We start from the raw sequence: 68,602 nt of genomic DNA, 5'->3' as shown, positions 1-68,602 counted from the left end.
TGGAAATCTCACGTATTTCCAACGTGAATCATGGAAGTACTATGCCTACGCATATGGAAGAAGTTCAAAGTCTGCGGCAACAAGTTGTACAATTGAAAGAAGCAAGTAGATCAATGTCACAACCAAATCCATGGAGTTTTGCTTCTACAAGTATGACAGGGACAAGGATTAGTATGCCTGAGAAGTTTGATGGAACAAGATCAAAATTTTGAAGATTTTTGCAATAGGTCAAGCTCTATCTAAGGTTGCACCTTTTCCAATATCTTGATGGATTTACCCAAGTCGGATTTATAAGCACACTATTATCAAAAAGAGCTCTCTTTTGGTTTGCATCTTTAATGGAAAAAGATTCACGACTCCTTTATGATTTGAATTCATTCCTAGAAGTGTTTACGACCACATTTGGAGAAAGTGATTAAGAACGAGTAGCAAAGACTAAGCTTTTATCTTTATGGCAAGGATCACAATCAGTCACTACATATGTTGTGAAATTCCAAAATCTTGCTTGCACGTGGATTGGAATGACAAAACACTTATCAACCAATTTTGATATGGATTGAAGGATAGCAACAAAGATTTGTTGTTAATAATGTCGAAAGTAGAATCTTTGGAACAATTTATTACTCAAGCCATTGCATGCGACAATCATTTATTTGAAAGGCATCAAGAACAAAGATTTGATTGGAGAGGAACAAGTCAAGTAATAGCGACAGCTCTCAAGTTTTTTGAAATCTATTCGTCAAAGCCAAAACCAATGCAAATTGATATGATACGTTTTAAACCTTTCACAAAGCAGAAAAAGACTCGACATCGCCAAGAAGGATTATGTTTATATTATAGAGAAGCTAAACACACTACTCAATATTATCCAAAGAAGCAACATAATTACAAAATGAGAAGCACAATTACTAAAGAAGGTAATGTGTCAAAAAACGAGTTTTTTCGGTTATAATAAGGACCATGGAGTTGGAATCATGTGCAACACCTAGTAAAGGTCCCATCCTCTCCTCAAACCCTTCACCTTGTTTTATAATAGAAGTATATTTAGGACCTAATAATCACAAAATCTTTGCCTTGTTAGATTCAGGAGCCTCAACATGTTTTATAGACAAAGATTTTGCCAAAAATCAAAAAATACCTTTAGTGAAGAAAGTTAAATCCATACATGTAGAAGTCATAGATGGTCGTTTGTTGTCTTTTGGAAATGTTACATATAAAACTATTCCTTTAGATGTAGCAATTAAAGATTATAACAACGTAGTAGTATTTAATGTGATAAAATTTCCATCTAATATGATTATTTTAGGATTATCATGGCTAGAAAAATATAACCTTCAAATAGATTGGATCTCTCGTAACCTTAATTTTCTTGATAGTTTAATCTAAGATTGCGTTAGTGAAATAGAAGTACGTAAGTCCAGTATGTCCAAATCTTTACTAGTAGGTGCAAAAGCCTTTATGCATGCTACAAAAGAAGGATCATCTTTTGTTATATATGCTACACCCATTTCTAATGGTGAAACAACGTCGAGTGGTATTCCTAAGTAATATCAAGAATTCCAAGACGTTTTTGAAAAGAAGAATGCAAATATTCTCTCTAAGCATCGACCTTATGATTATTCAATTGATCTGCAAGAAGGAGCTCAACTACCATTCGGACCAATCTATAGCTTATCGCAGAATGAATTGGATGTATTAAAAGAATACATTGATGAAAATTTGGCAAAGAACTTCATATGCCATTTTAAATCTCTAGTTGAGGCTCCTATTTTATTTGTGAAGATGAAAGATGGATCTCTGCAAATATGTGTGGATTATCGAAGACTCAACAAGATCACCATCAAAAATAGGTATCCTTTGCCTCTGATTTCAGGACTTCTTGACCAACTCAATCAAGTAAAGATCTATACCAAAATAGATCTACGATGAGTATACAACTTAGTTCGTATCAAAGAAGGAGATGAATAGAAGACTGCTTTTCGAACTAGGTATGGATATTTTGAATATAATGTCATGTCTTTTGGACTCATGAATGCACTAGTCGATTTTCAACATCTTATAAATGATATTTTTCAAGAGTTTTTAGATGATTTCATTGTTTGTTGTTTAGATGACATTCTAATCTACTCTAAGAATACAAAACAACATGAGCTTCATGTTCGTCGTATGTTACAGAAACTTAGAGATATAGGATTATATACCAAGTTACAAAATTGTATATTCCACACTACTGAAGTTGACTTTTTACAATACATCATTTCCAACAAAGGCCTTATGATGGATCCCAAGAAGGTTCAAACTATCATAGATTGGAAGATTCCAAGAAGAGTACGAGATGTATAATGCTTTTTGTGCTTTGCTAATTATTATCAAATCTTCATCAAGAATTTTTTTTCAAGTTGCAGCTCCACTTACAGGTTTGACTTATAAAGACAAACTTGAGTGGAATAAAGAAACGGAAGCATTATTTGATGCTTTAAAGAAGGAATTTGCTTCTGCACCAATCTTATATTACGTTGACTCCTCCAATGCATTTTTTATGAAAACATACACGTCAGATTTTGCTATAGGTGCCGTGTTGTCATAAATGGGAACAGATGACAAACTCCACCCAATAGCTTTCCATTCGAGGAAATTTTTAACAGCCAAAATTAATTATGAGATCCATCATAAAGAGCTCTTTATAATCGTGGATTCATTTCAAAAATGGCATCATTATGTAGAAAGCACCTCAAGACCAATTACCATGTGTAGAAACCATAAGAACCTCAAGTACTTCATATCAACACAGGTCTTGAATCATCAGCAAGCCCATTGGAGCATGTCATAATCTAGGTTCAATTTCAAGATCACTTATGGACCCAAAAAATAATAAGGTCTATCAGATGCTCTATCTAAATGTTCTTATCTTGTACCAAAAGAAGGAGATGCATCTTTTGATTAAGAAAGATCAATTCTCTTGAAGCCCGAGTATTTTCATCTTCGAGCTATAAAATCAACATTGACTATTGATTCATCATTTGTGAAGCAAATTCAATCAAGCATGTCCTCTGATCTTCTTGTTCAGGATATCAAAGATACTTCCTCTAAGTCCGATGATACTTCTTAATCTGAATTCAAGAATAATCTATTATATTTTGAAGGACAGCTATATGTTCCAAAAGATGAAGCTCGATTGCGTATTCTTCAAGCTCGTCATGACTTTCCAGTAGCAAGACATTTTGAATACAATAAAACTTTGAAATGAATATCTAAAGATTTTTGGTGGCTGCAAATATGAAAGGCAGTAAAAGATTTTGTACAATCTTGTGATATTTTTTGAAGATTAAAAACTCATAGTCATTGACCTTACAAAATTCTTCAGCCGTTATCCATTCCAAAACAACCATGGTCTTCTGTTTCTATGGATTTTATCACATATCTTCCAATCTCAGGTTCTTATGGTTCTATATTCATGATAGTAGATCGTTTTACCAAGATGATACATTTTGTACCCTGTACAAAATATATCACATGTGGAAAAACAACTAAACTTTTCATTGACAATATCTATCGCTATCATGGATTGCAAAAAGATATTATATCAGATAGAGGGACACAATTTGTATTAAGATTTTAGAAAATCCTATTTAAGATTCTAAAGGTGGATATAAAGCTTTCTTTAGCTTTTCATCTTCAAATTCATGGACAAACAGAATGAGTAATTCAAGTTCTTGAGTAGTATTTGAGATATACCATCAACTATCATCAAGATGATTGGACAACTCTTTTGCCATTGGCAGAGTTTTCATATAATAATTTGGTACATTCTCCTACTTAAAAAATACCTTTCTTTGCCAATTATGGTTATCATCCATGTCTTAATACTTTTGACTTTTCAAAAGTTGATAATCCTATGGTAGAAGATTTAGCAAATCGCTTCTTAGAGCTACATATAATGATGAAGATATAATTGAAGGAAGCTCAAGAATGACAAAAGACCAATATGGATGCCTATCGTAAGGAACAACCATAATATAATATGGGTAACAAGATATGGTTACTTCGTCGTAATATCAAGACTACTCGTCTTTGTGATAAATTAGATTATCGTAGGCTGGGACCTTTTCTTATTTGTGAACAAATCAATCTTATTGCCTATCGATTACATCTACCAACGTTTATGAAGATCCACCTTGTATTTCACGTATCTCTTCTAGAGCCGTATAAGATAATGAATATCTTGGGAAGAAGATAAATGCCACTTCCTCCTATAGAAATGGATAATAACTAAGAGTTTGAGGTAAAAGAAGTCTTAGACTCAAAGTAGCGCCGAAATAGGTTAGGATATCTTATTCATTGGCACGGATATGATATTAGTGAATGCACATAGAAGCCATCAAAGAAACTTGCAAATACAGCAAAGAAAGTTGAAGTCTTTCATCAATGACATCCATCAAAACCAAGATGAAGAATAACAAACCTTTGTTATAAAAGAAACAAGATCTAAGAAAAATAACATTCTACCTTCTATCTTTTATTATAGCTTTTATATATTTGTGATGAGATGGAGCACCAACAACTAGTAGATTCAATTCAAGAGCTTTTCTTTGCAAAGTTACTAGACGAGATATTACAATTGTCACAACCTTCAAGATGACAAAATCGAGATGAAGATCCTCAAGAACAACATGTCTTTCTTCAAATAGATGGCGAGATACAATGTGTTTGGTATCATGACCTTAGAAGAGACTTTCGATGTTTAGTGATTTTATTAGAGGTAGGAACAACTCCTGACAGTGTTTCAAATATTTTATTTGAAGGAAGTTATGAGGGCCTCAACAATGACCAAATAAAATAGTGGTCTTTTCGCCTTAGAATGGGATAGTATAGATGGTTGAGAGGACCTATCAACCATCTTCGAAGAAAGCAAAGATTGGAGTATATAGCAAATACAATTTACCTCGTCTTGGACTTCCTCAACATATGAAGACCACTCCTCGTGGAACTCGTCTGTAGAAGGGAGGGTAATATCATGGACATATATATTTATCTCAATAGTTACTTATATGATTAAGTAGAAGTAGGTAAATATAGAATAATTTTATAAAGTCTTCTAGAAAAGCTTCCTAAAAGCTTTATAGATGCCATTTTGACTTTAGATGTGTTTGTAGATTAGAAACTTGGCCAAAAAGCTAACCATGTATTGGTAGCTTGTGGAACAAGTTATATCCATGTAGTAGCTTGTAGAACAAGCCAATTACATGGGACATACATAGATAACTTACCTTGCAAGATAAGATATGTGGCTAACAAAGTCAATACATGTTGGAGGTCATATAGGACTTCACCACATAGCTCTTAGTTAGATAGTATATATGGAGGCAAGAGTGAAGCCTTCTTCACTCTTGTCAATGCATTCCTAGTCTTTAGTCTTATTCTAAGACTTTCTAGTCTTCTTGTCTTTGGCAATAGCCATTCTTGTTCAATAATATATCATTTTTGAGTGACTTTTTAGTTTTCTTTAGTGATAGAAGAGTGTATTGAAGATTATCATTTTTTGAGATTCATGTCCTTGATAGAGCTACACACCAAGATTTGTTGATGATTAGATTTGATACATTATAAGCCATGGCTAGAGTCTTTGCATTGTGCCAAACTTATACTTCGTACAAACCCACCCAGGATTGAATCAAGCCTTCAAATATGACTTTTTGTTCATTGAAGAGGGTGCTCACTTCTTGCAAGTGTTTCACAACAGTGGAGAATACTTCTGCAATGTCATTGATTGCATGTAGTATCATCTACTAAGAAAAGGAAGGAATACATTCAAGCAACTTCTGTATGAGGTTCTCACAAATCATTGCATGCCTTTGTTGTAAAAATCCAGTCAATTTTTTATAAATAATTATTATGTGGCCATGAATTTTAAGCATGTATAATCTATCATCCTAATGAGATTACATTGCTCACAAAAATAAGAGACAATACTTATTAAGATGTTGACAAATTGGTCATCATATACCTTAGCTTAGTAGGCTAGGACCATGAGGTCAACTTGATGTAGAGTCTACCACACTTTCACAATTCCATCACCAATCACCTTGACCATCTTTATTGAAACATCAAAAATTTGCTTAATCATCATCCACTCACCATCCATATTAATTCTAATTAATTGTGTCTTCCATTTTGATGCAATGATATCCAAAAGTTTTGCACCCTAGTTAAGATTACTTTAATTGTGTCACAATTGAAAAGCAAAATGGGAAAAAAATGGAGGTTGTGTAATTTTGATTGATACTTGAATCAAACTTGAAAGTCAAGGTAAGAGGTGTCTTGCTTTGAGCCAACATCAAGAGTGAGCAAAATCGCCCACTGCATGTGGAGGAGCTCAGTGATTTTTTGTAAGCTCATAATATAAACCACCTTCACAAATGAAGTTGTTTGTTCATCAGTACATCTATTAAAACAATCCATATGCAATATAGTCTTTGTGACATCCATGAGATGTGTTGCCATTTAAAATGAAGCTCCGCATGAGACAAAGTTGATCTCGAGATGGAACAACCACAAAGAATTAATGTCTACCTTATGCACTTTGCAATTGAGATCTTACTCTCCATTAAATTCAACTTGGTCGTTGTTTGCATCTTCGAATAATTTGAAAATTGACAATGTCCTTCATGAGTTGACTCAAATTCCTTATTAACTGCATAGAACAACATATCATCAATAATCATGTCGATAATTTCTATATTGATTATGAATGTGAATGCCTTCTTGGTTTCAAAATGAGCTATAAGGATATTTTTGAAATTTACCTAGTCAAAAAATTGTTTCTTTGAGGCATTTGAAAAGGTGTTGTGTTTCCTACTCATGCGTTGGCATGTTACAACTTCATATGTGCTATAATCTTCTTTGTGCAAAAAAGAATTGAAAATTTTTTCACATTCACCATCCGCTTTTTGTTCATGCCCTATGAGATTGACCTCTTTGTAGACAAGTTTCTTATAGATCAAGCACCATGCTGATAGAACTTGGTCAATATTCTCATCTTATGGATTTGGCACGAGGCTGAACTTTGTTTCCATAGAGGATTTCCAAGGGGTCCACAACTCCTTCACTATGGTAAATTTGATGTGCATACCCCAACATGACTGTTGTGATTGCAAATCAGTATTCCTCCGCATAGATTGCTTCATGCAGTGCCTCCTTCAATTGAGTAAAAAAATATTGTTAGGATCTTATTTTAGGGCATCTTGCTAAAATTATTCTAAGAAAATTAGGATTTTTTGGAAAAAAACCCTAATTTAAAGAGGCCTGATGATGCAACAAAAAAATCAATTAAGAATGTTCAAAATCTTGATTATAGGTTTGTAAACATATTATTACGAGACTTTAATCTGGTGTCCATCCATTTACCACTTAATTATTTAGGTTGACACTCACTCTCTCCTAAGTTGCAAAGCAAATAGTTATACAAAAACATTAAACCAACATCAATATTATTTTGTATTTCAATTTTAAACAATGCCACAGATCATGTTGCTACTGAACAACAAATTTTATTGTAATTATCTTGTTGAAGCATTTGTCTTCTTTCTATCGAAGCATGTAAAATTAAGATGCAAAAAAATACCACATACAATTACAAAGAAGAGAAGAAAAAGAAAAAGAAAAAAAAAAAAAAAAAAACACGAGTAACCCAGTTGTGTACACACTGATAATCGCTTCGTAAACTTTTTCCCCTTTTACCTCCAGCGCCTGGAAATAAAAGTACCCAAAATCAAAACTCTGGATTTGAGGTTGAATTTGTCGCTGAGTCGGGGTTCATGTGCACCTGCGGTGAGAAGGCAGAAGCAGAGTCCTAGAATTGTCGATCTTCACCACGGGTACATGGCATCGTAAACCCTAAATCCGAAGCGGACTCGAGGTGGGGTATGTAGGCCGAGCTCAAGCTCACCTTCTGCCTCTTCTTCGCACTCCGACTCGCTCCTTGCGAGCTCCAATACTCGCATTTCGTCATGGTACGTCTTGGTTTCCACGTGTTTTGTGCTTGCTGCCATATTTGATGTGTAGGCTTCTCTGGGCCTTGTTCTGGCAGCCTTGTTTAGATGAGGTATGCTGTGACACATATTATTTCAGTTTAGGGTAGCGGTTTTGTGGCTGCTGCCCCACTGTAGTAATCTAAGCCGGGAAGCGAGGTTAATGGTCGTTTTGAGGTTTTAGGATTTTCAGTCATGGCTGAGGGATGCTTTCATGTGCTGTCATTGGTTTCAGGTGAAGTACGCGAGGGACCCGGATAATTCGACCAAGGGTATGGCACCCTTCTTGGTTCACTGGATTTTGGGGATTCCTTTGCTTAATGTTCTTCCTTTGGTATCATGTCGAAATTCCTGCTTTGTTTATTTACTTATTTTTGTCTGCCTATTTTTCTTTTTCAACCTTTCTAACATTCACTTTCACGTTAAACTGATTTTGTTATCACAGCCTGTAAGGCCAGGGGATCGGATTTGCGTGTGCATTTTAAGGTGAGACCCGACCTCAAATTTGCAACCTTTGCACACGGATTTCTCATGGTTTAGAGCTACAATCGGTGTTGAATGCTGAATGGAAATTTGGTGCATGATGCCACTTCATGAAATGAGAGGGTTAATGGGATTCTGTCCCTGAATCAGAACACTAGAGAGGCAGCGCAAGCCATCAAGCATATGGAGTTGGCTAAGGCCAAGAGATATCTTGAGGACGTGTGCGCTCACAAGCAAGCTGTTCCTTTCCGTAGATTTTGTGGTGGTGTTGGACGTACTGCTCAGGCCAAGGCACGCCACTCCAATGGACAGGGGCGCTGGCCAGTGAAGTCAGCGACATTCTTGTTGGGTTTGTTGAAGAATGCAGAGAGCAATGCAGAGGTTGGTCCGAAAAACATGTGATCGGGTGCTTTAATGAATATGTTAGTTTAGATTGTTTGAATGACCACGATGTCACCTGCAAATTGACATTAATTAAACTCTTTTTGACTATAGGTGAAGGGTCTCGATGTGGACACTCTTGTTGTATCACACATTCAAGTCAACCAGGCGCAGAAGCAGCGAAGACGTACTTACCGTGCCCACGGGCGTATCAACCGTAAGTTGGCGTTGTCGGACTTTTGTTTTTTTTCCTCTGACTTTTCTGTTTCGGTTATATTTTCGATCAGTTCTGGGTGACGGCAGGAGTGCCGAGTCTCTATCTATTTCGTAATTAGATTTTCTTCTCTAAAAGAAACTTTGGACCGTGCTATTTCCCGATTATTTTATAAATGTTTTAGTTTTATGTTCAGTGGGAACCCCTGTGTCACTAACAATGATACATTGCCTCTGATGTCGATTTGCAGCTTACATGTCCTCTCCCTGCCACATTGAGCTCATTCTTTCTGAGAAGGAGGCGCCAGTTGCGAAAGCGGTAGAGGTTTCTGAACCCAAGACGCGCAGGAAGGATCAAGGACGCCTTCGAAGTGGCACCACTTCTGCCACTGCTTAGGTTGGTCAGTGTCATTGCACATACAATAGACATGTTTTTCGGGGTGATACAATCTAATGAATTGTGAACAGACTTGTGTCATAAGCGTGCTTATGATATCCTTGCATCAATTCATTCGAAGCTACTGTCAGCATCGATCAAGTTGTTTGGTTACAATTTTTCCGTTATAACATGCTTGGCTATTGAAAATTCTCTTATTCACCTTCGTCGTCCGAATAATATGATTCAATTAACGAAGAATCCTGATGTCGTTATTAGTTGTCCTAGAGTCTCACCTGTTTTCAATCGGGATTATCGCTCGGGTTTTTATTTTTATTTTTATTGGGAGACAATATTGACCTGAACTTGTCTCATGACTGGTGGTGCTTCACCTGAAATGAACATATTAAATTATCCGATCCTTCTGCTTTATCAACTTTTTCTTGTGTATTGTTAAATTATTATCCATTAATATGGTGTGAAGATTTTATTAAGAATATTGTTTAGCGCTTTTTAAGTAGTCAGGGACTGGATGTTGACATTAGTCCTATTTTTCACTGGATCTAAAGATGCGTGTAGTTTCTCAGTGAACTAATCACTTCGTGTAACCCTATAGAAACCTTTCAAGAAGACTATACAGTAGCAAAGATTGAAGTACATAGTTTAGTTCTATTGGAGTAAATTGGGGAAGATCATAGTTAGAGTAAACAATTTAAAACGAGTCCACACAAAATAACAAATGACTTTCTGAGGATATTAGTTATTATTTGTCTTGTCTTGTATAACTTCGAATGAAAGTCTTGTCACAGGATCGAATCAAATTCTTATCACCTTAACGCAGAGAAGGGCCAGACATTGATTAGTCATTTATTAGTAAAGAATATGATAAATGCTTTTTATTATGGAATGACTTAAAAAAACTTGGAATAAATATCAAAAGAGAAACATAATATCTCTTTATAATAAAAATAACAAGTTAAATAAGTATGTCCAAGTTTGGTTGCTATTTGGAAAGCATAGATCAAAAAGACAGAAAGAAAACAAAAGGGAATAAAAGTATGATTTTTAACCTCAGTAAGTCTTTCAAAGTTTTGTATGCGACATGGGTACTTTATATTTAGGGGAACTAATATATATACCCCTCAAATACCCTCAAATTTGTTGAAATATCTAGAATATCCCTACATTCTATACAATAGCAAATGTACCCCTCAAAGTTTTGATAATAGCAAAATTACCTTTGAGTGTGATAAGTTATCTCCACTCTGACAAAAGCCCCCGGATTCCATTACTTTTAATTGTTTTATACGCTGCACAAATCTCGTGCCTTTATGATCCTTCAATTTGTTTGTTATTTCTGCACTCTCGGGCAGCTGCGACCCCCTCGTCCTCCATCCTCCTTCCCGCAGTGCCGTCGTCATCTGTCCTCCGTGACACCCTCCACGCATGGTGAGGGATCCCATGTGAGTGCCGTAGTTCCTCTCCGGCTTCATCATCTTGATGTGCCCTAATGCCCCAAGGGAAAGTGTAATTCACCCCAAGTGGCCTTTGACGTCGAGAAGAGGCCGCGTTTCTGTAACTGATACCATCGGACTGCCTCGGGTTTAGAAGGAACAGCGTTCATAGGAACTACCATGCGACCCATGAATCAACTCCTCCGGCATGTCCCACTCTTGTTCTCATTCTGAACGTTAATTTCTAAGTCACCTTGCATCCCCATTGCAGGCATTATGAATTCGAACTGCATCCACCAGGACTTATGTCAACGAACTCAATTTCAGAAGGAAGTGCGCTAAAAAACAACTACAATGTACGTAATTCAATAGACATGGGCACAAGACTCTAAACGATGCTCAAAGCAATGAAAATTGGGGGTGATCTAGAAACCAAACCCAGAGTCCTTCCTCAAACAAGAAGCCGGTCACCGCAAGCTTCCCGTCATCTGATTTGTGCACCAAGTGAAGCTCCGGCGGGAAACTGGAGCCCATCCACGCGTTTCACATTTTTCCTGAGTATATAATCCTCTTTTCTTCCGTGCCAACTTCTTAACTTTACATTTCGAAACAAGCTACATCATTTGTTCGTGTAGGCTGTTCTCTGTCTTATTAGTGGGCACATTACATATTTGCGCTATGTGGACGTTGAGGAGAGAAACATGCACTGGGTGCTTCGGCTGCCCATTTACACAACAAGTGATAAGTTAATTGCGATGAGTACTTAGCTCTTTGGAACAAGGATAGAATTACATTGATTTCTTCTTAGATGCTCTGGCGCTAGAGGTCTTTTTTAAGTAACATACTCCTGGTTAGTCCGCCAACTTGATGAGAACTCAAGTGTGTTGGCTGCTGGAACATAACACTCGCTGTTGTCAGAAAGTGTACTGCTGGTTGTATTTGAATTAGCATTTGTTGAGGATCAACGTTTCCCAATCATCTTCAGTTGCAGGTTCAACGGGGAGCTTTTTAACTTGGCAGATTCTGCATGGACTTTTAGAAAAAGAATTACTAAATCTTCATTAATCTAAAATTAACTTCCTTCTAAAAAAATCATCAAATCAACAAATTTTAAAAAATAGATACTAATTATATGATATATGAAGCAGCTATATATAAATTGTAAAAGTTTTAATAGTTGATCTCAATATCAAAGTTTTGGATTATTGTTGGCAATTCATAATGACATGGAAAGTAAAGAATATTTGGTCTTTTCTTATGTGGTGTTCAAAATGGCAGTTCAGTCTCATAATGCTTGCCTGAAACTAAATAAACTTGGTAAATCTAAAATTATTTGAATTCCTTAAATACCAAATGTTGCAATTCATCAACATCTTGTTTCAAATAAGCAACAAACTTTCACACTGATTGTTCAACATCCAAAATTATAATAATTCTTTATATTTGAATCTTCTATTTTAATTTTAAATGAAAAAGGTACCAACAAGATTTATAAGGGCTTTATAATCAACCAAATGGTTAATCCCCAATTTGAAACATGGTTTCTGTTCTGTTCACAAATCACGTGAGATTACTGAGAAATTTTGTATTCTAAGCTAGTTAAATCTTTCCTTAATAATAAGTTTAATAGAAAAAAAGCTAGCACAGCAGAGCTGTCAGTTTTGATTTTTTAATGCTTTTTTCCTGCTTCACTCCCACTCTTTTGTTTGTTTGTTTGCTTTTTTTTTTTTTTTTTTTTTTTTTTGGTGTCGGTGGTGAAGGAGAGAAACTGGTTTGAGCAGGAGTAGTAGCAGAAGAAGTTAGCAGGCTATTGCAAGGCACGGAGGATTGGTAGTTTGTGCAAAACTTTTCGTGCTACTGAGATAAGCGGGAGTGACGGTTGGGTGGTGAAACCTCGGCGGAGAGAGAGGTAGGAACTCTGTTGGATCGCTTGCTTTGGTGGTATATTACTGAAGCAATGGCTCTGGCAGGGGAAGCAGTAGTCGACTGACAGGGGTAATAGCTTGGAGGTTGCAGGGAGCAGGGACGATGGCTGTACTGCGTGTATAGGCTGGATGTTTTTAGTCTCAGCAGATTGGGACATGATTGCTAGGCCTTAGTGGAAATTGTTAGTCACAACCGGATGTGCTTCAACACTAGGCTTTCATGTCGTGAAACTATTTATTGTTGTACGAGATAATTCCGTGTTCTGAGCTTGGAAGCTAAGTAGCAACGAGGTATCGAGGAACAGCGATTTCAAATCACTACAGGATTAGAACTCAAAAAAGTCAAGAAATCGCAGTTTCTTCTGTGTGGAGTGAGAGTTTGCAACTGCAACACGCTGGACTTTGGATAGTCTACTGAGAGTTGCCGCGTACATCACCAGTCTGCCCACATCAAAAACTAGGTCGGAACCAAACTTGGTGCGCTGCAGGGAGGGATGACAAGGGGCTGCGGGTGGGTGGCACAAGAGCGGACGACGAGGGAGCTACGGAGACGGAGGACGGATGACAAGGAGGCTGTGGGCCGCAGCTGCCCGAGGATGCAAAACAAACAAAAAATTAAAGGCACATAATAATTGCACCATATAATACAATAAAAGTAATGAAAACCAGGGCCTTATCATACTCAAGGGCACATTTGCTATTATCAAGAATGTTGGGGTATTCTTGATATTTCAACGTACTTGAGGGGAATGTATGATATTTTCTCTTATATTTACTATAAGTAAGTCATCTTAGCACAATCCTTCTTTTAATTGAATAACATTACTATTGAGAAATTAATTCTTCTCTAATAACAATTCATACTCACAACCAACACCTTTAGATATTTTATGTCAATGTCAACTTTAAATTCTTCATAAGTTGATTAGAATATATTTTTGTCAACATTTGTTCTCAAAATTATAGAGTATATAAATAAGCAATAAGATTTTGTTGGATACTCTACCTTGATATTAACATCTTATAAAAATAAGGAAAAATATCATTTATATCCTTCTAATATGTCAAAATATCAAGAATATCCCTAGAATTGTTGATAATATCATTTATATCTTTCTCATATGTTGAAATGTCAAGAATATTCATGTAGTCTTGATAATATATATATATATATATATATTTCTAGAATTGTTGATGATATCATTTATATCCCTTTAATATGTCGAAATATCAAGAATATTCATATATTCTTGATAATAACATATATATTCCTAGAATTGTTTATAATAGCACATATACCCTCTACCTCGATAAGTTATTAGAAATCTGATATTTCCATTAATGTTTTTATCTTCATTTGAGCTCAAATGGTGGCTTTTGTGACTTAGTGTGTCAGAAAAAAGGAAAAAGTCTTATGTTGCAGCAATCCAAACGAAGAGGATAAAGAAATCTACTTGTAAACTTGGGATCCAACATTGATCACAAACACTGAGAATTCAACCTCAATTCCTGCACTACTGATTCTATGCACAATGCAAATCATGAATCAATAACACTCCACATGCGTGACCACTGCACCCACAATTGTGATGAGAAGGAAAGAGTAGAAGAGTCAGAGTTTGGTTGGTATCACACCCTGCTTGCCCAAGGGCCCTAAACTATTGCATGTCTCGATCCAACCTACTTCACCTATGGACTTTTTTATTTCCAAAAATGAAAAAATCTCATTTCTGTTATTGTAATTCTTGAGCTATCATCACTGTTTTGTTTAACCTCTTCTAATATTTCATTCCGCTTCTGATGAGAGCTCCTAATTGAAACGTTTGTTAAATAAACTTTAATATGTTTTAAGATTTTACTCTTGTTATCTGATTGTGTTTGTATGTATGTATGTATATGTATATGGATTTAATGAATGTTTTTATTTTATCAGTTAATTGATAATATGTGAATATAAAATAGGTGATTGCAAATTTAATGAAAACATCTATTTATCATATAAAATATTTACTCCGTTTTGGAAAAAAAATGCCAACTTAAAAAAATAGTTCATAAGATAATGTTAATATTTCCAATCAATTCATTATATGATAATAAAAAAAATATTTTTTTTCTCTATTATTTATTTCTGTAAAATGCATTTACAATTGTAGGTGCAGTGGTCACGCATATGAAATATTATTTCTTTTTGATTTGCATTGTGCACATGTTGAGTAGTTGTGACACTCTCATTTTTTTCTTTAATAATCTATCCAATGATACAACATGGATTTTTTTATTTTTTTATTTATTATTTTTTTCTTGATACACTAAGTCACAGAAGCCACCATTTGAGCCTAAATGAAGACAAAATCATTAATGAAAATATCAAATTTGTAATAACTTATCAAGATAGAGGATATATATGTTATTATTAATAATTCTAGGAACATATATACTATTATCAAGAATATAAGGAAATTCTTGATATTTCAACATATTAGTGGGATATAAATGATATTTTTTCTAAATATAAAAAAGATGCAACTTATGAATAATCACAAGTTATTTTTTGGAAAGCAAAGTAATTATATCATTGAATTAGAATATCAAAAGTATATGTGGAATCAATATGCTTCAATTAAAGATGTCTAAATGCATCAATAGACTTTTCTTTTCTTTTCTTTTTTTATTTTCTTCAAGTTTCTTCATCCACATAATTGATTGGTTGTTCTTCATGTTGGAGGGCATTGTAGGTTTTGTTTATTGGAGTTTTTTTATTCTTTAAATTTTTTCCTAATATGTGATTGAAATTTTATAGATTAGAAATAATTTTTAAATAAAGGTGAAGAGAAGACAATGGGCCAAAAGGGTTGATTATCTTGCTTGGTACAAGTTAAGGTGAATGTTGGAGGTTTTTCCTTCTAAAATGCAAGTGATTTGGAATTTTGAAAGTAGTGATGAGCAAAAGGTAGTAAGATCATGGATAACATTCTTGGCAAGGCAATGAATTTTTTATTTTCTTAAAAAGAATTAAAATTATCATATTATATCACCAATAACAATTCAATATAATTTTTTTTAAAAATCTTTGATTTAATTACTATTTTTTTTTTGCATGCAATAATTTGATGGATATATTATATTACTTCTTCAAATCAAATTATCTTTGCATCTTTATTGATTTGACTCTTGTGTAGCAAAGTTGATGGTTTTCTTTTGTGCATTTTTTAGTTTTGTATAAGTGATATTTAACAAATCTTGTAAATAATTTTTAGCATAGTTTTAAGGATCTCCAATCTATTTAATTAAAATTTAATCATGCTTATAAAGTCAATATTTCTTAATCATATTGGACCAATAGTCCACAATAATTTATTTTAGGCCTAAGTTTGAATACTAATAAGTATGTTTTTGTTTTTTTTTCTATTCAAACATATATCTATGAAATAATACATCTATCAAGATTGTATTATTTTTTTTTTATTACACCTCAATGATTTGCTTTAATATGTTATTTTCTAAATAAAATCAAAGAACCTCAATGATAATATAATAAATGCAAATTTATTTATTATTATAATCAGCATAAAATTATTGTTATAAATAATTATAAATATATTTGTTTGTTTGATTTTTCTAATGTATATCTATTATATAAGTCATCTTAGGTATAACACAATGAAACGAAGAAGCCTTTTGATTGGCCATGAAGAAGGGGATATGGAAAACTCAAGAAACTCAGTAAACATGAAAACAAATTTGAGAACAAAAAAACATGGGAACATGGGAATAAGAGAACATGTGAATCAAGCAACTAGAGAACATAAGAACTAAGGAATATGGAAACTATGGAATATGAAAACATGGGAACATAATTAATGAAGGAACATGGGAATGAGGAAGTATAGATGAACAAGGGAATGGATGAATGTACATGAGATTATAGTATCCAATGGCAAGGGTTTCTACTAGTATATATATATATATATATATATATCAAACACAATTTGTTAATATTATCAAAAATATATGCATCTATAAATAAGTATAAAAAATGAAAAATTTTAAATTACTTATTCTTTTAAAATATAGAATCTATTGATGATATTTCTTAATGATATAAGAAAACAGTAAAGATTTATGATAATGTCTTAATCATTAAAGTTAAGTGTAAAATATGAATAAATATATGTACTTTGTATTAAAAAAAAAAAAACAAGTGGTATTTCTTCTTATGATTCCTTGATTGGTTGACTTTCAACTAATTAAGTGGAACTATTAACTACAATCAATTTCTTAATTGATTAAATTCCTAGTGGTATAATAACTTGTTGAATGTTTTGAAATATTTTGATTGAATTAAAAAAAAAAAAAAAAATGTTGAACAACATTCATAGGAAAATATTTCAAAAAACCTCATCAATCACATATGAAATTTTCACAATATTTGTAAAAAATATAATGACAATCCAAATTATCTATGATATAGATTTCTACTACATGGTAAAATTCTTATAGAACTCAAGAATCATTGAGCTTGCTAAACAAATATCTTTTTTAGAATATACCTATATAAAATTCGATGCTATTAATTACTAAATAACATAAAGACAAAATCATACATAATAGAATATGAAATATATTGCTTATTATTATCTATGAAAATTTGCCTCAATAATATCCAATCTTCATAAATAAAATTATATTCAAAGTTAAATAGAAGAATTCAAAGACACTCTCTTGAATGAACTTGATTATGAAAATAATATTGAAATTTTGTCCTAAGAATATTGAAATTTGAGATTATGAAAGAGCAGCACAGAGCAGTAGGATCATAGTTAACAACAGCAAACAATGAGAGTCAGGCAAGGCAAGAGAAGAAGATCTTCCATATCAAGCGAGAGACGAAACCCTAGAGTGGACTGAAACCCTAAATTGGACTGCGGGGGTATGAGTCTCTAGCCCAGCCAATTCCTGTTTCTCTCCTTCACTTCTCCCTTTCGGGTTCGCTTGGGCGCTGCATCCCTTCTCCTCCCTTTCGCAATGGTATGGTTCTGCACCCTGCTTGTTTCTCTTTTTATTGTAGCCATTGCGTTTCACATCGTTTCCTACGTCTCGTCTTGCCGCATCTCTTCAATGGTGTAGTTTCTGAGGGTTTGTTTGTTTTTGTTTTTGTTTTTGTTTATTTTTTTTATTTTTAGGTTTTCTGTGTTTCAGTTGCAGTTTGAATGACTTCCGTGTGGGTTGAAGGTGTCAGCAGTAGCTAGTTATGGTCAGAGAGGAGTTCTATGATGATTATTGTCTCTTTGCGTTCCGTTTTGGTGAAAGTTATGGTCCCGTTGTTTACGATCGGATTTAGGGTTTGGAGAACGTTGGTGAGGTTTTGTTTGTTTTTTCGAGTGGGGTATTTTGTAAAAGATTTGGATATTATTTGTTAATTGGAAGATGCAACTGCGTTCTTTTGTTATAGGTGAAGTACGCGAGAGATCCGGATAATGCGACGAAGGGTATGGCACTTTCTCAATGCATCACGGCTTTTGGGACAGATTCTTGTCTTCTTGATTTGTTAAATGCTGAATTTGTCAAGCCTCGATGGTTACGTATCTTGTTATCGTGAATGCAGCCTGCAAGGCCAGAGGGTCGGATTTGCGAGTGCATTTCAAGAACACCAGGGAGGCAGCGCAAGCTATTAAACATATGGAGTTGGCCAAGGCCAAAAGGTATCTCGAGGATGTGTGTGCTCACAAGCAAGCGATCCCCTTCCGCAGGTTTTGTGGTGGTGTCGGGCGTACCGCCCAGGCAAAGGCACGCCACTCCAATGGACAGGGACGTTGGCCCGTGAAGTCAGCTACCTTCTTGTTGGGTTTGTTGAAGAATGCCGAGAGCAACGCAGAGGTGTGTACTGAACATTGACTCAACGATTCGATGACAGTATTATGGATCAATGAGCTAATTCATAAAAGAATTGCTATTTTTGATGTCTACAGGTGAAAGGTCTTGATGTCGACACTCTTGTTGTATCCCACATCCAAGTAAACCAGGCCCAGAAACAGCGTAGACGTACTTACCGTGCTCACGGGCGTATCAATCGTAAGTTCAGACCTCGCTGTGGCAGATTTTGTTGAATTTTCTACAATCTCTTCAATTGGTGCTGTACTAGGTTACCAAGGACGATATTATCTCACCTACTCCATGACCGGATTTTGCCGTCAATAATTGCGCACTCGGACTGAGTACTTTTTTCGATCGATTTTAGAGCATTGTGCGTGAAACACTACGCTAACTGGGGCTCATAATCTACCTTCGATGTGGGTATGCAGCTTACATGTCCTCACCTTGTCACATTGAGCTCATCCTCTCTGAGAAGGAGACTCCAGTCAAGAAAGAGGTATTTTTTTCTCTTCGGATTTGGAGGCTGTCATTAAGTAGCGTGAACAAGCTTGTCTTACTGAAAATGCCAAAGTTGAGTTCCTTTGCCTTAATAAATTCAGCAATTTTGGAATTTTGGCAGGTTGAAGAAGTTGCTGCCCACAAGTCACATAAAAAGAACCAAGCCCGCCTCCGTAGCGGTACTACTTCAGCCGCTAATGTTGCTTAGATCTACACTTTGGTTGGAAGGAGTCCTGCATATGCTATGTTGGACGCTTCAGTTGTAAGAAACTCTTGGAATAGAGAAGCATTCTGTGGCCAAAATCCTTAAATTGACTTAACTGTGATGACTTAATGAAATACTGCACTCCTTAGGTTCATTCTTGAGGATTTGCAAAAATCCGCAATTCATCACAGAAATTATACATGTAAAACCTAACTTGTAGAATTTCGGAACATTTCCAGTCAACCAATACTCGTTCAAATTAATGCATTCTAGTTTCTTTGCACCCAATTGTTAGCGTGTTAGTAGTGAGGTCTTAATCTTCGTCACTTGTTACATATCCTGTGGCACTAATGTTGAGACCGACAGAGACAGAGCACTTATTGTGACTATGCATTGAAATAGTTGATTGATTTTAACGCTCCTTACAGAAACTTAATGCACTGCAGTTATGTATGAGCGAGTGCGAACCAACGCTAATATAAATATTTAGTACTAATCGCATTGTACACGGGTGGGATTATTTAGCCTTTATAGCTCAGTGGTAGAGCGTCAGTCTTGTAAACTGAAGGTCCGGTGTTCGAACCACCGTGGAGGCATTGACACGGCGTCCCTGGAATCGTTTTGCTATGCAGTACACAAATGTCACTGACAGTTTGATATGATGGACATGGGGTAAGAGTGTTGCGGCTCTGTATTACTGCAACCTAGTTCATTTCGAGTAAACAGAGGTGCTGGTCAGGCGGAATTAATGTGGGTCGAGAACTGTGAATACGAGAAGTTGGTACATGAGGTTTGAGAGTACTATTTCCTGATTCCAATAAGTGGAGGAGGGATGTCTGCAGTAGATAACCACTAAAATAGAGAACCCCATGTCCATTTTGACATAATCCACACTTAAGCAAAAGCATCTTAAAATGACAACTTATATAAATTACATATGAATATAGTACAGTTGCAATACAGCGCTCGGAAGAATACCTAAATGCTTGCCACTCCCTTCAAAAACGCCCCTCAATACAACACACTACTAAGATTGCATCTAGTGTCACAAGAAACCCAGCCTTTTTCCACTAATAAGGACGGAATGCACACCCGTTAAATAGCGCAAAGAAAAGAATCTCCCAGCAAAGGCTCACCCAGAACACTCAACGTGCCCCAGCCATGAAAGTCTCCAGTGAGAAACGGCATCTCACCGCTGATCACTCAAACCATACCATCAAACAGTTTCAACATACAGAAACTATAACATTTTCCTCTAACTACTTTCGTTGGAAATCTAACCAACTAGGGTGGCTGTTTCAACTTCGTTAAACGACCAATCCCTGAAAAATGTACAATCTCTGCGAATCGCATAACACCGGGTCAACCTGGGTGCACACTCAGTGTCGGATATTGGAGCAACCCTAGAACCCTGAGGATGCGTTGGCTCTGCTGACGTATGATGATGAACGGGCCTTCGTGCAAAGCATCCTATCAGACAGGCACCGCCTTCTTCCGAGTGAGTAGACAACGACCTTTGAAACGTCTCCTCTATCCGGAAAGACTGTGTAGAGGAATTGCATGCCAGACACCCCAGACTCATGGTTACCCGCTTTTTGGAAAAAGGTGTTACGTAATTATGGCGTATGATGTTTTCACTTGTTACCTGAACATATCCCACGACATTTCAAGCTTGATGAGTAACAACATTCAGGATTCAGTGTCAAAATTCAACTAGCTTCCTTACGACATAATTAAGATCCTCCTAGATGTCCCTATACCGCTACCTACAGGATGATCACTACTTAAGATCGCTGCTTGGGCGTTTTTGGAGGCACAACGTGAAACCGTTTGCAAGTAAGGCAGTGGAGCGATTAAGAGGTCCTGTGGCATTGAGCGGAGGAGGCCAACGATCTCTAAACTCTACAACCATCCACACTATCAGTCTAACTTGCAAACAGCTCGTGAATTTTCTCCATCTACATTCTGATGCTATCGATTCATGTTCCAGACCCTCGTTTCTCTATACATGTACTGGAAAATTACTCCCTGCAAACAGAGATAGCTTGGTAACCCTTTTAGGAAACTGGTAAGCCTACAACTTTTAGAAAAGGTCCAATGCTAGGACGGTCAGAGTCAAGATTGATTGAACCGAAATTCTCGAAACCAAATCACAGACCACTTCCGTCTCAATATATAGTATTTCTGGCACCCAATGCCCCTTCAAAACACCAATAAATTCAGATCAAGGAAGTTCTTCTCTTTCAAGTGTTTAAGGTCTCAATGGCGAGAAACTACAGCGAACACTCGACTGTCACAATCATCACCGCTTTCAATAAAACCATTGATATGGGAAAAATAAGATGCAGCCCATAGTGTAAAATCACCCCAGTAGTGTGGCAGTTCACATCGGCAATTGCACAAGTGCAAGATTCCACGTGAATGCAGAGATAAACAACCTAGAGCTCCGCGCTCTTACCAAGCAAACGCGCTCCTTCAACTCACAAAGTTCATGAAGCACCTCCACGGCCAAGGCCTCATTGTCCTAACTTAATCAAGGATGCTAACCTAGCCAAGACATCAAAAACCACTTTTATGGCATGACCCGCCGCCCACGCACACCAAAACCGAACCTCTAAATCACGACACGGGCAACGAAGAAAACACAAACGTCTTAAATAGCCCCAGTTCACCACCAGTCCTGGTTAAGCAAGTGCGCTAAAACAATAGCTACACATATAGAAGGGGAAGGATGTACCAGCTATAGCTACTTCAATGTCACGCGGCCGTCCCAAACCCCCTTCCCTACCCTCAACAGCATCTCAACTCCGGCACTTCCGACCAGCGCACTCCCGCAAACCTCCCGCTCTTCAGAACCAACTTCCCGCCACAATCTCCTCGACCCAATAGCGCATAAACCCACTTACTCGTTCCAAAACGCTCCAACCCTCTCAGCCCACTGCAAACCCGACTCTCAAACCCTCTTCCTCGCGCTCTCTGTATCTCTCTCGCCCTCAAAAGTATGTCAATTTTAATCGTGGCCAACACCATAACACCAACAGTATCGCGTACGGTAACCCACGCTCAATCCCCCTCCCCCCCCCCCCCGGCTTTCAACCCGCAACTGTCTCTCACGGATCCTTTTAACCGCCAAAACAGCTCGATACCACGATCCGGAAAACACAACACAACTTGACCGTGCTGGCCCTGATGCTGAGAATGGAGGAGACAGCCCCAGTTCGATCACTCTGGAATGGACGGGCGATGCGGTCGTCGAAAGCAGCAAATATGGATGAATGTTGACGGTATCTGTATGAATAGATGAAATATGCTGATGGGGGTGGATTGAAGGGATTTGTGTGTCTGACGTGGCGGGGTCGGATGTAGATGGGTGTGTGCGATAATGGGTACTCGTTTTGGGGAGGTGCCTCAATCCCTGTCATACATGGCTAAATATAATAAATGCCATGTTGGGCGTATTTACCGTGTGGGTCGTTATGATGTAACCGGGCTTGTCTTACTCGGTATTACATTTCCTTTTCCTTTTCGACGATGAGGAAAAATGAATGAAGCCGGAACTTTTCGATGAAAATACGTATTCGAATATGGATGTATTATGGATGAAAGTCGGTCAGCTTTTCGTTTAGTTGTTGCTCACGTCCAAAAAGTAAGCAGGATTGCCTTTTACTTTGTTGTCAGATAATTTAAATGGTTACTACTGTGAACTCAAGAGTTCGTGAACATCGCTAATTTTGCTCTTGAGATATTTACTCGTAGACTCATGGAACTAATAAGAAATAAATAAATAGTAATAAAGTCTTCTTTTAGAAAGCTATTTGATAATTAAGTACAATGCATACAGTTTCCTAAAATTTGCACTGTGCAAACATGTATAACTGATTCAGAAAAATTGAATGTAAACCTTATATGTATATATATATATATATATATAATTTTATTATTATTATATATATATATATAATTTTATTATTATTATATATATATATAATTTTATTATTATATATATATATATAATAAGTCGTCAAATAATCTTAATAAGTCGTCAAATAATCTTAATAAGTCGTCAAATAATCTTATTTTAACATGTTATACCTTGTTTAGTAATAATCTTTGATGACTTGGAACATGTGGTAATATAAATAAAAGGTAGGTATGTAGGTAGGTTCTATTATTCAAAAGGAGATTGGTCAATAAATTGAACATGGTTTTATTTATTTACTTATTTTGATAATTTTAAATATTTATTGTTATTTTGAATGACAATTTTAGCATATCTTCGGTAGTGTTGGACCGTCTTCAAACAATTCACTGTGCTCCTTCTCTCCCCTATCACACTATTTTCATCATCACAGTAATAAAAATAAGTCGGTTGATTGTTCTTGAATGCCTCACCAGCACATGACAAGTCTAAAAATAAAAATAAAATCTTCTATGGGTTGCAAGGACTATGTCATCAATAGGTATTGAAGGGTCTTAATGATAGTTGGCTGTGGGATATTGATGTATTCAAGAGTGGAAATATCAAATAGCATGTGACAAATTCACAGTTTATTTCCTTTAGTTGTCACTCATTTTCAACAAAATCAATTTCGGTGTGCACCATTAAGAGACTCTATTACAAAAAGCATGATTTTAACACCCAATATTGAACAAGTGAATGTTTTGAAAAGTTACTAGAATTAGGTTTTTCCCTTCTGAATCAATCATAATTTGTCGACGTTGTGGACGCAAAAATAATTAGCTGTGAAAGAACAGAAAGAAGCTCACAAGTGCAGTGAAATCTTCGAGCTCAAACCAAACAATTAAAAGCTACCGATCTTTGTACGCTTGAGTGTAAACTGAACTCTCTGCTTCTGCGATCAGAGACTTAATGTTGCTTCTCACCGCCCTAGTCTGTGTGAAGAATTGTAAGTAGGCTGGCCCACGTAAACAATACCACAAATATTAACGTTTCGCCAAATACTCTACGATGGCAAACCAGAAATTCAACACAATCAATGCTTATCTGGAAATCAATTCTCCGATTGCACCTGATCATTCCGTAGTTTGTGAGTAATAACTATGGGATCAGCTCAAGGAGCCAATTCCATCTCAAGGTTCTTTTATGCAATACCGTAACTCATCTGTTTTTCTTACCACCTGTAGGTTACAGAATCAGAATTGTAGTAGAGCCCAAGCAAGTCTGAGATAATTCCAAGATTGAGAGTTGACTTGGGAATAAATGACGGTGGGTTTCGTTCGTTTTACATCCGAGTCCGGCCACCCTAGTTGTCGGTGGGTCTGGTAAATGACGCACTAAAAAGATTAATTTACAAAGTCTTCTATCCACTCTGAGAGTAAAAGGACCTGGGAAGAACGACAGGAGAGGATTTTTCCTAAATCTGGTCTCAACTCAGTATTGATAACATTATTAAATTCGGCTAGTAAAGTGAAAAAATGCTTCTGTAATTTGATGAAGAGGTTTCCTAAGAGCGGAAGGTAACGTAATTTTTCTTCTCTTGCTATCTTCCCTCTGGCTGTTCATGCTAAGTTGTTGGAGACTTCCATCATTATGATCAGTACAGCGACGACTATGACGTTTAGTGAACAGACTTGGATGTACACCTTAGAACGTAGATCAGGCTTGACACAATACTATGCTACAATTAGGATTTAGAAAAAATGCTCTTATTGAATGATCTCAAATCTAGAATGGCATGAGCAATAAGCAAGCCTACAATCAAAAAAAATTACAATTTGATTTACCACGCAGCAGCAAAGAAGCTCTAAGCTCACAACAGAAAAGCTTCCTCCTTAATCATGATTATCTTGCAAAAAAGACTTGCAAGTGGCAATCATACGAAGAATGTTACAGCAACACCTCCATAGCCATGATTTCACTGGAGCGACTCACTGGGACCTGAAATCACACGTCAAAAATCATCAATATATAGCAGGAACCTAATCAGCAGAGGTGAATGAAAACATTTACTAGCTCTGTGCTGCACCAAACCGACTCATGAACGTGTAATCCACCGCAATTTACAACTCTACTATCATTATTAAATGGAAGCTTCCGTTTCAAGCAATGTCATCGAACTCTCCTAAAAAATAGTACAATCTCAAAATTTTGAAAAATTCCACATCCTACACGAACAAGAAAAATACGCTAAGGGAAAAAAAATAAAATGAAAAGGTTATGATTAGCATCTGCAGCAGTAAATTAATTCATAACAAGATATGCGCTGCAACAACCAGAAACAGAATGTGCGAAGGTGACAAGACAGCTTGTGACCAACAACATCACCAGCAGTAAATAGATAAAAAGCTGCATGTGCACTGCTAGAGACCAGACCTAGAACTGTGACCATAAGTATCCTACAGTCTCAATTTTCTGCAAATAAACCTTGCATTGCTACTCCGCATCCTCCCAAACCATCATCTATTGCACCTAAACCTAAAACAGGACCACCAACGACCCGACCAAAAATGTCATCTGGTGCAGGTGCCATGCATCGCCCATCCCACAGTTTCACTTCAAGGTCATACCACACTTCCGAACCCGCGCCACTTACCCAACAACAGCTTCCGAGGTGCTCATCAGCCGATCGATGCCCAAAAGGTTGCACCGAATTGTAGTAAATCAATTAGTCCTGTCAGCAGCTGCCTCATTCTACCTCATGGAGTAGCTTGGAGGATTCAATGACCCGTCCCTTAGTAGCCTCATGCTCAAACTGTTGAATCGATCCCGTGAATATTGACGTGAAGCTTTCCTCCAATCCGTGCCCCGCCGCATCATCGTCGCAAATTCCTCATAACTAATCCGGCCATCCTTGTCCAGGTCCACCTCCGACAGAATGCCCTGCACCACGTCCGATTCGCTCGGTGACCCCGTCAACGACTCTCCCACCGCTTCCCTCAATTCCTCCACCTCGATGAACCCGCTTTCGTTCACGTCGAAAACATCGAATGCCTTTCGCAGGTGCTCGTCGTCGTCCAGACGCTGCAGATGCACCGCCGCTGCCACGAACTCCCCGTAGTCCAGGGTCCCGTTCCCGTCCACGTCCGCTGCTTCCATCAACAACCGCACTTCGTGCTCCGTCAGTTGAGACCCGATCTCGATGAGCCCCATCTTCAATTTCTCGAATGTGATAACACCCATGTTATCGATGTCCAGCTTCTCGAGAATCTCCTTCAACCCGTCGATCTCCTCTCCACCCAGGCGCTCCGCTATCACCTGCAGGGCCCTCTTCTTCAGCTTGTTCATCGCCGAAAACTGCTTCAGCCGTGACCGCACCGCGTCCAGCGGCACGTTCGGGTTCTTCTTGGCATTCTGCAGCCAGGGGTGATCCAGCACCTGCTGCGCATTGTACCGAGCTTTCGGATCCGGTTCCAGCATATGCCGCACCAGCGACTTCGCCGAGTCCGACACCTTCGGCCATGGATCCCTCTTGAAGTCCAGTAACCCTCGTAGAATCGCCTGCGCTACGCCCTGCTCCGTCTCCGCCCAGAAAGGAGGTACTCCGCACAGCAAAATGTACAGGATCACTCCCGCGCTCCACACGTCCACCTCCGGCCCGTAGTTCCTCTTCAGCACTTCTGGTGCCATGTAGTACGGACTCCCCACAATCTCAGAGAACTTCTCCCCCGGCTTGAAGAACACGGAGAGCCCGAAGTCGATGGCCTTCAGGGGCGAGTTCTCGTTCTTGTTCGCAAACAGGAAATTCTCAGGTTTCAGGTCCCTGTGCATCACCCCCTGTCTGTGACACGCCTGGACCACCTCTACAATGGTGCGGGTCACTTGAGCAGCGCCTCGCTCGGTGTAATGTCCTCGCGCAATGATCCGATCGAAGAGCTCCCCTCCTTCACAAAGCTCCATAACCAGGTGCACGGCGTTGTCATCTTCATATGCACCTTTAAGGGTAACTACGTGAGGATGCTCAGGCAGGTGTTTCATAATCGCAACCTCTCGCCGGACATCCTCCACATCCACGGCAGTTCTGAGCTTCTTCTTGGATATAGACTTGCATGCAAAAATCTCCTGCGTTTCCTTATCCGTGCACAGATACGTGATACCAAACTCCCCGCGTCCGAGCTCTCTGCCCAGCACATACTTGTCCAATATTCTTGCCTTCGGCTGATTCTTCAAAATTTGAAGGTTAGTGTGATAATCACCCTGTGCAAATGGGTTTGGCCTACGCTCCTTCCTGGACTTCTTTGTAGAAGATCCTACACAACAGTTGCCCATTTCAACCTTGATCGATTCACAACCACTATCCCTTACTAAACCTCCTCAAGGATGAACTCGTTACCTCAGTAAACCTTTCCACCTCAAACCCGATTCCTCTTTACAAATCCCGAGCATTATAGTTTCTCAAATGACGTCTTCCAATTACCGTAACCCTCCGCCACAAAACCACGAGTAAAAGCCTCTCGACCCTACCGCACAGCCTCCATCACATATCATGCAAGTCCGGCAAACTTCAGAATCGCGAAGCATACCCTAATATTTAACAAGCTCTTTCTCTAAAACACCACAAAATTCTCCTTCCCAAGGGTTGCAAAAATCCGAAAGCCCTATTTGAGTGTGATTCCGTAACGAGAAGACAGTAGTACCATTACGACAAAATCACCCCACGGTGCGACGAAATCAGCCCTACGAGATCCTGCCCTGCTGCATTTTAGTCCCGGCTTCACCAAGACAAAGCTTGCGATTACATTGGGGCGTGTACAATGGGCACAGATCTGGGGTACCAGCGGGCGGACAGCGATGATGAGGAAGGAAAAGGAGCGGCAGACTCTACGCCTCCGCGCTCCCTGTCTCCTCTCCTCCTCCAAGGCTCATATGTTGCCTATGAGGCTTGTAACGTGTATGGGCCCGCGAGGGATGGCGCATGGACGGACGGATGTTACTATTATTTTACACATATGGATGAATTATTTTCATTTATTGACGTGGCGTACCGCCGTACGTCTCTTTCTCACACGTACAGTATGAGGGCCGTTTATTATATGGGGCCCAGGGGCCTGCTGTGACCCCGCTACCGTCATGGTCCTAGCTCTTAGTCACAATTCCTTACCTAATAAATAAATATATAAAATAAAAATTCCGAGCATTTAGAGAAAGAAAAAAGAAAAAAGAAATGTGTTGGGGACTTTACAGAATGTGTGGCGAAATCCGATAGTGGTGTGGACAAGTATGACATACATTTACAATGCAAGCTTTTGAAGGACGAATAACTATGAATTCTCATGTACATCTCACAAAGAATAAAATAAATAATGTAGTCATTTTTATTTTATTTTATTTCATCTTAGGTAGAGAAATGATAATAAATTTATTTGGTTATGTTTTTCTTTCTTTATAAATCATAAATTCCACACAATCTTTTAGATGGCTCTGTTGGAGAATCCAAATGTAAGCATTCACTCTAAAAAGATTTTCCTTCATATAAAATATATGTGTTTGTAATGATATTACTGTATTTTTTATACAATTTTTAGTTGTTAAATTATTTTATTTATTTATTTATTTATATAAAAACACTTATGCATTAAAGATAGATAGATATTTTAACAGAAAGAAAGAAAGAAAGAATATGTTTTATGTATATGTATATATATATATATATATATAATTATTTTAATATATTTTTTGTGCAATTAAAAACATCTTTTTCTCTGTCTTATGGTACTTAAGTATTGTTAAGTTTATTTAGTCATGATTTATAATATGTTTATTTATACTTGATGTAAATTTCAATAATACATTGATTGATTTGGAAAGTTTTAAATAAAATCTATGATGGTATTAACAATACCATATGTACATATATAGAGAGCGAGAGAAAAAAAGAAAAAGAAAAAGAAAAAGAAAAGATGTTAAATTGATCCACATGTCAAAATAATTGTCATATCCCTCATCATTATTTTTAGTGTCTATTCTTTGTCTATGTTCTTAACTCCCTCCTCTGTTTATCTTATTCTTAGGCCTCGTCCTTGATTCTAGCTCTTTTTTCTCGTTTCCATTTGTAGTGTCTGTCTTCAACGAAAGAAGAGAATATATGTGATTTGAGTCAAAATCATATGCAAAGTATTGGCCTTATAAAATTTAGTCAAGTGAAAATACAAATAAATTCATGTCATTGAAAGCTAATACACAAGAAAATGGCATAGCATTTACAAAATACTCAATTATATGCTCTTGCAACCTAAGCAAATAATCAAGCTTAGCATGCTTGGGTTTGAAAATACTAGCCATCTATCTTAGTACTTTTGGAAGATGTTGTCAAAGATAGAGATCCATTTAATGCACCATGGCTCTATATTCACATCCAAAACATTATTATAGAAGGAAGTATTGTAATGAGGCGTGTAAAATAATGTAAAAAAATTTACTTGCTTTGAATTCTTATTGTCTTGCATAATTGGATTATAGATAAGTATATTGCTAATATAAGAGAAATGGTCCTTTAAGAGAACTATGATGGATATTTGATAGCATAGCATTTTACCATCAAGCAAGATCTTTATGCTAAGAATAACTACCTCAGCAAGAGATAGTGATTTTGTTACAAGCATTACCTTTAAAGTATAAATTTTAATTTCCTTTTGTTCTAAGCTTTTTGTTGTTAATCTTCCTACAAATTCAATTCAAAAATCTAGAAGGTGTCTATAAAAGCCCCAAATTTCAATCCATGGCTATGCAATATAATACATATCATGTAATACAAAACAAAAAGGTATAGAGGTGAAATAAATATAAATACCATTTGAGAGGTAGAATTTTCATGCTTTATTGCGAGTTCTTCTTCTATTTGCAAGCAACATTTTCAGAATTTTTAAGCATTCAATTTGCTTCCCTACGTTTTTGAAAAATAGAAAACTCTACATTCATTCTTTAGAACTAGCCAACTTCTTTTGCAATTTTAATTCTTCAACAAATGTTAGGAATGGTGTTGTATGATAATACAACTATATGTGAAAAATAAAAAAATGAATGTTATTATAGAGGAACCTAATAGAAAGATGTAGTAGAAAAATAATGATAAATTATAAAAAGGTAGTAAAAAGTTTAGTCTTATTACTACCTTTTATAGAAAGAGCTTCTATTTGCTTTGTAGAAGTATAAATGAGCTAAATCAAAATAAATGAGACAAGAAATTAATATATGTATATTTAAGAAAGAATTAAAAATAGATTAAAGCAAAATTTACATCAAATTATCAAAATTTGATATCTTGAGAGGACTAATTGTCAACTGAAGTCAAAATTAGACCTTGAGGTACAAAACCACGTGCCTATGACAATTCTAGGATCTTTTGCAAATTAAAGAGTCAAATTTGAGAGAATAATTGATTTTTTTTTGGCATTAATTTTATATTATTTAGATGAATATTGAAAGTTTGAAAGATTTTCAAATTTAGTGATGTTTTCAGGTAGTTTAGATTCTGAGAAATAAAATTATGTTTATAAATTTGAAAATTTCTTAAGTTTTGTGGCATAAGTATAAATGAAATTTTTGCAAGCTGTTTTTTTGCTTATTTTTAATGTATGTGCAAAATTTGAGGTCAATTAAGTAGTTGGATTGAAACATATGAAGGTTTTTGTGGATTACAGTCTCAAAAATTTGAGATTTAGTGTCAGTGAGTGATTTTAAGATGTAGCAATATTTGCAAATTGAATTGAAGAAATATTTTGAAAGCTCACTTAAGACTTGAATATCTACACATAGTTTGATTTTTTGGAATAATTGAATAATTGAGGAAGAAGAAATTGGTGTTGAAAGATCAACATTTGAGTTGGAGAAGTATGATGGCCAACAATCAAGAGGTTTTGAGAGCTTTTCTTGCAATTGGTAAGTTTGATTCTTTTCAAACTTTTTATTCTTGTTAATTACTTGTTGTTTGAAGTGTGGATAAAATTTTAGTTAAGATCTATAATTTAATCAACATTAATTGAGGTTTCAAATAGCTAATAGTAATTAATTAAAATTTACTTGGGATTCTCTTGGAGTTGTTTAAGGTTTTGGATTTCCTTAGATTTTTTTTTTAAGATTAAGATTTAGAATTTGTTGAGGATTTGATCTAGGATTTAATTATGGTTCATTAGGATTTTAATTAAGATTTTAATTAGCATTTGATCTTAGATTTGGTTAAGATTCATTAGAATTTTGGTTAGAGTTAAACTAAAGTTGATTAAGATTTACTTAAGATTTATTTAGAATTTCTATTTTTAATATTTTAAAAGAATTGTTGATTATTTTTTTTTATAAAATTTCTATTTGTAGAATTTCTTTAAGCTTATTTTTATTTCTTTATAATTTTATTTTTATATTTTTTAAAGATTTCTTTATTTTCTTTCTTTGAAGTTAAATTATGACTTCTTTATATTTCTTTTGTGACTTCTTTTAAATTTATTTTGATTAGTTAAGATTTTATTGGAATTATTAAGAACTACTTGAAATTTATTTAGGATTATATTAGACTTGGTAGAATTATTGTTGTATTTCTATTTATATTCTATAATTAGGTGCTTGGTGCATTTTCAAGCAACAATACACATAATACAACAATAGAGAAAAAGAAGAGGTTGAAATGGGAGAAAAAGGTTAGAAATAAAAAGAATAAGGACAAAAGAGGGAAGAAGAGAGACATACAATGATGATTTTGATAGGTTTTCAAAAGTCAAGGTTAATTTAATATTCCTATATATATATATATATATATATATATATATATATATCTTAAGTATTATAAAACTTAAGTTTTTAGATTTTTTAAAAATCTAGAATTTAAATTAATTTAAAAATTTACAAGCCTTGTAAATATTTTACATAAAAATAAGATTGAAAATATCTTCATTTTTGGAATTTTTTTTAGATTTTTATTTAAATTACGAATTATAAATCTTTTAAGTCTTGGCATGGCCACTCAATTAACTTGAAATATTATTAGTATTATTATCATTATTATTATAATAAAATATTAATTTTTATTAATATATTAAATTATATCTATGATAGTTTGATTAGATTGGTTGAAAAAATATTAAAATTATATGCATATATATAATTAAATTTATTGAAGTCAACATCAATAATTTAATAATTTTTTAATAAAGTTTTTTAGTTCTACATAAATTATAAAATTAACTACTATTTTTTTTTTGTATTACATGAAATTGGTATATAACATATTTTTATAATTTTTTTTATAGAAATAAAAGATATTACAATACAAATGTAAAAAAAAATATATGAATTGAAAAATATAATACAACTAATAAGATTCATGCTACCTATTATAGACATTCAACAAGAAGATTATGTAAATATTCTTTGAATATTCTATTAAATTCTAGAAGTTTTTAGAATATTCTTAAAATATTTAAATAAAAATATTTTAAAAAGATCAATAGAATATTCTAAAATATTCTATAAGGTTTTTAGAATACTTTAATTGTTATGTAAACAAAGATTGTTACATAATACATTAAGTGCTACAAACAAATCATAAAGTATGTAGTTTAAATCAAATACAAATGTACACCCAATATAATTTCAAAGAAAGATTAGAAATCTATATTAAACTAAGTCAGATTATCTTTCTTACCACAAAAGAAGAATCCGAGAGTGCAAGTGTGAAATTTAGAAAAACCCTAATACTTTATTAAAATGGCTAAAATACCATAGCCAAGCAAACTCTTACAAGTTTTTTAATTCTCAAAATCACTCATAAGACTTGACTTGACAAGAATATCAAGTCAAGGATTTTTTTTTTATTTATTTAAGCATTCAAATCTTAATTGATATGAATAAGTCAATTTACAAAAAAACTATCAATGGATGAAAAACCACTAACCAAACGAAATTGCATGCATTTGACATGATTTGGCTTTTGATACTATATCATGTGACAGCTCTCATGTAAACAAAGATTGTTACATGCAATACATTAAGTGCTATAAATCAATTATTTAGTATGTAATTTAAACCAAATACAATGCACATCCAAAATACTCTCAAATGCCCTTTATAATTGATTTAGAGTCCCACTAGTCAATTATGACTATAAAATATGTATTATTAAAGATAAACACCACAATGATTTGAATGCTCAATTGTATTCTTCCAAAGTAATATTGTAGCAGTTAGACCATAAGAGTGTGTAACAAACACAATAGAAAAAATCTTTAATCCTTATCATGAAATGACGCATGGCTAGAAGATTTTTTATAATAAAAAAAAATCTAATCTTTTGATGGGAGAGTTGAAAGAAGTGGTATCAAATATGCTATATGCCACCTACATGGGCATTGATGATATAAAAATATGGTAGTAGCTTTTTTCTTCTCACTACATATAAAACAAAGAAGACCAATTGCAACAATTGCCAATTCAAGATGTATAGAATCATCAATAGGAAGACGACAAGGAATACAATTCTTTAAATGCTTCCAATATTCTTGTCCATCCTTGCCTTCTAACAAAAAAAATACCACTAAGCAATATATTCTTTATACATAAAATTGTGCACCTTGCCTTAACATCAAGTGTTGTAGGCATCTCTCATTGTAAATATACATAATCTTTATTAAAAAATCTTTACAATTGAGGTTATTAAGCTCTATTATAAATATAAGAATATTATAAATTGTGACAATGTTAGAAAATAAATAAGTTATCTATAGCCATAAATATGGCTTGTTTAAAGAACTCTACTTGGTCATATAGACATTGAGTCCAAACATCAAGATTATCTAGATTTATAATTAGAGCTAACTTTTTATGTATTGAGTTCCATAGAATTGACTTCTATCCATTTAATAATTGAAAAGAACTATAAGATATCAAAGATACTTATCTATGCAAGCAATAATCTATTGAAATCTATAGAAATATCAAGTTTGAATTGTGATTGTTGCCATGAAATAATCTATACTTTTTTAAACCATATTTGATAGTTTGTACAATGTGCATAGTTAAGCCATCTATCTCAAGATGATTTCCAGACATGAAATGATGGTCTATCAAAGCTTTAGTACTTAAAGCTTAAAAATCTTTAAAGAATTTTGTAGTAAAGCCACAACTTCAATTCATTTGCTAAAATGCTCTACTTTCACTAATTCATACTTAATTCTTTATAAGATAATAACAAATGATCTAATAAAATTCAAAGACCAATAATAATACAAATCTATGATAGGTAATGGCTTCAATTGGAGTGATAAGGTATTAAAGCTTGATCTAATTCTATCACATACTTCACACCAAGAAACATATGTAGCTACTTATTGATTCATATTATTCTACTAATTTAGATTATGCAATATAGAATATGACATGCACACCTCAAAATATCCAAATTCTTCATATATTTGTTATATTAAAGAGATTCTTTAATCTAGCATTGAAATTATGTATGTAGCTCTATCAAACCATACACAAAATAACAAATTATTCTTTCAACAAACTCTTATTATTTAGTAACTAGTTCTATTTCTTTTTGTGTTAGAAATAACTAAAAGAAATATTCTTTATTGAAGCTTGTATAAGATTGCAAGATCTTCTCATACATTGCTAATTACTTGATTCTTGTCCAATTCTTCATTAGAATTGTGGTCAAAAACATAGTTGCAAAACTTGATATTAAAATCAAATATGTGGCTATATGCCATCTAAAAAGTTCCTTTGAATCACCTCTAACCAAATGAAGGACTTCATGACCACAACGTTTGTGTGAATTAAAAATATTGATAGAACATGGAATATCTTATAAAAACAAATCTTATAAGAGAGTCATTTGAATATTTGTTTTCTCTAAGTCTTTAGCTAAAATTATAAAGACACATTGAGTTTGTAGCTCATCAATTGCATGTCTTTTTATATAAAAAAAATGACTTGGATTTTTCAATCTTTGTAAGTTTAGGATCCATTTTCTTTTGACCATTGTTCTTTGACTTCAAAGTATTAATATGGTCATGAAAATGCTTTTGAATAATAAGGCATATGCCAAAAATCTATATTAAAGTATTGAAGTCTATAGCTCGGCTTAATAAAAAAACAAAGTTATCTTTTAGTAAGATCATAAGTACTTGTGGTGTGAATTAAAAGCCCATGGCATGCTCCCTTTCATGAGTATTAGATTCTATATAGATTTGTAAATTGATATCCCAAACTATACCTAATCCATGTACTCAAAATATAAATGATGTTAAAAATATTATAAATATAGAAAATGTACCACAAGGTGCCTCTATCTTATTAATCAAGGAAAGAAGAGATTCATCAATCTTAATAATAACTAAAATAATTTAATTATTATTAAAATTATCATCAATATGGCATCCAAAAAGTTATTTAATTCTAAAAATTAATTTAATAAATATATGAGATAATGCCAAGTTAGTCCAAATTAAATGAGGTTAATAGATATAGGAGCTGAAAGCCACAACATCCACATAGGTTGGAGGACCAAGTATTGATAAGATTTCAATACTTGTGTTTGAATGTTATTCAATGATGGTACATTTTTAAAAATATACTCAAGTAGTGTGATTTGATGCTTAAACCACTATTGTATAAGTCGTATCAAATCTATAAATAAATTTGATCAAAGATCATCTAAACCTTGATCTATTCTAGTACAAAATTGACCTTAATAAGGTCATCTAATAATAAATAAATCTATATTGTCTAATCTTCTAAAATTTTCATCATTAATAAGGATGATATCACAAAAGAATTAGCTAAAACAACCAAGAATGGTAGGAGGTTGTAATTATTTAGAATACATAACTAATAATCTTTAGAGATAATGTTAGACTACTTGGTTAAGTATAATTTTAGTATCAATATAAAAAAATCATCAAATAATAAGCTTAGCTTTCAATACTATTATCAAATCTATAGCAATGCCTATAAAGAACTCTATAAGGATAATATCTTAATTTGGTGGATGCCAATGAATAAATTGAGTAAAAGTAGGAAAGAAAGAAGATTTTGATATTTTGAATATATTCAATGAGATACAATTTCTTCACATTGGAAAAAAAGTTTTGCACATATTTTTTATGCAAAAAATGGATCCTTTCAAGGTTTTGCATGAACTTCTAAAGAAAATAGATTAGTTGGTCTTATAGAATAGAATATAAATGATAATATTTTTTTAATAGATTCACTCCATAAGGCAAATTAGATGCTAATGCACTACAATTAAATAAGATTACTATTGACACAATCATAGAAATTCATACAAATATGACTAAAATGCATTCTTTTCTTCCATTACCAATAGACCATCTTAGTTAAATCCATACTTCTTCAATCCAATTATTTAGGCTAAGAATTTTTTGATCTACTAAAATATCATAGTTGATGGTACTAATTACTGCACATTTTAGAAATAAGTATGAATAAAGTGGACTATATCTAATACAAAATATTAATTACAAAAATGGTTTGATATAGTCGGTAGCTTGCTTTGTGCCTTCTATTAAAGTGACAATGGTGAAAGGACAAGGTTCTAAGTCTGTAGGAATAAAATCTAATTCTTGAGCAAGCTCCTTATTAATCATAATTAGTTGAGTCTTAGAATCTAACATAATGTCCAAACATGTAGTACAAGTGGTATTGCCACTAGTATGACTAACAACTAGCACATTATTGTTGTTAACTAACCATACAACTCTTGGGCATAAATTTTGACATTCTTAAACATGTCTAGCTACAACATCAAATAAAAATGCTACTTTTATAGCCAATGGCACATCACTTGAAGGATTTATGTTTGTGGCCTTTAAGTAATCTTCATGAAATATGACAATAATTTCAGTTGTAAGATTTGCTTGTAATTTAGCTAAATTTTCATGTATTGAAGGCTTTGTTATTGCTTGAGCCTTCTCTAAAAATACCATATGTACTTTATCATTTAATATTTTATTAGCTATTTGAAAGATTCTTGTTAGTTTAAATTTTGAAGTCCACAAGTCAACACTACAAAATGTAGGCATATTCAATACTTTATAAGCCAAAGTATATATTGTATTTTTAATATTAATATCTTCATCTTGTATTGAAGTTAAATTAGAAGACTTTGTTATAGAATTAATATTTATAAAGCTAAAAGATAAAGGTAATTATATATGAGTATTAAGATCTCTATGATTACTTGAATGGCCAAACAAAAGTTCTAATACTTCAATTGTTGTAGATACCATATTTCTACTTGTTATTTGAATACAACTAGTAGTTGTAACCATTATTTTCTTCGATGCTCTAAATGTATAATTTTCTAAAAAAGAAGAATTAGTTCTAATTTTAGAAGTCATATGAAATCTGGTGACTTGGCTTGATGAAACCATATTATTAAATCTCTTCTCTAGTTTAGTAATTTTAGCTTCTAAAATATATATATTTTTTAATCTAAAATAAATCATTTGTGTGGATGTAATATGAAGCAATTATCTTCATTGTAGTTAAGCTTACTATAATCAATATACTATAATTATTTTTTTTAGATTTATCTTCTAGTTTAGCCATCTCAGCTTTTGGCTTAAACTTCTTCATATATAAGGCTATCTTTTTCTTGAGACAATTGAGATTATTCTTTATATGATTATATTTAATATACCTCCAACAATATATAATCTTTTCAGATTGAATTTCTACCAAGCTACTTATAATAATTGCTATCTTTTTGGACTTAGATACATTTGTCATCCAAGCTACTATATTAATAATATCATATTGACAAAGTGACTTATTGCATTTTTTAATTTCAATAAATGCTTGTGCTAATGTTGTATTGTTGTCATAATTATGAATAATTTTTAATGTTATTAAATCTAAGAATCTCTTGTCAATCTTAGATAAGAAAATTTTACCAAATTGGCTTTCAATAAATAAACTTCTTGATTCTATTACAAACTAAGCCAAATAAATATACATGATATGTGAAGTATCTTTTTTTTCATGACAAAAGTCTTAAATGTGTTACTTTTTATCATGCCTAAAACTTCTATACTTATGCTTCAAGTACTTAATAAATATTTGGAGATGTTCAAATAATAGAAATCTCTTATTGCTAATAAAATTGCTTTCAATGCTTCAGGAATGCTATCAAAATAGTTGAAGTGCTTATTAAGAAAAAAGTTTTTTATTTATTTTTATTTTTATTTTTTATTTTTTTTTAACTTTTGAAGATGCATCAACTTCTTTTTGGATTAAATCTTCTTTCTTCACCATAGACATGAAGCTTTCAATAGCACTCTCATTAAAAGTTGAAATAAGCTCTATGCATATCTTTCAATAATGTTCTATTTTATGCAACTCAAATGAGTATTTTTCATTCCAATTTCCATAGATTTTGAGTGCCTTGTATTCCAAGTATTGTGATACGAGCTCATAGGCATTTCACTCATTGAAAAAGAGAGACTTTTTATGCTTTTCTTTCATCTATGTTTAAAACATGAGTCTCAAATTTGATAAAAAAATGCTTTTAATTCTTCTTGAGAATCTATCTCTCACTAGATTGCAAAGATCATCTTTCATCTCATAAAATATGTCTATCTTCGAAATCTAAAGTCTTTGAGTGATATCCAATGCTAAAATAGGTTAAAAAGTATGGTTAATATCCACCCTTGATCCAAAGTCCTTAATGTGGTTATTATCTAAGTCTCATAGTGAAGAAGATCAATAATATCAACTCCTAGTATGCACCATAAAAGAAGCTACTTGAATACTTATAAGTATCTAAAGGCTAAAAGAGCAACTTGTATTTATAAAGCTACCAAGCTTTGCAATTCATCAACAATTACCTCTGCATCCCTATAGATCCAACATATCCGTGAACAAAAGAATCTTGCTAGCCATTAACCTTACTTCATTCCTACAATATGTCTATCAATACAAACTAATACAAACATAAAATAAGGTAGTGATGAAAAACTTCCAAAAAAAAATACTTACAACTAGAAGAAGATATTTAAAATAAAATCTAAAAATTCACATTAGATCTTCATCTCCAACAATACATAAGAAAAAATCAAAATTAAACCAAAGAAATTAGCGCTTATTAGTTGTTGACAATGACAAATTACTCAAGTAAAATTTATGACAATAAAAGATAATTATAATATAATAAAATAAAAAAATATCACAAACATATATATTTATTTTAATATTTACTTATATATTTAAGTAGAAGTAAATAAAATTAGATTTACTTTAGTATATTTTTAGAGAAACTTTTTTTAAGCTTTATAGATGATGCTTTGACTTTACATATGTTTGTAGTTGATTAGTAGGTTAAAAACTTGATCAATAAGTTAACCACATATTGATAGCTTGCAAAACAAGCTAAATATATGGCATACATATAAAAAATTGCTTTGTGACTTAAGATACACGTCTTATAAAGTCAATATATTTTAGAGATTCTATAGGACATTATCACGTAGCTCTTAGTTAAGAGTATATATGAAGGTAAGAGTGAAGCCTTCTTCACTCTTGTCAATATCTTTCTAATCCTTAATCTTGTTTCAAGACTTTCTAGTCTTCTTAATTTTGGCAATAGCCACTCTAATTTAATACTATATCATCTTTGAATGACTTTCTAGTTCTATTAAGAGACAGAAGAATATATTGAGGATTTCTTTCTTCAAGATTCATGTCATTAACAATTTTTTAAGAATGCTAACTTATTGTTCTTATCTTATTTTAGAAATATGGATTATTTCACTTATATTGTTGTATTTTGAAGGTTTCAAATTATCCACCTTTAAACAAACTATTGAATTTTTTAATACCATTTTTTTCCTTAAAGAAAGTAGATTATCTTTCTTTGTAGAAATTTTCATTTGATATTAGAGATCATGGATTATCTTCTAATTTGACTTGTGAATTTGTTAAGTTATTTGAAATAGAAAGAAAAATCATAGATGCTATACTTGGTGGAAGTGAAAATAGATTTATAACTATCGCAAATCTTTACAAACTTGTCAACACTCTTAGAGTAGAAATTTCATGCATCACCAATGCCAACTATAGAAACAATAATCTTATGCCCATGGAGAAGTTTAAAATATATATCAAGAAGTTGTGCAATTGAAAAAAAGAATTAGATCAACTTAATAACCAAATCCAAAAAATTTTGCTTCTATAAGTATGCTGGATAAATAGATCAGTATGTCACATAAGTTTAATGGAATGAGATCAAAATTTTGAAGATTTTTGCCATTAGTGAAGCTCTATCTAAGATTGCATCTCTTCCAATATCCTAATGGATTTACTCAAGTTGGATTCATAGGCCCACTTCTATCTGGAAGTGCTTCATTTTGATTTATACCATTAATGGGAAAGGATTCACAACTCCTTTATAATTTGAATTTATTCTTAAAAGTATTTATGGCTATATTCGAAGATAGTGATTGTAAAAGAGTATCAAAGACCAAGATCTTATTTTTATAACAAAGATCATGATTAGCTGGCATATATATTATTAAATTCCAAAACCATGCTTGTAATGTGGACTAAAATAATGAAGCCCTCATTAATTAATTTCAGTATAGATTGATAGACAATGTCAAAGATTTATTATTAATAATGCTAAAAGCAAAATCTTTGGAATAATTTATTGCTCAAGTCATTTCATACAATAATTAATTATTTGAAAGGCATTAAGAACAAAGATTTGATTCAAGAAGAATAAGCTAAGTAATGATGGCAACTTCCAAGTTTTCAAAAACTTATATATCAAGGCCAAAATCAATGTAAATTGATACAACACATTTTAAATTTATCATTGAATAAGAAAAGACTTAACATTACCAAGAAGATTTGTACTTATATTGTAGAGAAGCTAAAAATACTGCTCAACATTGTTCAAAGAAGCAATGCAATTACAAAATGAAGAACATAATTGCCAAAGAAGACAATAGATCAAAAAATAAGTTTTCTTAGTTACAATAGGGATAGTGTGGTTGAAATCATGTGTAGCATCTACTAAAGAATATATTCTCCCTTGAGATCCTCACCTTGTTTTATAATAGATGTGAGTTTAGTACATAAAAATTACAAAATCTTTGTATTATTAGATTCAGAAGCCTCATCTTATTTTATACACAAAGACTTCATCAAAAAATAAGAAATAACTTCAGTCAAGAAACCTAAATCCATACTTTGTTATGTAATAACATAACTATATGGTAAAAGATGAAAATATGGATATTGTTATAGAAGAGCCTAGTAGAAAGATATAGTAGAAAAATAAGGATAAATAATAGGAATTTAATAAATGGTTTAGTCTTTATACTGACTTTTAAGAAATAGGCTTCTTTTTACTTTGTAGGAACATAAATGCCTCAAATCAAAGTAAATAAGATAAGTAATTGATATGGACATGTTTGAGAAAAAAATACAAATAGATTTAAGTAAAAATTACCTCAAAATTATCAAATATTGATACCCAAAGAGGACCAATTATCAATGTGGATTGAAATCAGACCCCAAGGCACAAAATCATGCATCTAAGGTGACTTTGGAATTTTTTAGTAGATCAAAGAATGGAATTTGAGAGAAAACTTGCAAAGAGATTTTTGAGCATTAATTTTATGTCATTCAAGTTAATATTTAGTTCATGGAAGATTTTCAAAATTAGTAATGTTCTTGGTTAAATTAGATTTTTAAAAATAAACTATATTTAGAAAATTAAGGATTTTTTGAATTTTGTGGTATATGTATTGGTGAATTTTGAGTAGTATGTTGATATTCTAGTTGATAGTGTGTGAAAATTTTAAGGTCAATCAAACTATTCGATCAAAGTATGTAAAGGTTTTTGTGGGTTGAAGTTTTTAAATTTAGAATTTGAAGGTCAATAAATATTTTTAAGATCTTTAGCAATTTATTTATTGGATTGAAGTGATTTATTTTTGTGTTGAGATTAGACTTGATTTTTACAAATTTAGATATATTTTGGAGGCAATTCAATATTTTAAAAATGAGATATTGACATTAAAATTTTAACATTCAAATTGGAATAAAAGATCAGTCAATGAGGGAATAGAATTTAGATTTGATCTTCTATTTGGTAAGTTTGATCTTCTTCAAATTTTATGTATTTATTGCCAACTTACTTGTTGAAAGTTGTGTAAATCTTAAGCTTGATCAATAATATAATCAATAGATATTGAGATTCTAAACTATCTTAGGATTAAGTTAATTTGATTAGGATTTGATTTAGGATTTAGGAATCGGTTAGAATTTAGTATTTGTTAAGGATTTAAGATTGTTTAGGATTTTTTAGAATTTTTTAGAATTTAGTCAAGATTTGACTTAGGATTTAAGAAAGGACTTCTAAAATTTTAATTATGATTAAATGAAGATTTGGTTGGAATTTATTTAAGATATATTTAAGATTTTATTCTAATACTTTTTTTGAATTTTTTTAGGATTTCTTCATGCTTCTTTTTTAATTTCTTTGAGGTTCTTTTGGATTTGATTAAAGCTTGATTAGAATTTTAAAGATTTAATTGGAGTTATTTAGGATTCTATTAAAATTAAAATCTTGTTGTTGCAATACTTCTGCTACCTTCTACAACTAGGTGCTTTGTGCATTTTCAAGCAAGGCTTTACGTAATATGACAATGTGTAGAAGTCATAAATGATCATTTATTGTCTTTAGGAGATGTTATTCATGAGATTTTTCTTTTAGATATAACAATTAAAGATCATAATAGTATAGTAATATTAAATGTGATAAGATCTCTTTCCAATCTAATTATTTTAAGATTATCATGGTTAAAAAAATATAACCCTTAAATAGATTGGATTTCTTATAACCTTAATTTTTCTTGTAATTTAATTCAAAATTTTCAATAGTGAAATAGAAATAGATAATCCTAATATATGTAAATTCTTACTAGTAGATATAAGAGCTTTCATGCATATGGCAAAAGAAGGGTCATCTTTTGATATATAAGCCACAATCATTTTTGATAGTAAAAAGACATCAAGAGGTATTCCTAGCCAATATCAAGATTTTTGGAATTTTTTTGAAAAGAATAATATAGATATTCTTTCAAAGCATTGATCTTATGATTTTTCAATTGATTTATGAGAAGGAGCTCAACCATCATTCACACTAATTTACAACTTATTGCAAAATGAATTGGCTGCTTTAAAAGAGTTTATTAACAAAATCTTAGTTGAAAATTTTGTATGCCATTTAAAATCTCTAGTAAGAGCTCCTATCTTATTTGTGAAAAAATAAGATGGATCTTTGTGGATATGCATAAACTATTAAAGATTTAATAAGATCACAATAAAAAATAGATATTTCTTACCTTTGATATTGTAATTATTTGACCAACTCAATCAAAAAAAGATCTATACAAAAATAGATCTACAAAGAGCATACAACTTGGTCTATATCAAAGAAAGAGATAAATGAAAGATTTTGTTTTAAACTAAGTATGGACATTTTGAATATAATGTAATGCCTTTTGGACTCACAAATATACCAATTATTTTTTAATATCTCATGAATGATATTTTTTGTGAGTTTCTACATGATTTTGTTCTTTTTTATTTAGACAATATTTTAATCTACTCTAAAAATATAAAAGAATATAAAGTTCATATTTGTTGTATGTTACAAAAACATAGAGATGCAAGATTATGTGCAAAACTGAAAAAGTGTATATTCTATATTACTCAAGTTGATTTCTTAGGATATATTATTTCCAATAAAAGATTAATGATGGATCTAAAAAAGGTTCAGTCTATCATGGATTGAAAGGTCCTAAAACCATCAAAGATGTGCAATATTTTTTGAAATTTGCTAATTATTATCGAATCTTCATCAACAAGTTTTTTTTTAAGTTGCTGCTCTTTTTACATATATGACATATAAAGACAAACTTGAGTGGAGTAAAGAAGCAAAAAAAATATTTTGAAGTTTTAAAGACAATATTTATTTCTGCACCAATTTCATATCATATCAATTTTTTTAAGGCATTTTTTATAGAAACAAATGCATCAAACTTTGCTATTCATGTTATCTTATCACAAATAGGAGTAGATAATAAGCTCACTTTGATAGAATTTTATTCTAAGAAATTTTTAGCAATCAAAATTAACTATGAGATTAATGAAAAAAAGCTTCTTGCAATTATAGATTCATTTTAATAATAATGTCATTATCTAGAAGGTACTTCTAGTCTAATTATTGTAAATGTAAATTACAAGAACCTTAAGTATTTCATATTGGCACGTATTTTGAATTTTTGCTAAGTCTATTGGAGTATATTTTTATTAAGATTTGATTTTAAGATCACTTATAGATTCGAAAAATAACAAGATTTATCAAATGTCTTTTTTAGACATTTTTATTTTGGACCAAAAGAAAAAAAATGCTAATTTTATTTAATAAAGAATAATTCTTTTGAAGCTAGAGCATTTTCATCTTTGAGCAATAAAATCAACATTGACTATTGATTTTATTTTTGTCAAGTAAATTAAATCAATTATGTCTTTTAATCTTTTTATTCATGATATTTAATATAATTCTTTTAATTCCCATAATATTTCTAAATTTGAGTTTAAAAATAATCTATTCTATTTTGAAGGATGATTATGTATTCTAGAAGATGAAGCATGATTACATATTCTTCAAGCTTATCATGACTTTCCTATAGCCGGATATTTTGGATACAACAAGACTTTAGATTTAATATCTAAAGATTTTTTAGGGACTTCAAATATAGAAGGCAATAAAAGACTTTGTATAATCATGTGATATTTGTTCAAGATCCAAAACTCCTCATCATCAACTTTAAAGACTTCTTCAACCATTACTTATTTTGGAACAACCATGGTCTTCTATTTCTATAGATTTTATTATAGATCTTTTAATCTTAGATTCATATGATTCTATATTCATGATGGTAGATTATTTTATGAAGATAGAAAATTTTGTACCATGTACAAAATGTATTACAAGTGAAGAAATGACTAAGTTTTTTTTTGACAACATTTATTGCTATCATAGATTATCCAAAGATATTATATCAAATTTGAAAACTTAATTTATATCAAGATTTTTTAAGCTGGATATAATATTTTCTTTAGCTTTCCATCCTCAAATTAATGGGCAAATAAAATGGGTGAATCAAATTTTAAAGCAATATTTGAGATGTACCATTAATTTTTATCAAGATGATTGGACAATTTTTTTTCCATTAGCAAAGTTTATGTAAAATAATTTAGTATATTTTTCTATTTAACAAACACCTTTCTTTATAAATTATGGTTATTATCTATAACTTAATACTTTTGACTTTTCAAAAGTTGATAATCCTGCAATAGAAGATTTGGCATATTATTTCTTAGAGCTACATGCAATAATAAAGGCAAAATTAAACGAAGCTCAAGAACAATAAAAGATCAATATAGATGCTTATCATAAAAAACAACCACAATTCAATGTAGGTAACAATGTATATATATTCTATTGTAATATCAAGATTACTTGTCTTTATGACAAATTGGACTATTGTAAGCTTGAACCTTTTTTTTGTTTAAGAAAAATCCTATTACTTATCAATTACATCTATTTGAGTCTTTGAAGATCTATTCTATATTTCATATGTCTCTTCTTAAGCCATATAAAATAGTGAATATCTCAAAAAAAAGATAAATGCCATCTCTTCTTGTAGAATAGGATAATTATCAAAAATTTGAGGTAGAAGAAGATTTAGATTCAAAGTGGCATTGAAATAAGTTGAAATATCTTGTTCATTGGCATAGGTATGATATTAATGAATGCGTATAAGAGTCAATAATTTTTTTTGCAAATATAGCAAAAAAATTGAGGCTTTTCATTGATGAGAATTATCAAAACCAAGATGAAGATTAGCAAAACTTCACTATAATAGAACTAAGATCTAAAAAAAATAATATTCTATCTTCTATTCTTGTTTGAAGCTTTTATATATTTGTAATGCTAAGAAGATGGAGAATTAACAACCAATAGATTCAACTCAAGTTTTTTCATTTGCTAATTTACTAGACGAGATATTGTAATTGTAGAAGATAAAGTTATATTTTATAAATATCAAAGAAGTCCTAATAGGTTTCAGCTATCTAATGTCATAGTTATATATCTATTGTAATTATTACTTAGATAATATGAATAAGTAGAAGTAGGTAAAAGTAGATTAATTTCATTATACTTTCTAAAAAAGCTTTTTTGAAGCTTTTTATACATTGTTTTGACTTTACATATATTTGTATTTGATTGATATATTAAAAACTTGATCAACAAGCTAATCATGTGCTCTATGTGTTGGTAGCTTACAAAATAAGCTAACTATGTAGCATCCATATAGAAAGCTTGCCTTACAAGTCAAGATATATATCATACAAAGTCAATATGTTTTTAGAGGTCTTATAGAATGTTGCCACATAGATCCTAGTGATAAGGACAAGAACTCGATGAAAAATAATTCAGACAAGCGAGCCTTCACTCAAAGAGAGGTAACAAAATATATATAAACAAATATATATATTGAAATAGAAATTGGAATGGCTATTGCCAAAAGACAAGAAAACTAGAGACCCTTGAAACTAGACTAGAAGCAAGAAAGGAGTTGACAAGAGTGAAGAAGCCTTCACTCTTGTCTCTATATATACTATCTAACTAGGGGCTACATGGCGACGTTCTATAGGACCTCCAATATGTGTTGACTTTGTAGGACACATGCCTTGACTTACAAGGCAAGTTTTTCTACGTGTGGGCCACATAGTTAGCTTGATGTTCAAGTTAACAACATGTGTGGCACATGGCCAACTTGTTGACCACGTTTCTAATCCAAAAAGTCAATTAAAGACACCTATGAAGTCAAAGCAGCGTCTAAGAAGTTTCTAGGAAGCTTCTATATTAAATATTATAGAATTAACTTACTTTTATCTACTTTTACTTACTTCTACTTATTTCTATATGTAATTATTAGCTTACATGATTATGGCCGTGACATTACCCCCCCTTCTAGAGACGAGTTCCACGAGGAGCGGTCATCATATGTTGAGGAAATCTATGATGAGACGAATTGTATTTGCCACATACTCTGATCTTTGTTCTCTTCGAAGATGATTGATAGGGCCTCTCAACCATCGGTAGTGTCCCATACTAGGGCGGGAAGACCACCCAGTTATTTGATCATTGTTGAGGACTTCGTAACTTCTTTCGAATAGAATATTCGGAACACCATCAGGAGTTGTTCCTACCTCTAGCAAAATCACCAAACATCGAGAGTCCCTTCCCAAATCGTGATACCAAACGCATTGTATCTCACCATCTGTTCGAGGAAGAACATGTCGTTCTTGAAGATCTTCATCTCGATTGCATCGTCTTAAAGGTTGTGACAATCGTAATGTCTCGTCCGGCAGGTCAGCAAACGAAGGTTCTTGAGTTGAATCCGCTGGTTGTTGGCTCTCCATCTAATTAGCGTCACAAATGCAAAGAAGTTACAAACAAGGATAGGAAATTGAATGTTATCTTGCCTCAATCTTGTCTCTTTTATAAGAGAGATTTTCATCTTGGTTTTGATGGATGTCGTTGATGAAAAACTTTGACTTTAGCTGATGCATTTGCTAGATTCTTAGATGGCTCCCATGTGCGTTCACTAATATCATATCCGCACCAATGAACAAGATATTCCAGCTTATTTCGGCGCCGCTTTGAGTCTAATATCTCTTCCACCTCAAATTCTTCATTATTATCTACTTCTATAGGAGGCGGTGGCATTTGTCTTCTTCCTTGTATATCCACTGTCTTATATGGTTTAAGAAGAGACACGTGGAATACAGGATGGATCTTCATTGACTCCGGTAGATGTAACCGATATGCAACTGGGTTGATCTGTTCAGAAACAGAAAAGAGGCTAAGCCTAGGATAGTCCAACTTGTCACAAGGTCGAGTAGTCTTGATATTGCGACGAAGTAGCCATACCTTATCATCCACGTTGAGTTGTGGTTGCTCCTTAGGATATAGATCTGTGTTTATCTTTTGTCATTCTTGAGCTTCCTTCAATTGCGTCTTCATTATTGCATATAACTCTGACAACCGATTTGCCATATCTTCTGTTGCAGGATTATCAACTTTTGAAAAATCAAAAGTATCAAGTCGTGGATGATAGCCATAATTGGCAAAGAAAGGTATTTTTTGCGTGGAAGAATGTACCGTATTATTATAAGCAAACTCTGCCAATGGCAGAAAGGTTGTCCAATCATCTTGTTGATAGTTGATAGTACACCTTAAATATTGCTCCAAGACTTGGTTTACGTGCTCTGTTTGTCCATCAGTTTGAGGATGGAAAGCCGAAGATAGCTTTATGTCCACTTTTAAAATCTTGAAAAGGGTCCTCCAAAATCTTGACACAAATTGAGTTCCCCTATCTGATATGATATCTTTAGGTAATCCATGATAGCGATAGATATTATCAATGAAAAGCTTAGCTGTTTCTTCACCTGTGATAGATTTTGTACATGGCACAAAATGTGCCATCTTGGTGAAACGATCTACTATCACAAATATAGAATCATAAGATCTTGAGCTTGGAAGATCTGTGATGAAATCCATAGAAACAGAAGACCATGGTTGTTCTGGTATAGATAATGGCTGAAGAAGTCCGTAAGGTCGATGACGAGGAATTTTTGATCTTGAACAAATATCACATGATTGTACAAAGTCTTTGACTGACTTCCACATTTGTGGCCACCAAAAATCTCTTGATATGAGTTCCAAAGTCTTATTATATCCAAAGTGCCCTGCTGCTGGAAAGTCATGACGTGCTTGAAGAACACATAAACGTGCTTCTCCTTCTAGAACATATAGGTGTCCTTCAAAATATAATAGATTATTCTTGAACACGAACTTAGAAGGATCATGAGACTTGGAAGAATTATTCTCAATATCATGAACAAGAAGGTCTGAGGACATACTGGACTGGATTTGCTTGAGAAAAGTTGAATCAATCGTCAATGTTGATTTCATTGCTCGGAGATGAAATTGCTCCGGTTTCAAGAGGACCGTTCTTTGTTGCTCAAAAGCTGCATCTCCTTCTTTTGGTGCAAAATTAGAACGTCTAGATAGGGCATCAAAAAAACCTTGTTGTTTTCCTGGCCGATAAGTGATAATGAACTCGAATCTTGACAAAGACATACTCCAACGAGCTTGACGACGATTCAACATGCGTGTTGACATGAAATACTCGAGGTTCTTGTGATCTGTATACACAGTGACTGGACTAGAAGCGCCTTCTAGATAATGATGCCATTCTTGAAAGGAATCCACAATGGCAAGAAGTTCTTTATCGTGGATCTCATAATTGATCTCGGCTGCTGAGAATTTTCTTGAATGAAAAGCTATCGGATGAAGTTTGTCATCTGATCCCATTTGTGATAAAACTGCACCCAAGGCAAAATCTGATGCATCTGTTTCCATAAAAAATGCCTTGGAAAAGTCAATACGATATAAGACTGGTGCAGAGACAAACGATGTCTTCAAGGCTTCAAATGCTACTTCCGCTTCTTGATTCCATTGGAATTTATCTTTACTAGTCAAGTGTGTAAGTGGAGCTGCAACTCATGAGAAATCTTTGATGAAGATCCGATAGTAATTGGCAAATCCCAAGAAACATTAGACATCTCTTACTGTCCTTGGAATCTTCCAATCCATGATTGTTTGGACTTTTTTAGAATCCATCATGAGACCATCATTTGAAATGATGTATCCTAAAAAGTCAACTTGAGTAGTGTGAAATACACACTTTTCTATCTTGGCGTACAATCCTGCATCTCTAAGTTTTTGTAATACTTGACAAACATGTATTTCATGTTCTTCGACGTTCTTAGAATAGATCAAGATATCGTCTAGATAGCAGACGACAAAATTGTCTAAGAATTCACGAAATACATCATTTATGAGATGTTGAAAAGCAGCTGGTGCATTCGTGAGTCCAAAGGGCATGACATTATATTTGAAATGTCCATATTTGGTTCGAAACGCAGTCTTCCATTCATCTCCTTCTTTGATCCGTACTAGATTATATGCTCCTCTTAGATCTATTTTTGTATAGATCTTAGCTTGATTCAACTGGTCAAGGAGTCGTGATATCAAAGGTAATGGATACCTGTTCTTGATTGTGATCTTGTTGAGTCCTCGATAATCAACACACATTCGTAAAGATCCATCTTTTTTCTTTACGAATAGAATTGGAGCTCCTGCTGGAGATTTTGAAAGGCGTATGAAATTCTTTGCTAAATTCTTGTCAATATATGTCTTGAGTTCAGCCATCTCATCTTGCGATAAACTATAAATTGGTCCAAATGGTGGCTGAGTTCCTTCCTTGAGGTCGATTGAACAATCATATGGGCGATGCTCAAGAAGAATATCTGCATTCTTTTTCTCAAAAATGTCTTGATACTCCTGATATTGACTTGGAATGCGACTTGAAGTCTTTACGTTTTCAAAAATAGGTGCAGCATAAATAGCAAAAGTTGATCCTTCTTTTGCTGCGTGTATAAATGCTTTTGCACCTATCAGTATGGGTTTTACTATACTAGACTTATAATTTTTTACTTGGTTAGTAGAACTATTAATAATGCTTTGGAAAAAGTCAAGTTTACGCGAATTCCAATCTATTCGAGGGTTATATTTTTCTAGCCAAGATAAACCTAAAATAACTGGATTGGATGGGGATTTAATTATGTTAAAAGCTATGTAGCTATCACGATCATCTATTGTTACTTTTATAGGATGAGTTTCATGAGTGACATCTCCAGAAGACAAGGGACGACCATCTATGACTTCTACATGTACTGGTTTAGGTTTCTGTACAAAGGGTATTTTACGACTTTTAACAAATTGTTCATCTAAAAAACATGCTAAGGCTCCCGAATCTAATAAAGCAGAGGCTTTGTAATTCTTAGGTCCTAAATATAAGTCTATTATAAAACAAGGAGAGGGTTCTGAGGAGAGGATAGGACCTTCATTAGGAATTGTACAAGGTTCCAGCTGCACGGTCCCTATTGTAGCTGGACGAATCCGTTTTCCGACATGTTGTCTTCTTTGACCGCGGTACCCCTCATTTTATAGTTGTGTCGTTTCTTTGGACAATGTTGAGCAGTGTGCTTAGGTTCTCCGCAATATAAACATAATCCTTCTTGACAATGACGAATCTTTTCTTGCTCAGTTAGGGGTTTAAAACGTACCGCGTCAATTTTCATGTCTTCTACTTCCAAATGTACGTTTGGCAAAGATGTTGATGTTGCCATTGAGTAATAACGTTGAGGTTCCCGTGAATGATTTTCGGATCGAAATTTGAAAAGTCGATTATCACATTTTACCGCAAAATCGATTGCTTGACTCAAAGTTTGAGGATCAGGGAAGTTGAGCATCAATTTCTTTACTTCGTATTGCAATCCATAAAGAAATTGACTGATGAGTGCAGCATCATCCCACTTGATGTCAATTGCAAGTTGTCGAAATTGTGAAGCATACACTGTTACTGAGTGATTTCCTTGTCACAGAATTCGGATCTTATTTGTTGCAACACGAGTTGCATCGTGTTCACCATACATAGATCGAAACTCTTCCAAAAAAGCTTCTAAATTGTCCAATATTGGATTTTATTGTTCAAGAAAAGACGAAAACCACGATAATGCAGAACCAGAAAGTAGAGTGCCAATAAACCTGACTAGTGATCCTGGAGTTGGATAGCTTTGCGGTTGAAGTTTAATTGCCAATTGTACTTGATTGATGAACCCTCGAAACTTTGATCTCGTACCATCAAATTTCTCGAGTAAGGCAATTCTTGGTTCTCTAGTGCTTATAGGGTGTTGTACAATTGGAGAAGGAACGTGATTTGTTGTAGATGTTGAAGCAGCTCCGATCATCTCTATATCCCCACTTTCTGCCATTCTTGTTCTTTTCTGTGTTGGTGAATTGAGTTGATGCATCGCAAACATTAACTTTCTCATTTGCTCTTGCATTTGTGCTATTGCACTCTTCATTTCAACAAGCTCTGCCATAATAACAGTAAGAAAAAAAATTTGTTTGATACTGCTCAAGACAAAAGAAAAGAAAGACTTGACAACAAAGAAGATACTAAGAACAATATCAGTTTAGAAGTGGGTAATCCGCAAACTTCCAATACGTTTATGTCTTGTGAAGAGAAAGGGGTAATCCACTCTTACTCAAGAAAAAACAAAGCTCTGATATTGTAAATGTACTCTTGTTAATCTGACAAGGACAAGAACTCGATGAAAAATAATTCAGACAAGCAAGCCTTCACTCAAAGAGAGGTAACAAAATATATATAAACAAGTATATATATTGAAATTGATACTGGAATGGCTATTGCCAAAAGACAAGAAAACTAGAGACCCTTGAAACTAGACTAGAAGCAAGAAAGGAGTTGACAAGAGTGAAGAAGCCTTCACTCTTGTCTCTATATATACTATCTAACTAGGGGCTACGTGGCGACGTTCTATAGGACCTCTAATATGTGTTGACTTTGTAGGACACATGCCTTGACTTACAAGGCAAGTTTTTCTACGAGTGGGCCACATAGTTAGCTTGATGTTCAAGTTAACAACATGTGTGGCACATGGCCAACTTGTTGACCACGTTTCTAATCCAAAAAGTCAATTAAAGACACCTATGAAGTCAAAGCAGCGTCTAAGAAGTTTCTAGGAAGCTTCTATATTAAATATTATAGAATTAACTTACTTTTATCTACTTTTACTTACTTCTACCTATTTCTATATGTAATTATTAGCTTACATGATTATGGCCGTGACACCTAGATAGATAATATATATAGAGGCAAGATTGAAGCCTTCTTTACTCTTGTCAATTCCTTTCTTGCTTCTAGTTTAGATTCAAGAGTCTCTAGTTTTATTATCTTTTAGCAATAGCCATTCTAATTTTTTTCTAATATACATATTTTTTTATTTCTATTTTTTTACTTTTCTTTTGATATGGATTTCAAAAGTTTATATATCTTCTTTCAATTCATATCGTTGATAGATTGACAAAAGTATACTTATAGTATTAAAACTTTGTCATCTCTTGATTAAGAGTACATTATGTCTTTCTCTTGATGAAACATAAGCATATTTGAAGTTGTAGATTATTATTTTTTAATATTATCTTTATTCTCAAGTTCTCTCTTCTGTTTGTCTTGAATATTATTAGATATTTTTTTTAAAGTATTATTATGACAAAACTTCTTGAAATGAAGAGTGCAATGACAAAAATAAAAGAAAAATTGAAGAAGTTAATGCTTAGGATGCATTAATTCAATTTATTGCCACGAGAAATAACAAAAATGATAGGAAGTGAAGATACATATATGATTTGACTCGCTTCAATATCTACACTAAATTACATCTCTTCTTCTATAGTAGAATATCCTTCTAATATTAGAAAATCCAAAGTTACATTATTTGAGAAGTTTAATGGCATGAGATCTAAGTTTTAAGGATTTATCAATCAAGTACAACTTATGATTGAACTTCAATTTCAAAGCTATTCAATGTTAGGATTACAAGTTAGATTTATTAGTACACTTCTTTTAAGTTTTGCATTATCATAGTTTTTATCTTTTTTTGAATGACAAGATTCAATATTGAATAATTTGAAGGCTTTTTTGGCAAAATTTTGATTTATGTATAGAAAACATGATGCAATTTGTGTTACAACTAATAAGATTCATATCTTGCAACAAGGCAATCAATCAATAATATCATATGCTTCACAATTTTGACAACTAGTGATTGATGTCAAGTAAGATGATGTTGTACTTTTCAGTCAATTTTTCTACAAATTACAATATGAGGTGAAAAAATTGATGCTCAACTTACTTAATCTTTAGATATTGAGTCAAATAATTGACTTTGTTGTGAAGTGTGACAATCGAATTTTTGAATTTCAATTTAAGAATTGTACAAGAAAACTTTGATATTATTATAATTCAATGATAACATTAACGACTTCTCAATCTAAACATTTGGAAGTAAAAGACATGTAAATTGATGTAGTATGTTTTAAATCTCTTACTGTACAAAAAAAGACTCATCATTGTCAAAAAAAACTTTGTTTGTATAGTAGAGAAGCTAAGCATACTACTGAATATTGTCCAAAGAAATGATGCAACTACAAAAATAAAGAATGCAACTATCAAAGATGAGAAAATAATAAAAAACAAATTTTTCAAACTATAATAGGAATAATGTAGCTAGAATCTTGTACAAATGAAGGTCATATCCTCTTCTTAAAACCCTCTATTTATTTTATAATAGATATATATTTATGACCTAATAATCACAAAGCCTCTACTTTAATAGATTCAAGAGCCTTGGCTTGTCTTTTAGATGAAGAGTTTGTTAAAAGCCATAAAATATTATTATTACAAAAATTAAATTCATATATGTAGAAGTTATAGATAGCCATCCATTATCTTCTAGAGATATTATCTATAAAATACTTCCTATAGATGTATCAATAAATAGTCATAATAGTTGCATAATTTTAAATATAATTAGGTCTCCTTCTAATCCGGTCATTTTAGATTTATTATGGGTAGAAAAGTATAATCCTCCAATAGTTTAAATTTTTCATCAATTTCACTTTCCTTAAAGCATTATTAAGAGTTTTGTGAAAAGTCATGAGTTTAGTGTAGCCAAATCTTTATTTGTAGGTACAAAAGCTTTCTTGCATGCTACCTTTTGTTATTTATGCTACATCCATTTTTAATGATGGAAAGACTTTAAGCGGCATTTTAAGTGAATATTAAGATTTTAAAGATGTTTTTGAAATAAAAAATGTAGATATTTTTCTAAAATATTGTTCATATGATTGCTCAATCAATCTCAAAGAGAAAAATTAGCTACTATTTGGTCCAATCTAAAGTTTTTCACTTGGCTGAATTTAAGAAGTACATTAGCGAGAACTTAGCCAAGAATTTTACATGCCATTCAAAATCTCTTGCGGGAGCTCCTATCTTATTTGTGAAGAAAAAAGATAGAACATTGCAAATGTGCGCAGATTATCAAGAACTCAATAAGATTATTATCAAGAATAGATATCTTTTTTCTTTAATATCTAAACTTTTTGATATTGATGTTGTGAACTCAATGTCTTTATTATTGCATATAACTCTAATTAATGATTTTTCAAATCTTTTGCCTCAAGATTGTTAATTTTTAAAAATTCAAAAGTATTAAGTTGTAGATGATAATCATAATTGGCAAAAAAAAAATATTTGTTGAATAGAAGAATGTATCAAATTATTACATGCAAACTTTGCCAATGACAAAAGAGTTGTCAAATCATCTTGATAGTAATTAACAATATACTTCAAATATTCTTTCAAAACTTCATTCACTTATTCTATTTATCTATCAATTTGAAGATCAAAAATTGAAGAAAGTTTTATATCTACCTTTAAAATCTTAATTTTTTTTTTTCAAAATCTTGATACAAATTGAGTCTCTCTATCCAATATAATATCTTTAAGCAATCCATGATAGTATTAAATATTATTAAAAAAAAAACTTAACTATTTCTTCACGTTTGATAGATTTTCTACATTGTAAAAAATATGCTATCTTTATAAAATGATCTACTATTACAAATATAAAATCATACAAATTGAGATTGAAAGATCCATAATAAAATCTATAGAAGTAAAAGACCATGGTTGTTCTAATATACATATTGGTGGAAGAAGTTCTTAAGATTGATGACAAAGAATTTTTAATCTTAACCAAATGTCACATGATTATATAAAATCTTTTACAACATTTCACATTTGCGGCCATAAAAAATCTTTAGATATAAGTTCTAAAGTCTTATCATATCTAAAATATCTTGTCATTGAAAATTTGTGACATGCTTGAAGAATATATAAACATGCTTCTCTTTTTAGAACATATAAGCAAACCTTCAAAATAAAGTGTATTATTCTTAAATTCAAACTTAGAGTGTCATAAGATTTAATAGAAGTATGCTTGGTATCATAAATAAGAAGATTAAAGAATATACTTGATTGAATTTGCTTCATAAATATTGAATCAATAATCAATTTTGATTTTATTGCTCAAAGATGAAAATATTTTGGCTTCAAGAAAATCGTTCTTCATTGATCAAAAGTTGCACTTGCTTCTTTTAGTGCAAGATAAGAATATGTAGAAAGAACGTTCAACAAACCTTATTTTTTTTGGATTAATAAGTAATCTTGATATTAAAGCTTCATAAGAACATATTTCAACGAGTTTGGCAATGATTCAAAATATATGCCAACATGAAGCTTCTTGTGATCCATATATACAATGACTGGATTAGAAGTACTTTCTAAATAATAATGCCATTCTTTAAAATAAAATAATAATTATAAATATTTTTTTATTATGAAATTCATAGTTAATTTTGGATGCTATAAAGTTTTGAGAATAAAAAGCTACTAAATAGAACTTATTATTTGCTCCCATTTGTGACAAAACAACATCTATAGCAAAGTTTGATGCATCTATTTCTATAAAGAATGCATTGAAAAAATTGATATGATATAAGATTGGTGTAGAAATAAATGCTATCTTAAAGGCTTCAAAAAATACTTCAATTTTATTATTTCACTCAAGTTTGTCTTTACATGTGAGACGTATAAGAGGAGCCATAACTTGAAAAAAGTTTTTGATTACGATTCTGTAATAACTAGCAAATTCCAAAAAACATTGTACATCTCTAGCTATTTTTGAGATCCTCCAATCCATAATAGTATGGACCTTCTTTAGATCCATCATAAGACTATTGTTTAAAATGATATATCTTAGGAAGTCAACTTGAGTGGTGTAAAATATATACTTTTTCATCTTAGCATATAATTATATATCTTTTAGTTTTTGTAACACACAATGAATATGAATTTTGTACTCTTTTATGTTCTTTGAGTAGATTAAGATGTCATCTAAATAATAGATGACAAAATCGTCTAAAAATCCACAAAAAACATCATTTATTAGATGTTGAAAAGTAGTTGGTGTATTTGTAAGTCCAAAAAATATGACATTATATTCAAAATGTTCATACCTTCTTCTAAATGTAGTTTTTCAATTTGTTTTTGTTTTTGTTTTTTGTTTTTTTTTGTTTTTTTTTGTTTTTTTGTTTTTTTGTTTTTTTTTTCTTTAATACTTATCAAGTTATAAGCTCTTTGTAAATGTATTTCTGTATTAAACTTTGTTTGATTTAGTTGATCAAAAAGTCTTGAAATCAAAGGTAGAACATACCTATTTTTGATGGTGATCTTATTGAGTCTTTGATAGTCCACATAAATCTATAAAGATCTATGTTTTTTCTTTACAAATAAGATAGGAGCTCCAATTGGTATTTTAAATCTTTTAAATTTTTAGACCTTTAAAATGGCATATGAAGTTCTCTAGATCCATGATAGTCTAGACCTTCTTTAAAATGGTGTATGAAGTTCTTAGCCAAATTTTCATGAATATACTATTTAAATGTGGCAAACTTGTTCTAAGGTAGGCTACAAATTGTAGAACTTTTACAAAACATTAATAATTGCATTTACATTGTCAAAGCACAGAGAAAAGCTTAAACAGAGGTTTGATGTAGATAAAGCCTTTAAAAAAGTCCTAACAACATCCATGATCCCTAAATAACCCCACATTCTAGAATCAATGAGCACAAAAACTACATACTATGTTCTACAACTATTCATACAAGTGCAAGCATTATGCTCCATGCTCTATGTGCAGCCAAAATTATCTTTACTTATTATCAAAAGCTTTTTTCCTCAACCAGGTTGTAAAATTTGAATATTATCAGAAAAGCAGTGCTACATTGCTCTTAACTAACAAGAAATCCGCACTTTTGCAAAAGCAACTCAAAACAACATCTTTATGTAAAATACAAAGAAATATGATACACAGTTGCAATGCAGAGCTCGGCAGCGTGCCCAGATGCTTGCCACTACCTTCAAAAACCGCCAGGAGTAAGTTGTGTGTAACAATAAACCCAGCCCCAAAGCACTGACAAGGACAGAATGCATACCTGTGGACACCGCACGGAAAAGAGAAACTCCCGGTCAAGGCTCACCCAGAGCGCTCAACGTGTCCCACTCATAAGAGCCTCCAATGGGGCACAGCATATCACTCTCAAACCATACCATCATCCTGCAGTTTTAGACACCAGTCTTCCTTAAACTACTCTAGCTGGGAATCTAACCAACTAGGGTGGCTGTTTCAACTTCGTTAAACGACCAATCCCTGAAAAATGTACAATCTCTGCGAATCGCATAACACCGGGTCAACCTGGGTGCACTCTCCGCGTCAGGAATTGGAGCAACCCTAGATCCCTGAGGGTGAACTGGTTCTGCACGGGCACGATGATGAATAGGCCTTCGTGCAAAGCATCCTATTAGACAAGCGCCGCCTTCTTCAGAGTGGGTAGACAACGACCGTTGAAATGTCTCCTCTATCCGAAATGACTGTGTCGAGGCATTGCATGTTAAGCACCCGAGACTCATCGCCAAAAGCTTTCCAGTGTAAGCCTAATGCAATTCCAATGTGGGTTACTTTCACTGGGTACCTGGACAAACATCCAACAATATTATAAGCTCAATGAGAAAACATAATTCAGGATCTACCACGCCAAATGTCGAGTGACTAGGATTGCATTCTCATCGTAATAAAGATAATTATAGACGTCTTCATCCTGTTGATTGCGAGACGTTTAGTGTTCTTCATTGCCATCCACATACAAGAGATAACTTGGTCCGAACCATTGTTGGCGTGTATAAATACTAACACGATACTCTCTCCAACAAAGGTAGCTGAAAATCTTCCTATCTCCGATACGGATGCTCAACGTCAGGATGTCGATAGTCATTTGCAACTCAACAAACACTCCCAAGAGCGAGTTGCGATCCACTACCTCTCGAAAAACGATATTTACGGCATCTTGGGTCCCAAAAGATCCCAATGAACACCATTCAGGATGTTTGAAGTCCCAAAGGAGAGACATCAAAATCCAACTATGATTACGAAAAGTTTCTCCCTAAATATATCTTCTCAGAAAAAATCGGTGGCATCAACAAGGCGATATGAAATTGCCAAGAATGAGCAATGTTACAGCAGTGATTCTGAACACAACAGCACTTATCCTCATAGACAAATTGGACCTACCAAGAATGCAGACATACACACCCTATCGTGGTTTAACCACACTAACTTTCAACTCAAGAAAAAACCTAAAACCACCCCCAAAACCAAGCCCACATTGTCAAAACATTACTAATGTTGCTAACCAAGACAACGCACAACAATCAGCTCCTTGACAGAAACAGGCATCACTTTCTTGACACGCACACACATCGCTCAAACACAACAATAAAAATGAACCACGGAACTGCACCAGGTAAAAGAACCTAAATGACTATAATTACAATCCTTATAACAAAGCTCCAAGTATGGGCTGTAAGTAAATGTGCAAGGAGGTACCAGCTCGCTATTCGAATATGACGCCGTCGTCCAAAACCCACAACGATCCTACCCTCCACCTCAACAGCATCTCAACTCCGGTACCTTCGAAAAAAGTATCCCCCACCCAACTTCCCGTTCTCCAGATGCAATCCTTTCCCCTACATTCCGCGAATGAACATCACGAAACCCTCCCACGCCTAACGTCGCCTGCACTCGCCTCCTCGTTCCCAAATCTCTCAACTACGGCAAGCCCGAGCCCCCTCCCTCCAACCTCCGCACATGCCAAGCATCGCTAATGTAGCACCAAAATAATGCCCCACTACCAACCCTCCGACCTCGCACTTTCGCTTTTTCGATTGTTCTGCTAATCGACAATAACAGCTCCAAATTGCGTAAAACGACAACAATCTGCATACATTCACGCGAGCTGTCTTGACGCCGAGGAAAGATAGCAAAGGTCGGCCTCTCTCAAGAGAGATGGATTGGATGAATGTAGATGATCGCGTGTCTTCTTTGATGAATGCATTCATTCGTGGACAGGTAGTGACGTGGAGGGCGATTCAGATAATGTGAATTTTTTTGATGAAATATTCGCTTATTAATATCAAGCAAAAGAATAGGTGTGTATGTGTATATTAGCACTGGGGTGCTTTGCTTTAGGAGTGTGTGAAAGCATTGAAATTTTGAATGTTTCTTCGGAAGTGGAAAGTAATAGCAACAAAAAAAAAAAAAAAAAAAAAAAATGTTTGTAAAAATAATATAATTGATAACATTAATTATATTTAGAATCTATAGGTTGTGGCTGTTAGTATTCAACTTAAATGTTGGTTCTTGCTCTACCTTTTTTTTTTTAGTCTTGAATTTCAATTTCAAACTTATTTAGCAAAAGAATATCAAATCTGTTTAAGAGTTGAAGAGTCACAAGGAAGCAAGTTGATGCCAGTTGACGAAGAAAGTTGAAGCAAGTTGATGGAGATGCAATGCAGTTGATGAGGTCACAAAAACTAGAGCTAATTTCTACATAGCAGCCTCCACACCTTCCACAACTTTTAAGAAAATGCCGAGTTACGTGGTGGGGCTGATGTTTGCCGTTCTCACACTCCTCTAATATTCGAATTAGATTCAAGACACTCTAAACGAAGAGCACAATAACTAAATCATGTTACAAACAATGTGAAATTCCAAAAGCTTCAAGGATGAGCGACATTGATGCATCTTAGCGATAAAATTCACCAAAGTGTTTTAACCTGATCCGAGATCGTATAAAGAGTTGATGTGCCAAATACGTGCAACCGTGCTCTACTAGTGCATGAACCTCTTCAGCCAAACTCCTATGTTCAAAAAGCTTTCAAAATCAGACTGAGGTCTGTCAATGGCGTGAACATCTTCAGGAAAAAGAATAACTTTGACTTCCTGTCCTCGTGCCCGCAGAGCTTGCACATACTGGAAACCATTAGAGACTGGCACTCTTCTGTCTTGAGCTCCAAGGAGGAACAAGATGGGCACCTTAACCTTGGAGAGGTAAGCGATGGGGGAACACCGGTATAACACACTAAGGTCCTTCGTAGAGGGTGCTTCAGTATAGTTGGCAACTCCGTCCTTTCCAAAGGCTTCTACGTAGCACCAATCTGGGATATCGGTAATGCCCACCATGGAAGACAAATTGCACGCAGGGTTTCTTGTGATAGCTGTGGTGAAACGGTCTGGTGCTTGGCCAACAAGATGAGTCGCTAGAAAGCCACCGTGAGAGCCCCCAAGAACAGCAACCCTCGCAGGATCTGCCATTCCATTTCTAATAACAAGATCTAGAGCCGCAAGCACATCACTCACATCCTGCCGACCTATATTGCCAAGTAAAGACTGCAGTGCTTCTTCTCCAAATCCTAAGGAGCCCCTGTAGTTCACATGGAGGAGGCTGAATCCCAAGGCTGAGAGAAAGGCTGTGTTCCTGGAGAAGCTGGTCTGGCTTACGGTGTGCGGCCCTCCGTGCAGCACAACCACTAGGGAAGGGATGCTCTCTATCCTTGGCTCCTCTGTTGGGGAGTTGATGGAGCCAGTTGGGGAGACAAAGATAGCCTCGAAGGATTGTCCTGAGCCCTCGGACATTGATTTTAAAGGATCCGTCATAGGAGCAGGAACTCGAAGTATTTCGTACTTCATTGCTCGCATTGCTGATTCCACCTTCGCAGAAAATTGAAGCGAGGGAAGGTTAATGTTTGACCAGTTCCATTCCTTGCCACTCCTGATCAAGCTGTCGGGAGAGGCTATATGGCCTAGCTTCAAATTCTGAGGTTGGGTTGGTGAGCTGACAACTGCAACCACGCAACTGTTATGCATTCCGAGGAGGTTCCAGGACGCCAGAGAATCGGAAGGGCTAACGGTGCTCACATCTCCACTCACAATGTCTATGCCAAGGATGACCTGTTGGCTACGCCAGGATGAAGACAGCAACAAAGTGGAGCTTCCGTTCAGCCAAGGGTTTACAATAAGGCTGGAGCAATAGAGACCCGGAAAGGCTCCGTCTTCCGCATGTTGCACCACTTTGACTACGTCTTTGATCTGCTTTTGCTTGCAAACAATCCCGTCTGCTGGCCAATTGATACAATGGAGGGAATTTGTGGCATTATGGGCTCCACTGGAGACGGCTGTTTCAGCAGATAAAAACACCAGCATCTTCCCATTTGGACTAAACCGAGGAGAAAATGCACTGCTAATTGTTCCTGTCAGCTTGACAGCCACAGGAGCTGCGTTTGAAGGTTCTGTGCCAGGAACTGGAGCTTCGACGTGGTACAGATGACAAGGCCTGTTGAAGCAGTGTTTCATGCCCAGCTTTCGTGGGGTGCTAAAATTATCAGCAAACGATGACCAACCGACAAAAACAAGAGACAGAGGTGAAGTTGGATCAGATGATACCACTTCAGGAACCCAAACCACTTGGCCGGCGCTGAGATCCCTTGGAATGCCTTCGACAACCTGCACGACCCCAGAACCGACATTTGCTACGAACAGCACGGGCCTCCGCTTTCCGGAATAACACTCGCCCCAATCTTCATACCAGTCCCCTTGGCCTTTCCAATTTCCTGCCTCCGGAGCACCGGTGTGGTTAGTACCTGATGTTGATGCGGTTGGACCGTAAACAGGCCGAGAATTCGCAGGCTCCTCGGCTACATATGAGATGAACTCTTCATGATGGCTCCAGGAGACGCCCTCGAACCATCCGTCTCCGTAGATGGAACCGTGCACCGACGACGACACATATATCTCCCGAAGGAGCTGCCCCGGGCCCCAGATTTGAAGTCTCGTTGGAGATGTTGCATCTTTAGGGTTACGAATTATCAGTACTTTTGCGCCCGACGGAGAAGGGACAATCAGACTGGCCCCGCTAACCTCGAACGGAAATGGTGCCCAATGGTAATCTGTAATTGTGTCATCTGCAGTCTCGGCAATGTAAACCGTAGACAGAAACGTCCGTTTTGCGTTTGCGGGAAGATTGGCCTGGCTCATTGCCACCGCCACATCAAAACCCCCTTCTTCTTTACGGGACGGAATCGTCCAAGCTTTGTCTAAACTTGGAATTGCATAAAATGCCTGCAACAACTCAGATTCTACCTCTGAATTGGGGTCGGACTTCTCACTAGGAATGAGAGGCATGGCCTTACCCGACGCTGCTTGATCCATGGCGCCCACAAACTTTAAGACGTTATACCTCTCCTTCTAGCGTCTCAACGTCTCATCCCATCGGGTGCCGACAATCGCGAAGCCGAGCTCCTCAACTTCTCCGATTCACATAATCACCTTCTCGCTTCTCCCATTTGCACCCATTCCGCGCACTTGAAATAAGGAACAATCCTGGAGCTCTGGCCGCCAGGAGAGCTACCATCATGACCATCAATTACACAACACATGGGCACACTCCAAGCGATGGTAGCGTGAACTTACTGAACAATTCTCTGAAAAAACTTCCTTCTCTCTTGCTCCTAATCTGTAGCACTCGATCCGCAACTCCATGTCCCTACCTGCACGTCTAAACCACCTAATTAGTATTAATCCTGTATCATATCTGTACGCAGTGGATGTCACCCCTCATTTTTGTATCCGAAAGCTGCATGTCCAATACAAAAAATGAACAGAGCGATGAATGAATCGCACACCCTTCACTCTTGTTATCTGCAAGTCTGTTTCCAATACAAAATCATCACAACTATCAAGGAAATTAGTTATAACACGCACGCATCTTCTCAATCCTCTCATCATGAATCGGCACTGATACTAATAACGCACCGGAAACCAATTCCCAACGCTAACCTTAAGACCAAGAACGAGCAATAGAAGACTTTCGAGCAGATTACACGCAGAAACATTCAAAGAAAAACCAGTTTCAACCACTGCAACTACTCCACACGAATTCACAGTTAAGTAAATTGAAGCGAGCGATGTACACAAGAAGCTGTGAGGAAGTGCAAAGGTGAGCACAAAACTGATCTAATCTCGGCCTGATCTACGCGCACATTGCACCGAAGTTTCAAATGCGCGTGAGAACATCATCACTCTCAAGTGTAATCCAGAGAAAACTCGATCTGACCCTTCCGGTTTTATGCGGCATGAATTTGGTTGGATCCTTGTCGGCGGGTAAACTGATCCCGTGCCCTCATTCAGAGCAACAAGCAAACCAGGGGGTGAGACCGGCTACACAAGTCACCCGTTACCATGGCTGCCTTCTGTTTCCTTTTCCAGATTCGTGTGCGACGAGGTAAACGTTGCCATGCTGGCTGTGGCAGTTTCGATGCATGTCGTCCTTCGTGAGATACTTCATCCGTTTTCTGGTATTAAATTACAATTATACGTGTTTACTTACTCTCAAATGAGGAAGAAGTGAATTCTGTTGAACATGTCAATTTTATTTTTTATCATTTTAACTATTGGGATGCTCACTTTACCTCCATGAGTTCAATCCTCAACTGACAATGAACAATATTTACTGTGGCTATTCTGAAATATACTAAAAATGCGAAATAAGCACCTGTGTCAGTAGCGAGCAAGATTAGCCACTGATAACAACAACATCTCACTAGTGGTATCTGCAATGTTGTGTTGGCAGCCGTATGAATTGTGTCAGAAAGGACGTGTCTACTTCACAGGTGGTACTCTCTCAACCCTCCACCAACCAGGTCCTGTCTGCCTGAGATGCACCACTCTTACGAGGTCCATTCTTTCAATCTGCCCATAAACAAGGTGTTCAAATATGCAGTGGGACTCTAGATACAAATCGCCACCATTGATCTCGATGGCTGTAAGCTTTTGCGCGGTGTGTCGGGTACGTGACCCAGCGTCGCAGCTCACACCTCCATCGTCCTCATCTGTTGACGAGTTTCTTAAAGGATCTCGTTTGTGAAACGATTGTTCAACGTGTGTGTGGCCCAACTCAACCTTGTCACTGAGATGGCATCTGGTATTATTCACGCATATTCAATCCAGCGGAAGGACAAAAACTTTCAGCGTAGCTCGTCGTACTGGATGTGAGAAGGCGAAGTAGAATTGATCCCCACGATCACCCAAGGAACTGCAACGCTAAAAGTGCTTTCCTCTTATTTTCAATAGTTTTATACTCCAACTCTGGAATTTCTGTACAGTGCACAATTACAATATTTCTTTACTTGCTCTATTTATCTTTTGATTTTTATTACCTTATGAGTCCACTCCGACTGTGCATAACTTTTGTGCTGTAAACTCGTTCCCGGCCTCAAATTCTCAGGCGGTAAATCATTTAAGTCCCACACTTGGTCCAACGCAAGCTAGCATGTGAAACCTAGTCTGCAGGAAATATTTAAACGCATAGCCGCACAGGCAGACAGTCTCGTCACAAAACCAGTATGGCCCTTGCATGAGATGACGACCTTCTGCTCAATTCTGCAAAGACTCAGGAATATTTTGCTAGAATATCGGTGCACTGCAGAACGAGAGTGTGTCATGGTGACTTCAGGGTTGCGTCAGACAGCTGAGAGTGAACACATGTTTGTCCAGCGCTCTGTTTCAGAGTAGCAGCAGGTTTGCATATAAGTGGGTGTTGTTTCCCTCAAGATGCAAGCACTGCATCCCGCACTAACGAAGGAGTGGATCTCTTTAACGCTTCTCGTGCAGGTATAATTCCTCCTCTTTTTTGCACATTCGCATTCATGGGAAGTTAAATATGAGCCAACTGCATCGTGTGATCATGAGCTGCCCTTCAGATTTTCGTGACGTGCTCCGTGATTATGATCGCATCCTAGGGGTTCCACTTGGATGGAAGGTTTCTAATTTGGAATTTGGTTCTGAAAACCATGTTTATGTTTGGAGGCTGCAGAGGTGAGTACAGAAGGATCGGAAATGATGGCTCATCAACAACAATGGATGCTATCCATGTTCTTCGCATCCTCGATCTTTCTCATATTCCTGTTGCAGCTGACGGCAGCTGAGCAATGTGGGAGACAGGCTGGGGGTGCCACCTGCCCCGGCGGCTTGTGTTGTAGTCAGTTTGGTTGGTGTGGCTCGAATGCGGAATACTGCGGAGACGGTTGCCAAAGCCAGTGTGGTGGCTCTCCACCTTCCGGTGGAAAAACTGGTTTAGCATCTTTCTACGGGCCCGTATACCTTCGTAAGTTCTCAAACCTCACAAGAAGCCGAATACCCTACTGCTCTCCATATTTGACAATCGTGTGTTACCACCGTAGACTGAATTGGTACAAATATGTAATAATGGTGAATTCGTGGTGGGTTGTGTCTGTAGCCTCGGCCTGTTACGGTAACGACCCAAACCAGTTCCCTGCCAATAGGTTCTTCGCGGCAGGAGGCGACAGCAGCAACGCGAACATCTGGGACAACAGAAATGGCTGCGGCAAGTTCTACAGAATCACGTGCCAGGGAAATGGATGCTGGGGATCAGGCTCCATCACAGTCAAAATTGTGGATCGTTGCCCGTTCGGCTGCAGCGGGGGGCGGGCATTCGACCTTTCAGCTGAAGCGTTCCGTGCCATCGCCAACCCAGACGTGGGCGTCATTACTTTATCCTACTCTCAAGTTTCGGGACTTCACGGCGAGGATGCAGTGCCATGGGCAGAAGAGGAGCTCATTGCTGAAGTTGGACACATCGGCGAGTAAAACATGGTCACTTAAACGGAATTTAGTTGCAGCGGACAGGAAAACTATGTGTATGAATAAGTATCAGTCCTGGAAGTATCGTCTTTCTTGCAATCTCAGTTGGATGGAGGGCATCGGGATACCCTCTTAGCACCTTGGCTATGTGATCTCGATCGAGCATCATAGATCGGCAAGAGAGCCTCCGACATACTCTAATCACAACGCTAGTGCCTCGTCTCAATGCCCGTTAGCGGCGCGACCTTTTCAGCCCTTTGGGATCCGTTTTGTGAGACTCTCGTGAACACTGTTGCCAAAGCTTGAAAAGGAATTTTGAGTTACTGGATCTCCTATTGCAATTGCAGCGTCATGATGTTCATTCTCAGCGTGCAAGTTTTCTGCAGTTAAAGCAAAGAAAAAGAAAAAGAAAATCACACAAACAAGCAATGGCTAGCATTCTATTATCTTTGCCAGATTGTATCAGTTGTGAATGTCGACGCCCAGCCCTCTCTGAACCTGAGGTACTGTTTCGTGGTGTTATGGTGGATTTGCATCGGTCCAGTACGATGCATTGCAAACGTAAGCAAAAAAGAGCATGGATATTGCTTGTTTTGGGTTGAAGGTTATTTCATTCGTTTCAAGTATTGTTAGTTTGACGATGGTTGTTAGATATGGTGACTGGACTATTCGTTGCATTTTGTTACATTCTTACAATAAATTGTGCATCAGCCATGTTTATATATATATAGAGAGAGAGATAGATATAAATAAATTACTATTATTATGTTTGAAGGATATATATATATATATATATATATTGTGCGTATCCGTTTGTTTGTCCACAAAAATCAATGATTTGTTGAAATTGTTAGCACCATTCCAAATTACAGATTTAAATTGTTTTAAATCAATTCTATTTCACCTTAAACTGTCTCTAGTTCTCATTTCTAGCCCACAACCCTTGTCTCTCCAATCTCTGACCTAACACCTCTATTCTCCCATTTCTTGTGACACCCGTTTCCTTCTCAACCTCCCCATCGCTCCTATCCCCCTCCTCATTTCCAACCCCCTTCTTTGTCTTAACCTCTCATCCTTCCTGTCTCTTCCGTCTCCTGTTCTCAATCCTCATCTACAACGCTTTTGTGCTTGGTGTAACCTTTTGGGATAAAAAAGATTATTGGCTTAATAAAATGTATTTTATTATATATATATATATATATATATATATATATATATTGTGATCCATTACTGGTTGAATATGTTAGAATATGACTGTACACATAATAATCTATAAATACTTAAGTAAAATTTTAAAGTTAAAAATTTATCTTCTTTATATATTTGTTTTTATTTTAGAGATGAGTTACATTCTTACAATAAATTGTGCATCAGGAGGGAGGATATACATTCTAAAAGAATAATATAGGTATAGTAGAGCAATAGTTTAGCCTTTCTGCAGTGGCAATAAGTTCTTTTGGGAGCTGTGAGATGATTCCATATATTAAAATGCAGTTAG

At 34.5% G+C, this 68,602-nt stretch overlaps 7 protein-coding genes, 1 long non-coding RNA gene and 1 other non-coding gene across 19 annotated transcripts; 4 read left to right on the top strand and 5 right to left on the bottom strand.

Annotated features, from left to right (window-relative positions):
* Positions 1-7,965: 7,965 nt before the first annotated feature.
* LOC112284186 (large ribosomal subunit protein uL22) lies at positions 7,966-9,698 on the top strand. The gene is made up of 6 exons (XM_024523749.3): positions 7,966-8,009; positions 8,263-8,299; positions 8,473-8,513; positions 8,661-8,891; positions 9,006-9,108; positions 9,356-9,698. The coding sequence occupies exons 1-6, from the start codon at positions 8,007-8,009 to the stop codon at positions 9,499-9,501; spliced, it is 561 nt and encodes a 186-aa protein (XP_024379517.1). The 5' UTR covers positions 7,966-8,006; the 3' UTR covers positions 9,502-9,698.
* A 1,287-nt stretch (positions 9,699-10,985) lies between these two features.
* On the bottom strand, positions 10,986-11,598 carry LOC149988593 (uncharacterized). The gene is made up of 2 exons (XR_016504298.1): positions 11,373-11,598; positions 10,986-11,221 (listed from the first exon to the last, which is right to left on the bottom strand). It is a non-coding gene; the product is annotated as an uncharacterized LOC149988593 (long non-coding RNA).
* A 6,235-nt stretch (positions 11,599-17,833) lies between these two features.
* Positions 17,834-19,546, top strand: LOC112284509 (large ribosomal subunit protein uL22). The gene is made up of 6 exons (XM_024524362.3): positions 17,834-17,887; positions 18,312-18,348; positions 18,465-18,736; positions 18,829-18,931; positions 19,162-19,229; positions 19,353-19,546. The coding sequence occupies exons 1-6, from the start codon at positions 17,885-17,887 to the stop codon at positions 19,437-19,439; spliced, it is 570 nt and encodes a 189-aa protein (XP_024380130.1). The 5' UTR covers positions 17,834-17,884; the 3' UTR covers positions 19,440-19,546.
* Positions 19,547-19,960: 414 nt separating this feature from the next.
* On the top strand, positions 19,961-20,032 carry TRNAT-UGU (transfer RNA threonine (anticodon UGU)). The gene has a single exon. It is a non-coding gene; the product is annotated as a tRNA-Thr (tRNA).
* A 313-nt stretch (positions 20,033-20,345) lies between these two features.
* Positions 20,346-22,624, bottom strand: LOC112284510 (uncharacterized). Of its 2 annotated transcripts, none has more exons than XM_090252193.1 (2): positions 22,174-22,624; positions 20,346-21,081 (listed from the first exon to the last, which is right to left on the bottom strand). In XM_090252193.1, exon 2 carries the CDS (start codon positions 21,016-21,018, stop codon positions 20,713-20,715), a length of 306 nt encoding a protein of 101 aa, XP_090108319.1. In that variant the 5' UTR covers positions 21,019-21,081; positions 22,174-22,624; the 3' UTR covers positions 20,346-20,712. The 2 variants fall into 2 exon arrangements, with proteins under 2 accessions (XP_090108319.1, XP_090108320.1); XM_090252194.1 differs by having other exon boundaries at positions 21,895-22,494.
* A 2,463-nt stretch (positions 22,625-25,087) lies between these two features.
* Positions 25,088-28,245, bottom strand: LOC112284508 (calcium-dependent protein kinase 7). The gene is made up of 2 exons (XM_024524361.3): positions 25,991-28,245; positions 25,088-25,335 (listed from the first exon to the last, which is right to left on the bottom strand). Exon 1 carries the CDS (start codon positions 27,661-27,663, stop codon positions 26,089-26,091), a length of 1,575 nt encoding a protein of 524 aa, XP_024380129.1. The 5' UTR covers positions 27,664-28,245; the 3' UTR covers positions 25,088-25,335; positions 25,991-26,088.
* Positions 28,246-58,364: 30,119 nt separating this feature from the next.
* LOC112284388 (uncharacterized) lies at positions 58,365-60,405 on the bottom strand. The gene is made up of 2 exons (XM_073535479.2): positions 59,995-60,405; positions 58,365-59,083 (listed from the first exon to the last, which is right to left on the bottom strand). The coding sequence occupies exon 2, from the start codon at positions 59,019-59,021 to the stop codon at positions 58,716-58,718; it is 306 nt and encodes a 101-aa protein (XP_073391580.1). The 5' UTR covers positions 59,022-59,083; positions 59,995-60,405; the 3' UTR covers positions 58,365-58,715.
* Positions 60,406-61,115: 710 nt separating this feature from the next.
* On the bottom strand, positions 61,116-64,631 carry LOC112284190 (acylamino-acid-releasing enzyme). 9 transcript variants are annotated; one of them, XM_024523758.3, is made up of 3 exons: positions 64,282-64,631; positions 63,916-63,992; positions 61,116-63,781 (listed from the first exon to the last, which is right to left on the bottom strand). In XM_024523758.3, exon 3 carries the CDS (start codon positions 63,652-63,654, stop codon positions 61,279-61,281), a length of 2,376 nt encoding a protein of 791 aa, XP_024379526.1. In that variant the 5' UTR covers positions 63,655-63,781; positions 63,916-63,992; positions 64,282-64,631; the 3' UTR covers positions 61,116-61,278. The 9 variants fall into 9 exon arrangements, with proteins under 9 accessions (XP_024379526.1, XP_024379529.1, XP_024379524.1 ...); XM_024523761.3 differs by having other exon boundaries at positions 64,455-64,631; XM_024523756.3 differs by having other exon boundaries at positions 61,116-63,778; positions 64,282-64,630.
* Positions 64,632-65,511: 880 nt separating this feature from the next.
* LOC112284557 (wound-induced protein WIN1) lies at positions 65,512-67,433 on the top strand. Of its 2 annotated transcripts, none has more exons than XM_073535201.2 (3): positions 65,512-66,114; positions 66,310-66,607; positions 66,740-67,433. In XM_073535201.2, exons 1-3 carry the CDS (start codon positions 66,055-66,057, stop codon positions 67,108-67,110), a joined length of 729 nt encoding a protein of 242 aa, XP_073391302.1. In that variant the 5' UTR covers positions 65,512-66,054; the 3' UTR covers positions 67,111-67,433. The 2 variants fall into 2 exon arrangements, with proteins under 2 accessions (XP_073391302.1, XP_024380208.1); XM_024524440.3 differs by having other exon boundaries at positions 65,516-66,114; positions 66,317-66,607.
* The last annotated feature ends 1,169 nt before the right edge of the window (positions 67,434-68,602 follow it).

Source organism: Physcomitrium patens, chromosome 7 (genome assembly GCF_059467195.1).
Source record: "Physcomitrium patens ecotype Gransden chromosome 7, ASM5946719v1, whole genome shotgun sequence".
In the NCBI taxonomy this organism is placed as follows: domain Eukaryota; kingdom Viridiplantae; phylum Streptophyta; class Bryopsida; order Funariales; family Funariaceae; genus Physcomitrium; species Physcomitrium patens.
The sequence above is the reverse complement of the archived record's forward strand: the minus strand, read 5'-3'. Positions and strand labels throughout refer to the sequence as shown.

Coding starts and splice junctions, on each gene's coding strand:
- LOC112284186 (XM_024523749.3), top strand. Junction 8,300..8,472: donor CCCGGATAATTCGACCAAGG/GTATGGCACCCT, acceptor TTGTTATCACAG/CCTGTAAGGCCAGGGGATCG. Junction 8,892..9,005: donor ATGCAGAGAGCAATGCAGAG/GTTGGTCCGAAA, acceptor TTTTGACTATAG/GTGAAGGGTCTCGATGTGGA.
- LOC112284509 (XM_024524362.3), top strand. Junction 18,932..19,161: donor TGCTCACGGGCGTATCAATC/GTAAGTTCAGAC, acceptor GTGGGTATGCAG/CTTACATGTCCTCACCTTGT. Junction 19,230..19,352: donor AGACTCCAGTCAAGAAAGAG/GTATTTTTTTCT, acceptor GAATTTTGGCAG/GTTGAAGAAGTTGCTGCCCA.
- LOC112284510 (XM_090252193.1), bottom strand. CDS start 21,018: ATGAGTCTGGGGTGTCTGGCATGCAATTCCTCTACACAGTCTTTCCGG.
- LOC112284508 (XM_024524361.3), bottom strand. CDS start 27,663: ATGGGCAACTGTTGTGTAGGATCTTCTACAAAGAAGTCCAGGAAGGAG.
- LOC112284388 (XM_073535479.2), bottom strand. CDS start 59,021: ATGAGTCTCGGGTGCTTAACATGCAATGCCTCGACACAGTCATTTCGG.
- LOC112284190 (XM_024523758.3), bottom strand. CDS start 63,654: ATGGATCAAGCAGCGTCGGGTAAGGCCATGCCTCTCATTCCTAGTGAG.
- LOC112284557 (XM_073535201.2), top strand. CDS start 66,055: ATGCAAGCACTGCATCCCGCACTAACGAAGGAGTGGATCTCTTTAACG. Junction 66,115..66,309: donor CTTTAACGCTTCTCGTGCAG/GTATAATTCCTC, acceptor TTATGTTTGGAG/GCTGCAGAGGTGAGTACAGA. Junction 66,608..66,739: donor CTACGGGCCCGTATACCTTC/GTAAGTTCTCAA, acceptor TTGTGTCTGTAG/CCTCGGCCTGTTACGGTAAC.